This window comes from Clarias gariepinus, chromosome 17 (genome assembly GCF_024256425.1).
Source record: "Clarias gariepinus isolate MV-2021 ecotype Netherlands chromosome 17, CGAR_prim_01v2, whole genome shotgun sequence".
Lineage (NCBI taxonomy): Eukaryota > Metazoa > Chordata > Actinopteri > Siluriformes > Clariidae > Clarias > Clarias gariepinus.
Genome location: NC_071116.1, coordinates 1,378,453 through 1,450,541, shown reverse-complemented (window position 1 = coordinate 1,450,541; position 72,089 = coordinate 1,378,453). Strand labels below are relative to the sequence as shown.

The 72,089-nt window shown below is 40.0% G+C and overlaps 4 protein-coding genes across 8 annotated transcripts in view; all 4 read right to left on the bottom strand.

The window, feature by feature from the left end:
- Positions 1-306, bottom strand: part of ponzr10 (plac8 onzin related protein 10) — a 4,544-nt gene extending 4,238 nt beyond the window's left edge. Inside the window, exon 1 of the mRNA XM_053476154.1 lies at positions 280-306. The gene's annotated coding sequence lies outside the window, so the exon portion shown is untranslated. The remainder of the gene's footprint in view (positions 1-279) is intronic.
- Positions 307-1,230: 924 nt separating this feature from the next.
- ponzr2 (plac8 onzin related protein 2) lies at positions 1,231-6,643 on the bottom strand. Of its 3 annotated transcripts, XM_053475796.1 has the most exons (5): positions 4,320-4,754; positions 3,886-3,948; positions 2,680-2,793; positions 1,737-1,891; positions 1,231-1,582 (listed from the first exon to the last, which is right to left on the bottom strand). In XM_053475796.1, exons 3-5 carry the CDS (start codon positions 2,783-2,785, stop codon positions 1,457-1,459), a joined length of 387 nt encoding a protein of 128 aa, XP_053331771.1. In that variant the 5' UTR covers positions 2,786-2,793; positions 3,886-3,948; positions 4,320-4,754; the 3' UTR covers positions 1,231-1,456. The 3 variants fall into 3 exon arrangements, with proteins under 3 accessions (XP_053331771.1, XP_053331770.1, XP_053331773.1); XM_053475795.1 differs by lacking the exons at positions 3,886-3,948; positions 4,320-4,754 and adding an exon at positions 6,500-6,643; XM_053475798.1 differs by lacking the exon at positions 3,886-3,948 and having other exon boundaries at positions 4,320-4,755.
- Positions 6,644-15,271: 8,628 nt separating this feature from the next.
- On the bottom strand, positions 15,272-20,769 carry cldn7b (claudin 7b). The gene is made up of 4 exons (XM_053515651.1): positions 20,349-20,769; positions 17,406-17,570; positions 16,894-16,978; positions 15,272-16,318 (listed from the first exon to the last, which is right to left on the bottom strand). The coding sequence occupies exons 1-4, from the start codon at positions 20,569-20,571 to the stop codon at positions 16,162-16,164; spliced, it is 630 nt and encodes a 209-aa protein (XP_053371626.1). The 5' UTR covers positions 20,572-20,769; the 3' UTR covers positions 15,272-16,161.
- An 11,971-nt stretch (positions 20,770-32,740) lies between these two features.
- fgf11b (fibroblast growth factor 11b) lies at positions 32,741-60,877 on the bottom strand. Of its 3 annotated transcripts, XM_053516374.1 has the most exons (8): positions 60,387-60,877; positions 47,895-47,915; positions 46,751-46,780; positions 46,113-46,221; positions 44,790-44,893; positions 36,807-37,005; positions 36,665-36,701; positions 32,741-32,976 (listed from the first exon to the last, which is right to left on the bottom strand). In XM_053516374.1, the coding sequence occupies exons 1-8, from the start codon at positions 60,585-60,587 to the stop codon at positions 32,934-32,936; spliced, it is 744 nt and encodes a 247-aa protein (XP_053372349.1). In that variant the 5' UTR covers positions 60,588-60,877; the 3' UTR covers positions 32,741-32,933. The 3 variants fall into 3 exon arrangements, with proteins under 3 accessions (XP_053372349.1, XP_053372350.1, XP_053372351.1); XM_053516375.1 differs by lacking the exons at positions 46,751-46,780; positions 47,895-47,915 and having other exon boundaries at positions 46,113-46,223; positions 60,395-60,877; XM_053516376.1 differs by lacking the exons at positions 32,741-32,976; positions 46,751-46,780; positions 47,895-47,915 and having other exon boundaries at positions 36,571-36,701; positions 46,113-46,223; positions 60,395-60,877.
- Positions 60,878-72,089: the final 11,212 nt, after the last annotated feature.

Sequence of the window (72,089 nt, the reverse complement as noted above, 5' to 3'; positions counted from 1 at the left end):
AGTATATTCGCAGCAGTCGCTCTCAGTAAAATAAATAAATAAAAATAATTAAATCCTTAAGAACTTAAATAATTAGCCAAAATGTCATTTTTGTGCCTTAAATTTCAATGTCAAGGTCAGATGATGTGAGAAACTTTCTCTGATCATTCTGCGGATGTGATGGTCGCTGCAACATCATCAAAGAGAATTAAAATAACTAGAGAACTAGAGTATTTTTATTTATGCAAATTTCTATATGTTATCATATGTGTATAATGTGCAAGTGTGTTTTGCTCCTACCCGAGTTATTTGAGTGCTGCGTTCTCGTCCTCGTTATGGTTCTAATGAACCTTCCTGATAAAGTGAGTGAATATATATGTAGATATCTCCGATACCACGTGATGGTCCTTTAAAAGCAGAAGAACCTGAACATTCCTCCGCTATCACCTTCACTACATCAATGCAGTGGGTGGAGCAGCTTCTTTCTTTCCTTTTCTATTAAAAGAACTAGTTTATACTTTCATTGTATCAGTATTTATTTTAAAGAGACTTTACATGCTTCCAACCACTACCACATTGCCTTAACTAACCTTAAATATTATAACAAATATTAATTATATGATATTTAACATCTATTTATAATGGAAAATATATATCTGGCAGTAGTGTGTTCAACACTGTCACTTCGCCCCTCAGGGTTCAGGTTTGGTGAGTTTCCTCCGACAGTGCGACAGTCCAAAAACATGCAGATTAGGCTAATTGGCATTCCCAAATTTGCCTGTTGTTTGTGTGTGTGTGATCCAGGGTGTACCCCACCTCGTGCCCCAGGTCTCCTGGGATAGGCTCCAGGCCCCTAACTACAGGATAACATGTTCTAGACAATGAGGGAGTATGACAAAATATATTAGAAAATACAACACAGTTTAGTTTTAGGGCATAAGTTTTATTTTATTTATTTATAAGATCAGTAGTGTTACAAATAATTGATTTGGAGCTGATTATTTTAATATAATTGTTTTGTTTTTTATATAAATACTTTTAAAGAGCTTTTTTTTAACATTTAAATTGTGCATCAGAGTGAAGACTTTGCACATGAACAAATTAACCCAGTAAAGGTTTTACAGAATGTTAACGTCCTCCCATTTTATTCCACATGAAGATAAATTCAATATTCTGTGCAGGTTTAGGACCATCTGCCTGAAAGTCTTTTCAGTTCTAAAACTTGCAAACAGCACAAACTGATTCCTCAGGCACTAATACAGAATGATTTTATTTCCATTACAATATCAATTATACAAATTATAAAAACACTAAAGACAACGCATGTAGGTAAAGTTCACGAAAAATCAAGTGACAGTGACGAGATCTGATTAAACATTGTGATTGAACAGAACCGTTATATATATATACATTTATACAAACACACTCAATTCTTTGTCCAGGAGATGTTTTTTTTTTCCTTGCAGATGAATCAGGATCAGTTCTTTGGTCTAGCATTGACCAGGGCGATGGGAATCGCGCGAACTTTCATCTCTCGAGACATCTGACACCAGACGCAGGGCGTACAAAACGTAGCAACCAGGCAGTCGTCACAGAGCGTGCCCTGTTTTTCACATAAACATTAATTTGTTTGATTGATGAAAGTTCAGGAAATAAAAATGAAGCCACAGCTGGAGAGAGCATTATCTGTTGTCATGGAAACACACAAATCTGACAGCCTGTACAAATGCCCAAGTGTTTCTGATCCCCGTGCTCACCTTGATGCCGTATCGTTGGCGCATGGAAACCCTCATGGCCCATGTGGCTGGTGAGGCGACACCGCAGAGATCCAGCAGGGGCAGACACAAACACTGGCCATATTTTTTTGTCGTCTTGCAGGCGAAACACGGGCAGAACCAAAATGCAAGACAACCTGGAGAAAAACAAAACAATACACACCCACCTTAAGCCACGTAGAAGCCACTTTACATTCCAGCACACAGATATAATCATGAAAATTGACGCACAAACTGCAAAGAATGAACTTGTTTATTTTCCATGTTGCAATTTATATATATATATATATAAAAAGTCTCAGTGACCATCATTGTAATTTTCTCAATCAGAACAAATATTTTTCCTCATAAACAGAACACACGCACTAAAATCACACCACAGTGCTTTAGGAGTTTCTTTTCAGTTTCTTTGTCTTTATTAACCTCCTGAAAGAGAATAAATAGTAGCTGATGAGGAACCAGCTGTTTGTAGCTGCTGTAACAAACCAGAAGATGAAGGGACAGGTCTCACTGACGCATCACAACTTTTAACCAGATGGAAAAGATTAATGTGGTTTATTAATAAATGTAAGAGGACACTGCAGGCTGTACAGTCATAGGAAAACAATGATGCTGTTGAATCGCACCACACCAACAGGGTGATTATTAGTTTCCTGCATTCCTCGCTCTCGCTCACTCATCATCATCTCTATCGCTTCATCCTGTATACAGGGTCGCGGGAGGTGTGGAGCCCATCCCTGGAGACTGGGCATGAGGCAGGGTACACTCCGGATGGGGCGTCAATCCATCTCAGGGCGTGCACACACACACACACACGAGGTGGGAATCGAACCCAACAGTGCTAACCACTATGCCGCCATGCTTTACTCATTACATGCAAAATAAATAGTGTGTGTGTGTGTATGCGGTTTTATGAGTTACTCACACTCGGGCACGTTATCACAGCAGTCACAGACCCCCGAGGCCCACTCGTCAGACTCTCTGGACTCCAGCACCGCCTGCGGCTGCTTAATCACCATCTTGTTTGCCATTTCTGTGGCTGAAACACACAAACACTACAGGTTTGATGGGGGTTCAGTTTTACCCCATGAGGAGGAACAGGTGTTTAAATTTCTGTACTTTAATTCTCTCCCAGCTTTAAAATCTGACAGAATTCGTGCTCATTTTTGTGTTACTTCATAAACCCTGGAATAAATTTACTTCAATTAATCAATTTGATGATTCCACATGCCCCAGGATCCTGTCCATTTAAACTCAATTAATTTTACTGATCTGATGATTAATTGATTAAGAGACAATGACATGCAGAAAATTCTGCTAATAAACCAAGAGTGACATGTCTGCTGAAATCGAACAACGCAATTTAATCAACATAGTTTTCAAACTTGATTAAAAATTCCAAGAATATGGAAAAGAAGGGAAGTCAGTTTCACCAAACGCAAGTGTATTGGGAATCTCCAAATCAACGCGAGTCCAATGAGCCATATTGTATTGTATCGGTTACAGAGCAGTCCTGAACTTATTCAATTTTATTTGTATAGCGCTTTTAACAATTGCCATTGTCCCAAAGCAGCTTTACACAATCAAAAGAATTATTTAAGTTTGTATGGAATTTGAAGGTGTATGAATCAAAACAAAACCGTCTGTGCCAATATTTAGTATAACGAGTACAAATGACCTTTCTAACCTGTGTTAAAGGAAGTGTTTAACAGTAAACATTTAATTCACGTCAGACCGTCACCCTAACCCACACCAACTCAGCATTTTTTCATCACTACAAAATAAACTTCAATATTAAGCACACAGTCAGATCAGGGTTTCTGATTCCTACTTCGTTTCTCTTTTTTTGTCTAACTTTTTCTAACAAAAGGATTCTTGAAAGTCAATAAAATTAATACAATTAAAAATATTAATTCAACAAATGTTTATTTTAAAATTGTGAACATTATGTTTAATAAAATGTTTTGGATAAAAAAATGTAAGTTAATGTAAACGCAACTTAAATCCTTTTTTTTTTTTTAATACAAAATGAATGTTTGCAGGAGTCATGGAGGAGGAGTTTCAGGAATAAAATGCATCTTAACAATTGTGTAGAAAATCTTTGCTTTAAGTTATCCAACTTCTTGCTTACCTTTCTTTTTCGTGTCTCTGTAAATCTCCTACTAATGGATCCGATGATTTTAGCAAACGTTCACTATTTAAACAAGAAACCTGTTACCAAGTGAATTTAAGACGAATACAAATGCCAGAAAACATTGTGGGAACTGTTTAAATATTATCAAACAGCAAAGGCAAAAAGGTTCCAATTAAAATTTTCTATTTTTCAAGATGACCATTACAAATAGGAAAAAAAAAAAATAAAAAAAAATCACTGAGAAGAGGAACCATCCCAAGTCTGAAAACAACATTTACAATGTTAAAAAAGTTGTTTATTTTAATATTCTATCGGTCAAACCGCAGAGACGAGTCAGTGCGAGTCCTCAAATTATTCTATTGACACAAAACATCTAAAGAGTTCATCTATTATCTGCACTTTTCATGTCAAACGTTGCGGTTAACGCTTACCTGTGACCTGCTGTCTGCCAAATTTCCCAACTAGAACCTACAGCTGCATGTGAAAGCTCAGAGCTTTATAAGAGAACTCACTGAAGAAGGGAGAAAAATGAAAAAAATCCAGCTGAACCTGTCCAACCTGAACGGCGGGGTGTGATGCCGAGCCGAAACTGAAGTCATCGGAAGAACACGGAAGATCTAGACCGACACATTAACTTAGGAATTAGGAGATTACATCAAGGTAGACTTTAACGTAACTGCTGGGTGCTGAGCTGGAACTAAACTGTGGTGCTAAGATCAACACAAGACATCAGAGGATGGAGAGGACAAAGAGTCAAACGCAGAGACAATGACCACTGGACAAACATCAAGTACAGATCAGCACCACGTTCTTATCACTGTTCTGCACAGAAAAACAAACAAACAAATTCTGCTTCGCCACATCCTCTTCTGTACGCTCAGCTCAAACAGGTCTGCTTCCAAAGAGTCGTGGTAACACCAACACCACCGCCAAGACCATCACACCAGTAAAGTCACACCTGCATCGTACAGCCACATGACGTTCTAAGACTAAGAGGGTCATTCTCTCATTCATGAGCCATCTCGTTTGGGATGTGTGTGCACCAACAATACACAGATTAAATTCATTTTATTTACACATCAACAAAGTAGCAATGAGACCAGTGGAAAACATAACCTTCACCAAGTACTGACAAGAAAAGTGAAAATACAGCATCAAGCAACACCTTAGCAACGGAGTCACTAAACACACCCCTCGGACTTCAATACAAAAAGGTTTAATGTGTTCCAGATTAATTATACCGTAAGCCATTTTCACCTGAAGCAGAAAAGCAACCTCGCCCAGTTACCTTTTTCCTCTTATCATGTCTGTAATCTCGTAGTTGAGTCATGTCAACTGGACCTTTATCTTGTTGGGTCAAATGTTTCACTGCTCATGCTGGTGACGTGCCTCCTCCAGATAACATCATCTGGAAGACGGAGAATCTTCTACCTATAATACAATAACTCTGGGGTTCGGTCTTTATATATAAAATAAACCAAACAGCTGAAACACTCTCGATTAGTGATTGGAACCCCAGGTATTTTCAGGAAGTCGGTTCACAAGACTCAGTCCATCAAGAAGAAAAGAAAAAAAAAAAAAAAAAAAAAAAAAAAGCATGCACACACAAATACATAGAAACACATATGCACAAACGCAACACAACAACAGCCGTGTCCAAAAGAGTGACACAAATTAATGTTCACAAAGTCTGCTGCTTCAGTGTTTAGATCATTTTGCCAGATGTTACTCTGGTTTAAGCATTTCATAAGTATCAAAGGCCTTTATTGACAATTTCATCAATATTTACAGTTTCTTTTCCAATTCACCTTGGCATGCTGTCAGTAACTTTTGGGCCACATCCTGACTGATGGAGCCCATTCCTACATAATCAGTTCTTGGACTTTGTCAGAATTTGTGGGTTTTTGTTTGTCCACCAAGTTCTCAATGGATTAAAGGTCTGATTATGGTCTACTCTTAAAAGATGCATTACTGTTGGGATGACACGGGACTGATGGTAGCGCTCACCTTCATACATTTTACTTTTAAAAACAGCTCAGGCACATGAAACTCACTGGTGTCAATCACTGGAGGTTTTTTTATTTATTCATAAATCAAGATACCAAATAACTTTTTTTTTTTTTTTTTTACATTTTACAAAAAATCTTTACATTTACTTCTAAACTAATATATGAAGAACGAAAAGGCAAACAAAACATTATATTAAATCTCAATTTATTATAATAAACCCTTAATTTCTCATAAAATGTAGTATTTTATCCAGAGGTTTTTCATCTCTTTTTTTTTTTCACACTCAATTAATTTTCTGAAACTTTAAATTCACACAATTGTGTTGTCATTTATTTGTTTTTTTAAATCCTGAACACTGACTGACGACATTATAGTTTCCAAACAGTGGCTTGTTGGTTGTATTTAATGTTCATATTTATAATTAAAGAAAGAGAAAGAACTTCACTCTTTGTTCTTCAGTTTTCCTTTCTGCTCTAGTTCTTTATTTTTCAAAGATTCAGAGATGCTGATTATGTGCATAAACATTTAAGTTTTTGGTGTGTGTGTGTGTGTGTGTGTGTGTGTGTGAGAGAGAGAGAGAGAGAGAGAGAGAGAGACTCACAGTAAGCTGCACTTTTATGCGCTTCTTCCACACAGAAAGACGCTTTAGATTTGGACGTCATGCTGGAGAAGCCTGGAGCTCAGTGGACCCGAGACACCCGAGACACCCGCACTGCCCTGAGCTCTGGCGGGAAACCGGGAGTGAGTGAAATCAATCAGCCAGGTGTTATAAATTAGCTGGAGGAGCGTGCACGTGCCGAGTGTGTACGTGGGTTTAGTGCAATTAAACAGTGATTATGTGAGAACCAAAGTGTGATTGTGTTGCTTATGTTGATAAACATGGAGGTGCAGAGGGCGGGGCTAAAGAGAATGATTCTGATACCTATACATTTACATTTCATACATACTTCCATCATTTTCTTTTGATTGTGTAAAGCTGCTTTGCCACAATGACAAATATTAAAGCACTAAATAAAATGGAATTTAATTGAATCTGCTCAAGCAACTGGCTGTGTGTGCCTCTTTGGATTTTTTAAAACTGTTTTCATGCAACAAACATATAAAATAAGTTAGTGCTTATTGTAATAGAAACTATTACATTTTCTTTAGATTTAAATATATTCTGTGTGCCCATATTTAAACCAGAGACAGGAAACAGCAGTCACTTCTCGATACGACATTAATATCAATATTCATCACGATACCCAGGTACCAATACGATTAGTACTGCAATTCCATAAGTATCACGATTTTATAAAAACCCTATATTCGATATTATGTTTTTCCTCGATTTAGTTACAAGTTTAATTTGTTTTTAAGTTTAATGAGTAATTAAATGTAGTCTGTTCTACGGTGGCCGTGAAGTGCAAAACAAATTAACAAAACGGAAACTAAATTAACAAATTCAAAACCAAATTAACAAAACTGAAAACAAAATAACAAAATCCAAAACAAAACAACAAAACTGGGTTTTGTTATTTGGTTTTTAATTTGTTTTCCGTTTTGTTAATTTGTATTGCACTTCACGGCCAGTCAGAATATTAATTATTTTGTTTTCCGTTTTGTTAATTTGGTTTTGAATTTGTTATTTTGTTTTGGATTTTGTTATTTTGTTTTCAGTTTTGTTAATTTGTTTTGCACTTCAGGGCCACCGTACTGTTCTTTATAACATTAGTTTTCTCAATTAAAAACCAAGCGCAGCATTTAAACACTACAAACTAACTTCAAAGACAAGAGTTTAACATTTAACTTCTAATTAAATTAAACACAGAGCTAAATGTTTCCTGGTGTCATAATTATCATTCCTAAACAAATTTAGCAAATAATTTACTATTAACACAGAATTAAAATGTGTTAATAGTTCAGAGCGCACCACCTGTAGCGTTATAAAGAAACAGCGACGTTTACCGCCATAAATTTCTCCAAAGTCTCAAAACTCAACTCCACAGTGAGCGCGCGGGTTGAGTGGGACTAGTTTGCGTTTATCGTAGATGCATCATTTCAGCACTGACACTACGATGTGTGCTTGTGCAATAGTCACATCATAGGAGGTGCAATGCAGGCCAGTGTTTCCCACACATGGAGCACACTTGGGCGGGCCACTTAAGTATGTTTGCACATCTTTTTAAAAAATCTGTCCATCTACCATCTGTGGTCGATTGACTAGTAGTGGACAATTCACTTCTGTACTAACCGAGTAGATTGGATTAGATTTAACTTTATTGTCACTGCACATGTAGGTACAAGCCAACGAAATACAGTTAGCATCTAACCAGAAGTGTATTTTCACAGTGCAGAATTTTTTTTATATATAAACAGTATAAAATTTTTACTAATAAATATACTGTAAATTGAACTGCTCCCAGAGTGTGGGAATGATGTCACAAAAATAAAGAACTAAACATGCGCTTAGTAGTAGTAGTAGTAGTAGTAGTATTTGGTCACAGAAACAACCAAAAACAGCCATAAAAAGTTGTGATCTTATGAATCTGTACTATTTAAAGTCATTTTTGTACAGTTGTTTAAAATGAAATAAAATTCAGTCCATCATACTGCCTCGGCTGTGCTGAAAAACAGAATGTCACTCTGTACTGCACAATCCTGAGTCCTATCCTAATGCTATAATGCTCTGTGTGTGTAATGCGTGGGTTTGAGACTAATTCACCTAGAGAGTTTGGAGTAAAGTTGGCAGATTTGTGGCTTTTAATCCACGATTTTTGATAATGTAACGGCTGAAACCGATCACCGGTCACGGCCAATCAAACTAAAAACCAGCCGATTCTGGTCACTGGCCAGTTCTTCTGTATTATAAATGTAAAAATTGTTATATTTATAGACAGTATATATCGATCCAAAATTGATTTTGAAGTCAGTGTGGTGACTAAAATTTTTTCCATCTCTAATTTTAACAGTTTCTTCAAATAAGCTTTGTATGTCGTAATGCTTGTTTTATGGTTGTCACTTTGTATGCACACAATAATTATAATAAATATTATTTTCATTATAAATATTCATAAAGTTGTTGTACAGAATTATTGTACAGCAAGAATACAGCATTGATCTTTGGCATTATCATGCTATCCATGAGAGTGCACAGCCTCTTGAAAGTCCAGGGACGAGCCAGAGTCTTTATCATTGTTAAAAGTAATCGCATTAAGTGGAATATAATTTCACTGGGATAAACATTGCAAGAAATGAAGATCCACTTGATTGTTGGAGAAGAAAAAAAACATCTGTATCTTCACCTTTACAAAGTTGGCTCTTCAGTTTTTATGCATCTTCAGTTCTGTCTGAGAGACTAGAGCATCCGTGAGAACCCAGGACTGAGCAATACAGTATGTACAGTATGTGTGTGTCTGCGCGTGTGTGTGTTATTTTTTTTCTTCCTGAATAGAAACCAATCAATTTTGTACTAGCGTATGTACTGCTCAGTTGTATTATCAAGTACCATCACACAAGCCCTCTGACCTCCAAACATAAACCTCACACCCTTTTATTTAGGATTGTGTGTGTCAATGCTCTTTACATTGTTCTCATCAACACAAAGTAGTCAACTGAATACCGATGAATGCAGAGTGTAGTGTTCATTGTGTGTCTCTTTAACAGTCACTAAGGTACACGTGGTAAATGACACGTGGTATTTCATTCTTGAACCACAGCCAAGGGTTTATACAGTAGTATAGCACTGTACATGTATTTGGCTGCAATATATGGTTGAGCACTAGGTGTCACTATTGAGCTGTGTGTGAATCAATTTGCCTTAAGAAAGACTTAATGCCTCATGGAGCTTGATGTCGGCCTTCACTGACTGTGTTTCATTCCACAGTGTACTCTACACACTACTTCCTGCTCCCTGTTTAGGGAATGTCATTTAAGGCGACGTTCCAATCAGAACTGCGGGCTGACGTCACGGCGCTAAACCCACTTCCTCCTGGTGTTGCCCTGGTAACGTGAAAGCCTCTGATACACCTGTTTCTACTACTGTGAAAATTTCCCACTTCTGAAGTAAAAACCCTGAATATGTACAGCGTTACCTCAGAAAACTCATTTAATCCAGAGGCGAGTTCTTAAGGTGAAATTATGAATTGATATTGATATTGATTATGAGTAGGATATAATGAGACACATTCTCCTATAGGAAATAATGTAGATGCATTTAATCCGTTCCAACCACCCAAAAGTAATACCAATAGTACCAGTTTCCATCACTTTAATCATATTTTTGCATATGAAAACAAGCAAAACATTTAGAAATGACATGTAAATGAAGTTAAATCTGAAATAAATAGACATTAAACTTCACTTAACTTTAATTTATGATTCCTCCTGACTCCGGCTGATGTACCCGAGACTTAGCCAGTGTTTGGTTTGGCTTGTTTGTTTGTGCAAAATTTCAGTTATTAATATGAAAAATTTGTAGGGCACAGCGTGCATATGCCGAGGGACCGCTGTAGCATATTAAAACTGAAAAAAATGACAAGTTGCAAAACCTATGTTATTTAAATGCATCTAACTTGTGAACAAATGGCCATGCAGTACAACATTGCAGAGTTCAGGTTGACGGAGAAGAACCATGTGACTGGGTCTCTGTAATCAGGGCAACTGTGATGTTGATGTGCAGTCTCACACCGGGCATGACATCATTCTCTCCTCCATAAGACATGTTTGTGCAATGGCTCTGACTGATCAGTCTTGCTTTTTTTCCGCTTTAAAATCTCTTGCTTTTCTCTCAGGTCTTCATGTTAGTTTATTTATTTAGCAACAAATGCAATCTTCACAGGAGAAACCCAGGGCACGAACCCAGAGCAGTTAACAGTTAGTCTCAGAGGACACACCTGGGCAACAAGAAACACTTGTTAGTCATGTGTTCCAACAGTTTTGAACATACCCATAAAGATTAGAGTTATTCTTTCAGGAGATACCAGTTGTCTGAATAAACCTTTAGAGCAAAATTACAGGTAATTTACACATCATCTGTTTATTTAAATGTATGCACAGTTTGTAAATCATCTAAATATTTTTTATGTATAATTTTAAGTATATAAATAAATTTCGGCAACATAGCAAGATAATATATATGTGTTTAATCTCAATAAATGTTTAAACACAAAATAGTACATTTAATAGTTACATATCACATGTTTAATCGTAATATTTGTTAAAATAATCACACATTTTTTAAACAAATCGTGCAGCCCTAAATTCTATAATACAGTGTTAATGTGTCACGGTGAGCATCCTTCATAAGTCAGTGTGCCAAAAGACATGGTCCTGTGTACGTGTAAGTTTTCGAGAGCGCGGAGGGATGTTGTTGGAAGTTTGTTGTACATCGGGACCTGTGTGATTGGTGCGATCCTGAACATGTGCGTTACCACGTCTGCTCATACGAAACAGTCCAGGCGATCCTCACGTGTGTTTTGAACATGCGAATGGGAGCAGGAGCAGAAGGAACATCGTGTCGAAGTCTGGCGAGAACTCCGTCCTTCACGTCGAGGATCATTACTGGTGACGAAACTTGGGTGTATGTTCACACTAAGTGCATTGAGAAATCGTCCCCAAGAGCCAAAGCATCAATAGTGAATTCTACTGCCAGGTTTTAAGGCATCTGAGGGAAAACTTATGTCAAAAAAAACAAAGCTTATAAATGGAGCTAATCTCAAAAAACTTTGAACAAGAATTAACCAAAAGCTTCAGAAGAACAGGAGATATCTCTGTATTACTTACAGTAATGACACACTATAATAACCACAGAGAATTAATTTTTTTAAATATTATTATATTGTTAGACGGCACTGTGACGTATTGGTTATCAATGTGGCCTTGCACCTCCAGGGTCTGGGTTTGATTCCCACCTCAGCTCTGTGCTTGGTGGGTTTCTTCTGAGTACTCAGGTTACCTTGCACAGTGCGAAGACATGCAGAGTAGGTTAATTGGCATTATTAAACTGCCATAGTGTGTGAATGCGCATGTGAATGTGGACTGGAGGTCCTATCATGGTTGTGAAAATGGGAATAAATACAACGGTCACTATTGGTTTCCACGGTCCCTAGTTGGACTACAGAGGTTCCTAAATAGATGACAGATAAAAAATTTTATAGTCAATAATAAAGGCATACATTATACAGAAATTAGTTTATTATAAAACCAAGTATCTGTAATCTAGAAGCTGTAACTTAGTCCAGATTAATTTTTCATCTGTTTGTCTAGGTTTGAACACTCACATATCTAACACATATCTACAGTTCCACACAGTCAATTTAATTAACTTCCTGTATATTCTGGCATTTATGCAGAAGCGAGCGATATGACACGAAGGTTGTGTTCAGGGTGTTGCAGGATCTGAATGAACAGTTTTTAACACACAGTCTAATGAACATAGATGAAAAGTGACTCGAATGTTTAAGTTGGTATCTGATTCAAAGCTCGGTAAAGATTTAAACTAATTTCATTACAGATTATAGGAATGATTTGATTCTTCGTCACTTAAACGAATTGAAATGTTGATTGTGATGAATGATGGAACCCTGGACGCCCGAGGTGCGAGGCCACAGCACTAACCGCTACGCCACCGTGCCATGCGTTTAACTTCTGCTTAGATTTATTTTGCGCTTTACTCTTTACCTCGGGCTCAGGAAATGTTTCAGCTGGAGAGAAAGAGAGAGAGAGAGAGAGAGAGAGAGAGAGAATGTTTAAGGTCAAATGTTCTACAAAGAGTAAGTTTAAGAAGTTTTGGGGTTTTTTTGCTTAAGGTCCTGTGCCAATGTTTCAGACATTGAGTTTCAAACATGAGTTAGTTATTTATTTTGAAGAACGAGCTAATCCGTTACAGAAATTCCACATTTACAGCAAAACGAAACCGACTCTACCTGAGTGACGTCATGAAAACTGCACTCATTCGATCATGTGACTGAAACACGCCTTTAGGGGATTTCAGAAAATAAATATATATCCAGTTCAGACATTCTCGACTGTTGTGTGCTTTTGGTCCACCAGACACGATGTATAATAAAACGCCAACCAGCCGTTCTTGTATTTCAGTTTATGACACCAACCATAAACTGATAAACATAAATACTTCTTTGTATTTCATATTTTAAATCTTATTTACAGGACGAGCTCTGAATCCCGGTTGGTCGGATTCATGTGTTGATTGATTTTCTATAACCGCGGCTCTGACAGGAGCGTAGCTGCACATTACAGGGGTATATTAACACGCCCGTTCTGACAAAGTACATTTTTGGAAAGGTAGGGAAGGAGTCTCCAGTGTCAGAAGTAAAGCTGTAATCCTAAATGGAGTTTACATTTCGTTGTGGTTCCTCAGTAACTCAATGATCTCAACTTTTTTCCTTTTAAACTTGGAAACTTAAAAAAAAAAAGATAAATAGGGGCTGGTGAGGGAACACCAGTGTTGATGCTGCTACAGTGTAGTGGACAAGAACACGGCTAATGATCCACTGATACACTTGGGAATGTGATGCTATGTGATGTACATAAACATCTTTTTTTTTTAAGTTCCCTTTTTGTTGTCATCGTCATGGTGTCCATTGTTTTTTATTTTCACTTATGCAGACTTTTTTCATGTAAACTTCTGGAAAATAAACTTAAGCTACATTTTACTGATGGGATGAACTTCACAAACCCTTAGACAGTGGCGGTTTTAGGCATGGGCGAGCGGGACAGCCGCCTGGCTGATGGAGCCGTACAGAAGCTAAGCGAGCGGAAGGGGTGGGGGGGTGGGGGGGGTCGCAGTGTACTGTACAGTTCACCTCTCCCAAATGAAGCGGGCAAGGAGGGGGGCTAAATTATGTCAGTGACACCTGACTTTCTTACAAATAACGCACATTTAATTCAAAATATTATAAACACAGACCAATAATTAGCACTTTTTCATGTATTTAATTGTGTGAAATGGCTAATAAACATAGGTAATAATAACGATTATGATGTGGAGGTGACTTGGTTTAGTCTTGACTTCTGGTCGTGAGTGACAGCATTGGGGGAAATCTGTTGATTGTCGAATCGTCGATTACAAAGTAAACGCAGCGACGGAGAGAAAAAGGCCGAAGCTGTCAGGTGACCAAATTAGGAAAAAAAGAAAAGATGAAGATAAAGGTATGTAACGATGTTCTCACTGTATGATTAATGTATTCATGTCATTATGTTCATTAGTGGTATAATGTTAACTCTTAGGTTTGTTAGCCTTTCTGCTTATGATGCTTGCTATGCTCACCATGCTAAAAACACAATAAAAGCCTAATATACAAACCATCACAGAAATTCTAATGGTTTCTATTAAATACCATCATGAACCATTAACTTTTTTCAGTAAAACTATTACAAAATTCCTTATTGTAGTGTGTTTCCGGCACTTTTCCAGTAGGATTTATCCCATCCCACCCACCAATAGAATCCATTATATACCAGCAGACATTGTTATACTCACCATTAAAACTAATACACTTCCCATTATAACCATTAAATCCATTACATCTTCTATTATTTTAGGGCAGGGTTCTATTGTTTTTTCAGCAGTGTATACAACATGAGATCTAATTACATTTAATCACAAAATTATGCTTTGCAACAAAACTGTTGCACGTACAGTTATTTATTTCCATTGTTTATGTTAATGTTGTAAAACATTTAGCATTTAGTTAGGGCATGTTTATTTAAATTTGCAATTTTATTTTTATATTTAGAGTATTATTGTAGCCAACAGTCTTTTGATGTCAATTTTAACTGCGTCCTGTTTCACTACAGTGTAGTAAACGTACAGTATTACTACAATAAAACGTGTGGTGTGTACAAAATGTGAAGTTTGTTGTCTTTTTTTTTTTGTTTGTGTTTTTGGTGGCTTGGGGCGTCAGGAGGGAGTCTCGCCCGGGGAGCAGTTCAGTGTAGAACCGCCCCTGCCCTCAGAATTATATACATTGAGGAAAAGTGAATTTTTGATTGATGTGAGTAAATCCTCACACACACACACACACACGTCTCCTTACGATACAGATAGAGTTTCATGAAGAAGTCTGGGCCTCTCAGTTAGATTCTGATCGCTGACGATAACAGGAGAACAATTAACAATGGAACTCCGTCACGTTTCATTGAGTCAAATCATTTCATCCAGCTAACAAGGACTCGACTCTTTCTTGATCAAAACCAAATTGTTGCTTTTTTGTGCATCTAAATGGACAATTAAAAAAATATGTTTCATCTGTAATTTCAAAATATTTTAGTATTATAAATTAATATATATAAAAAAAAGGACTGGCATCACTTGCATCTACAGAAAAAACAAACAGCATTTTTTATTCCCTTTAGTTTATTTACATAAGAGACTGTATAAGAAAACAAGCTTGCAAAGATAACAGAAGCTCTCACAATCTATTTCTCCTCAACACTTGAGCTTTATTTTTTAGAAAAAGCAGGAGAGAAGGGCAGGAATGTGCGGTGGTGGTGGAGATGAATAAAAAGAACACGGAGTATAAAGTAAAGATTAACATTAGCTTTGAGGTTGAGGACCGACTGGCGACATCAGCAGGATCGGCAGCGAAGCTCGATAAACAGACTGCTAAAAAAAAAAAAGGGACGCTTAGCAAAACTATTTTTCAGAGCAGAAAATAAAGAACGAGGCAGAGGTGTCTCGCAGCGTAGAGGTCGTGACCTTGTTAGCATTTAAGCGCTTTATAAAAAACTGTTAGGGTTTCTTCATTTACTGCTACGATTTAGTGTTCTGTATTTGGCCTTAAAATCAAAAATTAAATAAAAAAAATAAATAAATAAAAAAAGGATGGAGGATAATTTTTTCTGCGGTGTTGAATGTTTAACTCCACACTAGAGAGGGGTGTCGATCCCTGAGTGTGTCACGATCTCATACGCTTCAGAGAGAAACGAAATCAGTCTCAAAACAATCTTCTGTAAAAACAATGTAGATTTACTGTTTTTTCACAAATATAAACTTTCATTACAACAAAATAATAATAAAAAAAATTCAAGACAAAAAGGTACAGATCACAACAGGGAAAAAAACCCAACATTAGTACATTTTAAAACCTAAGGCGTGGCCACAGGATAGAGGTAGATGTTTTCCTGACGTGCTGATCTGAGAAACCTTTGCTTTTAGCTAAATTAAACTTCTAACTGCTCGCAGATCAACCACACAGGAAAACCTCCACCAGCTCGCTCTGCAGTTATCGAGTCGGTACTAAGCGGGTGCGGGCGGGGCTCTCAGACGTACTCCTTGGAGCTGCTCGGGGGCCGGGACTTCGGATATGTCGGCCTGGCCTTCTGACTCTTGGAGCAGGACGCTGCTAGCAGGCCGCCGCCGAACACGGTGAGAAAGGTTCCCGCCCAGGCCACGAAAATGGCACCGCCGAATTCATACCTGCAGAGAAAAAGGACAAGTTTTAGATAAAACGCAAAAGTAGATTATTGATCATGGGGTGATGAAAAAAATGTTTCTGGGGTCAGGTTCAGGTCAGTTCTGGATGTGGTTTAAAAATAATAAGTTTAAAAGCAAATGCATTTCTGACCTTTTTAAAAATCAAGAAAGCATCTGTATTTGTTTTTATTTCCCATTTATTTCAATGCAAGTGCACACAAATCAAATTTACAAAATTAAATTAGTAATTTGTCACAAAAAGCCTGAAATGTACGAGTCACAATTCTTAATTCTTGATTTATGAAACACTTTATGCACAAAATTTTAAAACCTGGAGGATTAGCCTATTTTACATTACATTTCACAGAGTCTTTGGACACTAGGGAAGTGTGTATATATATATTACAGCTTAAGAGCGAAATCTAACATCAAGTTTAGTTTAGTTTTTTGTTTAACTTCCAGCAAGTCCAAGAAGATTTTCCTGCACGTTTGTGTTCTTGGTATTGAGTAACAGACCCAGAGCACTGATTAACCACAGTGTGCTATACAAGCTGATTGATAATCACACACACACTCACTTCGTGTTGACCGGAGTGAAGGGACTGTAGAAATCTTGGATGATCTGGTAGGAGAAGTACGAGCAGGCAACGATGGAACACAGAGCTAAAGGAAAACCAAAAACACACACACAGAGAGAGATATGATGGTTAGCATCATGCTGCATGACTAGCAATGCATCCGACACCGTGTGTAAATCCAACACTGAGGTTAAAGCTGTAAATATCCTCCGTATGATGCATCAAAGCCTTTTCCACAACTAGCAAGACGAGTTCATGTGCCTTTGATCATTAACTCTGTAATGTTAATCGAATTAGTTTGATAAAATGAGAAGCAACTAAAATGTAAAACTCAAATGATTCCTAAGCTACACCACGGAAGCTCCAATGTGGAAAAGGTAGAGTTCCGACTCCCACCAGATTTAAAATAATAATAGTTTAAAGCAAGTAATTGTTAGCTAAATAAAGAGATAAGCTAAGCATTGTCTCCTGTAATGTGTGCTAGGCTCGTTAGCATGACGAGCGTGACTTGCCTCCCAGCAGAAGGATGATTCCTCCAGTCATAGCGATGCGAGATTTTTTTACTTTGTCATCACCACCACAGTTGGTACACTTCATGCCCATGGAGGCCACGCCCAGTCCGATCACCGTCAGCAGGATACTGATGATCATCAGAGCGCGAGTGGCCTGGAGAGAACCTACAGAGAGAGAGAGAGAGAGGTTAGCTTGGACCCAGACACTACAGGAGACACCACACCCTTTTTGCCTTTATCTTGTTTATGAAACCAGATCAGCACTTTATCTAGAGTTTACACCTGGAAGAATCGTACTCTACACCAAACAGTTTCGCGATGCTAGTCTTATTGCTGTTTCAGGAAACACGACAGGAGAAACTTTTATAGGTTGAGCCGCCATCTTGCAAAAATAAATCCTGACACTTCGATATCGATAAACAGCCGAAGACTAATAATGTTTCTTGTAATATTTTTCTTCTCTGAAGTGTGTGTGTTAGTGCTTACATACTCAGCGCTAGAAATAAAACGAAAAAATAAAGAACAACTCCTCCACTGCAGGGTCCTGTGCAATACGAGAGCGTTAAACCAAACTTTACTTGATTAGGATAAATCAGAACGTTTGGTTCGACTCCAGTTGCTAGGCAGACTACAGTTTTATTCTCTACACAGCCATCACTTGGCCTGGAAGTAGAGACTTTTCAGGAAATCAAGAGTCACGAAATATACAGAGGACCTTTAACGAGTGCTTGTGTTTTGTGTGTGTGTGTGTGTGTGTGTGTGTATTCTGGAAGATTTCTGACATTTCTTGATGTATCAAATGGATTTCAGAGAACCTTGAATTGTCTACGGTTTCACACCCGTAGCCTCATCGTTATTTACAAAAAAAAAAAAAAAAAAAAACACACATGCGGCAGCTTAGAAAAGCAGAAGAAAAAAATCTGCACGCTGTAAGCCGCAATTTCAGGCCCTGATCCCCATCCATACAGGATCTTTTGTATGTGCTTGCTTTCGTGAGGCCGAATCCCTTCCCCCAACGCTCCACCTGCACACAGGTGCAAACCAGTTTCATCCAGCAGTGTGTGTGTGTGTGTGTGTGTGTGTGTGTGTGTGTGTGTTGATCTGTTTGCTCTTTACATGCGAGATCACACAGAACTGGTTGGACCAGTCCGAGTCTCAGGACAGAGAGAGGGGGAGAGACAGGTTTTGTTTTGAAGTCTCCGCCCACCAGTTCTCTGTAAGTCCGAGGATTTTTCTCTGTAATCAGGCCGCAGACTTTTAAACAAAAGAATGATTTTTCGAGAATCCTAAAGAGTTTGGAGCTGAATCGGATCACTAACGGTGCAGTTTATCGCACGTGGCTCATATTTATGTTTGTAGAAGTCATAAAAAGGTGTTGAAGCGATAACGCCTTATCATTACCTGATAGTGAAGTTAAACAAATAAACGCTACGAGCCAAAAAAAAAAGAAAAAAAATTAAGCTGGAATAACAGATTCTGATTCTCAGAACCAAAATGACAGAAATATTTTAAACTAATTAAGGTCTGGTGTGTCATGACTCAGGTGCCTGTGTGTGTGTGTGTGTGTGTGTGTGTGTGTGTGTGTGTGTGTGTGTGTGTGTGTGTGTGTGTGTGTGTGTGTACGTTGCTGCTGGTTAACATTTGCATGCTCTAGTTTTTGGAATCGTGATGCAAATCTGGATGAACGAAAGTCGTGGCTACACTCCCTCCCTCCCACCCTCCCTCTCCTCCACTGAAACCCGGACAGGACTTTCCAAAGGTACAGGAGGTGGAGGAGGCATTCTGTCATGTAATGATTACTCACATCACTGTCTAACTAACTGGGTCATTCTGGAAAAAATTTAATAAATAAATAAATAAATAAATAAATAAATAAATGTGAGCCCGAATAATACACACACACACACCAACCAACACACTGTGAAAATCCTCTCCCTCGAATACACACACACACACACACACACACACACACACACACACACACACACACACCACTCATCCTCTCATTTCACTTAAAGCAGGAAGCGCAACTCCAACAAACATTTTACTCCCTTCTATACTGCCTTTGTTCTACTTCCTCCAGTTCCCGCTCTCCCTCTATACACCCGAGCGTCCCCTTTAACCCTGAAGCACCGATGCATTTCACATCTCACCCCACCCTCCTGCAAGGGAAAAAAGGAGAAACAATACACCGTAGCAACATACAGGTGTGTTACCTGGGGGTGTGGCTTAATATAAAAAAAATCTAATACAGAATGAATCAAGAATGAATCCTATTGTTTGGAAAGAGAGAGGGGGAAGAAATAAAAACACACTGAAATTTCACGACAATGCGAAAAATCTTTTACTCGACACACTGTCCAGCTTCAAAAGTGTAAAATAATCTGAGAAATAAATAAATAAATCTGATGTTAATTAACTGAATTGACTGAAATAAATCGCACATCTCAAACACACAGAACGTAAACAAGTAAAAAAACGACTTATTATACTGGCAATTACTTTTATTTTTTACAGCAGGGTGAGGTGGTAAGCGTGCCTGCGCATGCGCATTAGCGACCTGCGCTTCTCCCGCTGCAACCTGTTCTTTTTTTTTTTTTTTTTTAACCCGAGCGACAGGTAGGTACAGGTTTCCACTACAAGTATCAAAAATACTGCATAATAAAAAAAACAACAATGTGTTGATACATAAAATATATAGATAAATAAATATTTTGGAAATGTATAGCATAAAAAAATAAAAATAAAAAAAAATCAATAACCAACAACAAATAATCCAGGTCTAACTGTAGAAATAAAAAAGATATGCCACAAGCGAGACTTATAGTATTAATAACTATAATAGCACTTAGACATGACAGTTTTAAGTACTTTAAGTAACTTAGGAAAGAATTTTTTTTTTCTTTCTTTCTTTCAGAGTGATTAGTTTGTGTCGGTTCTTACGGTTGAGCTGAAGCATGGAGTCGTAGACTTTGCACTGCATCTGCCCGGTGCTCTGGTAGGCGCAGGACATCCACAGGCCCTGGTACACGGCCACGGCGGTGATAATGTTGTCCCCTACATAAGCCGACATTTGCCACTGGGGCATGATGGTGCCAGCTAAAAGGCCAATCAGCCCGATCAGGGCCAGAGCAAACCCCAGTAACTGCAGCCCTTTATTCGCCATCTTCTTCTATTCGGTGTTTCCCCCCTCCTTATTATTAAATAAAATTAAGTCCTTAAAAATGTGCAGAACGTTCTGTTTAAAAAAAAACTGTTAAAAATCCAATTTTTCCTCCAGGAACGATTTCCAAAAGATGAAGAATAAAAACCCCAGCCTGGTCTGAAGTCACCGGGAGAGAGACACACCTGTCCTGAAACACCGCACCTTCAATGATGAGGCTCGGGAGCGCGCATTTAAAGGACACGCGCGAGTGGGTAACCGAAAGGTGGGCGGAGCTACGCCTGAGTTTCGCCTTTAGTCCGTACTGCTCTCTGATTGCACGAGACTCCGGAAGACGTCACCGTTTCGAGGATGAGTAACCTTTCGGCTCGAAGAAGTAGAAGAAGCACGCGCACGGAGAGTTTCGGGATTTCCGACTCTCCACTGAATCGGTTCATTTGATTCGACTCATCCTATAGACTTTCTCCTTTTACTCCTCTTTCTGCAAAACGCCATCGGAACTTGTTTTAATGAAGTCTTTCAAATCTACCCCAACAATTCAGTTCCTCAACGCGAGTCGGTTTTCCTTTCATGTTTATTTCAAAGATCCGATTCTTAAGAGTCGACTCAATCATAAACGACTCATCAGAAACAGGATATACAGATTCATCTGTTTTTATCATCAAAGTTGACTCGATGATTTTGTAACAGACTGTTTGTTTTATACTGCAATAAAATGTAGTTATATAGAGAGGTTATAAAGTTTATAGAATGTTATCAGTCAGCTGATTATACATTATGAATCATCACTATAATCTCAGGCCCATCATTTGATCATTTATTAAACATACATATTGTTTTTATTTTGGGTCCTGATCTAAAAATAAACAAACAAAAAGGAGCTGTGGGAGAAAGTGACTAAAGCGTTTAACAGTTAATTCACATTACTCACACACTCAGTCATCGTCTAGACCACTTTAACCTGTGTACAAGGTACCACCCTTACACTCCACATACACACACTCTCACGCTCGGTCACACACTGAGGGCAGTTTGGGAACGCCAATTAACCTCATCTGCATGTCTTTGAACTGTATGAGGAAACCAGAGAACCTGGAGGGAGTTAATTAAAATAAACAACCATCCTGAATTGTAAAATACACCTACGATATAATATATAATCAAAACATCTTAATTGCTGTAAGTTGGGCGACACAGTGGTGTAGTGGTTAGCACTGTCGCCTTGCACCTCCAGGGTCCGGGTTCGATTCCCGTCTCTGTGTTCATAGAGTTTGCATGCTCTCCCCGTGTTTGGTGGGTTTTCTCCGGGTACTCCGGTTTCCTCCCAAACACCTGCAGATTAGGCTAATTGACGTTCCCAAATCGCCCATTGTGTGTGTGTATGTATGTGTGCCCTGCGATGGATTGGCACCCTATCCAAGGTGTATCCTGCCTCATGCCCTAGGTCCCCTGGGATATGCTCCAGGTCCCCGTGACCCTGAATACAGGATTAAGCGGTACAGAAGGTGAGTGAGTGCTGTAAGTTGTCTCAAAAGATTGTTTTTAAGTGTCGCAAATATCAGAATTATATGTTTGTATCGTGTTTTGCTTCATATGTTGTGTATCTTTTATTATTAAGGCTTGTCTGAGGCTACGTTTACACTTCAAGTCTCGATGCCTAATTCTGATTTGTTGCCTATATCTGATTTTTTTGACCGTCTGTTTACACGTTCTTTCAACTATGACTCATATCCGATTCACGTGTTTACACTTGCCATACCATCTGAAACATCGCGCATACTTAGAGGGAGGTTCTTGCGCTACACACTAGCCAAGATAGACGAAGGTGAAGTATGCTTCAAAAGTTCGTGAAACGTCACCATGGTTTTAAAACGGAGGAGGAGAAAAAAAACGCATTATTGCAGCCTGTGCATATGCTTCATTCACCAAATATATAAATTTCTTAATGTTATTTAGCCCTAATAAGCATTAAAAAGGGGGGGGGGGCTGGGTGCTTTTCTTTTTCCATGTCACCTGCGATGTTATAATTCCACACGCGCTTCCAAAAAGAGCGTCTGCCAAATGCCTAAATGTAAATGTAAACGTAGCCTAAGTGTTCGTTTCTGAGTAATGAGTAACTAAAGTGTTTTGAGAAACTTATTTTTAACCTTGAAATCTCCTAATCCACAAAATAGTGAAATAAACTGTTAATTGTGGCATGCATACCATCAATAATAATGAACTACACTGATCAATCAACAATACATACATTACTCATGATAAACCTCCTGAACTAAAGAGAAATCCGGAAATCCACTATTTTTGCATTATTTCCTTTTTCTTTTACGCTAATTATTTCTGTTTTATGTTCACTTCCCTATCTGTGCCTTTGTACATTCATTTGTGTTTGTACAGCTGTTTTATAGAACAGTGGACTTCGTCATAAATCAGCATCACAGAAATATATTCATTTATCCCTAAAACTAAGCCAGAGGGGCTGCGGTGATGACAAACTCCAAGAGACACCATGAGGAAGAAACATTTAGAGGAACCAGATTCAAAAGGGAACCCGTCCCGTCAGATTGTCTCGATACTATAGTGTCAGGAAGAGTTGAAGTTATGAGCTTCAGCTATGAGTTAGAAAGCCTATCCTGAAAAGAACATTTGCGGGTATCTTTATGGTTTCTGTGTGGAACCATCCACAATGATCTGGTGGTGCTCTTTGTCCATGTCTTCAGCAGAAGCGAGTGGTGTTTAGGTGATGAGAACTCCAACCAGAAGCAGTTTCTCAGGACAGTGTCTCTCTTGCCATGCACAGACTAAGTTTTATTTTGGATACACCCCATGCATGTCATGAGAAGATACTATGAAGTTCCTGTTTCACTTTTTCCTTTTTCAGCTTCTTTAGTCCTCTAACACAAATCTAATCTCAGACTCCACCTGTTCTGTTAAAAAATATTAAAATTAATCTGTAAAATTTGTTTTTGGCATGGTATAATCTTTTCCTTTTAAATTTTGAAACATAAACACAGTTGGTATTGTTGTTGTTTTTGTGTCCGTTTCGGTGTGTGTGTGTCATTCCTGATAACACACCCAGATCAACAAAAGCACAGTGTGAACACAAGGCCACATGCCTGTGGTAGTAAGTTGTGTAAGGAGTGTTTTATTTTTTAGTTTTTCTTTGTAAGTGTTAAGATGACTACAGCGCTCAGAAATCAGCCTGTGAGGATAACAAAAATACAACTCAGTCAGATCTACTGGCTTGTGCTTGATTAAAAGGGAACGTGACCCTAACGTTCAGATAACATTCAGGATTTAAAGGGTACCAGCGAATCAAAAAGAACTTTCTGCAATTATCTAAAGGTGCTCATGTTAACAGATGAGCAAGTTTTCATCTTTACAGAGCACGAATGAAAATCTGTTAAATGAAAATCTGTTAAATATATATTTTAATATATATATATATATATTAAAATATATTATATAATATATATAGTATTTTAATGTGTACAATTATTTGTCATTTGACTCTACCGAATACTTTTCTATTTCTATTAGTTTAATAAATTGATTAGTTCCAGGATGGAGGTGAACAATTATTTATTATTATTATTATTATTATTATTATTATGTTTCATAAAATTTAATAATTACATATAAGTTTAAATTTAGCAAATGTATTTCTTTATGTTATTTATTTATACAATTAACTGATTAAATAACTAAAATAATTTAATAGGTGTGACAGTTTTATTTATGAATTGAAATAATAGTTTTTAATGCTAATTGATATATATTTTTTAAACTTTGCTACAGTTTGTTGCAAAATTTTATCCTTGAGTTCTTCTACATAATCGCTGATGAACTAAATATTTATTACCCATAATGCACTACAAATATGCATCAGCATCACTGCTAAGGAATGCAATTATTTTCCAAAGTAAAGCATTACTCTCTGTAATACAGCCTGCAGTCACATGTGGTGTGTAAACAAATCGGAGGCCCTCCTCCAAGCTCATTTAATATTCGTAAAGGTTGCACATGTTGATGTGGTCTTCAGCCAATATGTGGGTATTAATATTAATATATATAAACTGATTATGATTAAGAAACACAGAAGTGTGTTTGGGTTCTGACCAGAGCCAGGGCTGATCTCAACTCCACTGAACCATTGAGAACTTTGAGATGAACCAGAACATCAACTCCTGAGCTCAATAGTGCTCCTGTAGAGTGTGTGAATGAAGATTAGAGGATTAGATCAGATCTGGAACGGGAAGATGATGATCATGGGAGTGATGCTCAGGTGTTCCCATACACACTCTTCATGCTCTTTCTATCACCTGTGTGTTTCTGCTCTGTGTGAGTTTGCTTTCACATGAAGTTTGAGTTACAGACACAAACTGCTTTTACTCAGAACTTCCTACACCACAGTGGTCGCCTCGCTCAGCGCATCTGCAGACACGTTCTTCTGTTTCAACCGCAGAGGAACCTTATCTCTGTCAGAACATCTCACTCTTCTCCTGCTGATTGTTTCTGTTTCAGGGTTTACTCACAATCTGAGTCACTAGATAGGATCGCCATGACACCCTTTATATAGTGTAAGTGTGTGTGTGTGTGTGTGTGTGTGTGTGTGTGTGTGTGAGAGTGGCATGTACATACAGTTTCTTTTACACTTGGACTTCCTGGGAACAAAGAAAGCCTGGTTAAACTGGTTTTTACACACACACACACACACACACACACACACACACACACACACACACACACACACAGTTGATAAGAAACAATCACACACCTAGATTTGAACACACATGTATTATGATGTCAATCCAATCAGAAATTAGATCTGGATTGTGGTGCTTCATATTATAAGTAAGAATTTTACACACACACACACACACACGCACGCACACACACACACACACACACACTGGGTGGACATTCCTCCTAAACACACACTTCCTATAAATATCTGCAAATAGGCATAGTAACAAAATTCTGTCAGGCTCTGTGTGTGTGTGTGTGTGTGTGTGTGTGTGTGTGTAAGAGACTGGCTTTGTTAGACACACAAAATTAACAGATCAAAGTTCCCAGTCAAGTAATTTTTACACACACACACACACACACACACACACACACACACACACACAGGCGGTAAATCTGTGAGTAGAATTCATTCAGCATTTAATTAAACTATACACAAGTACAGTATTTACATTATTAATGTCCTGTACATAAATAATTGAGGTCTTCTGCGTCTTTTCGTGTGTGTGTGTGTGTGTGTGTGTGTGTGTGTGTGGGTGTGTGTCTGTTTAGCCTGAGACCTGTTTTCACACACTTAACCACCAATAAATATTTAACAAGAACTACAAACATGTTCAGACGAGGATTTCAGTTACAGTTACATCACTGCCATGATTCTGACTCAGCACTGTCACCTAGTGGATATCACACACACACACACACACACACACACACAGCGCTATACAAATCAAATTGAATTAAAAGTAACATCACTGTAACTCGTGTGTGTGGTGTCTGGGGACGGGTCCACTTCACCATGAAGATGCTCCTGTCCTCATCTGACTCGTCCTGGTGTCCCTCTTCCTGTCCTCGGCTCATACAGACAGCTGTTCTCTGAGGACTTGTGACTGCAGTCGCTCGATAGTTCAGGACTACCTGTCTACCTGAGCCTCCAATAACCAACTGGACTCCATATGAACTTCTCCACATCTCCTGTTCTACTGAACTTCCAGCCTCCTAACACACAGTATGGGTGCAGATCAATCCCTGCTATCCGTTATCACCCAGATGAGGATGGGTTCCCTGTTGAGTCTGGTTCCTCTCGAGGTTCCTTCCTATTACCATCTCAGGGAGTTTTTCCCTCAGCACCGTCACCCTCGGCTCGTTCATCAGGGACGATCTGATCATTCTGGTTCACACACACTCACATCTCATACACACTTTCATCGTTTCTTCTGATTGTGTGAAGCTGCTGTGCAACAATGTCAATTCCTAAAAGCGCTACACAAATAAAATTCAATTGAATTGAATTGAATTATTTAATATATTGATTTTAGCGCATAACACTGTCAGTTTGGGTATTTCCACGCTCTCACCTTGGACTACTGCAGATGTGTTCGCATTAACAACCCGTGTTTTATCTCATAGTGATGCTACACATAACTGCTCTTTATTAAGCCCATGGTTTCAGGACATATGAGACAAACTGGTTTAAAACTATGGAAGCAAAATAGTCTCATTAATAATTCACGGAAAAGACACGATGCACACGTGCGTATCCCAGTTCACCAAATCACGTGCAGGAAAAAATATATACATTCATAATATACGTTTCACGAATGCAAAACACAATTCACAGATGTACAAATGTGTAAAACATTTTGTAACGGAAATGAAGTTTTACCGACTCAAACCAAGAACAGGATGCACGTCTAAGTTCTTACTTTATCTCGTAATGTTTCATTAATGAACTTAATAAAACCAATAAACCTTCACTGATCTGTCCAATCATCTTCAGAGACTCAGTGAAGTTACGAGCCTTTATTGGAGAAGGCCATGCTGCGTCACGCGTTTGTTTGTGTTTGGTGAGGATTCGGGTAGTTTGTAGGGACATTGCGGTCGTTTCCGCGTCTTCCGTATACTTGGTGTATTTACGGTAAACTATCGCATTGATTGCCTCTGTTGGGTGACATTTATAGCCACGCCCACATCGAGGGCAAAAGCGCTATATTCATCCAAAAAAGTGACGCCTGCTGTGAGGTAATCTGGAACAAAACTGCTCATGAGTTCAGGCCTACTAAACATTTTAATTTCATTTATTTATTTAGATTTAAATTCAGGCAAACAGACAAGGACTGGAAAAGTTTCTTTAAATTCTGTCGAGACAGTTTTACGTGATGCTGCAGACAGACAGACAGACAGACATAAAGTTTTTTGCGACTGGTTTCTGGTCTTCCGAAGTATAAAAGATATCATTAAAGTAAGCGAGTTCAGACCAACGTACAGACAAAACCTCTTTTATTTATATATATTGATTACAAAATCTGTATAACATCTCCTGTAGATGGCAGTTTAGTACAAATAGAAATGTCTCTCACACTCTCTCACACACACACACACACACACACAGACACACTGTTATTTATAAAAGCACGAGTACATATGCATGTGCATCCAGACTCACTTGTCTCTGTGTGTGTACACATTTTGTTTGTACGCTGTCTGTGTGTGTGTGTGTGGGGGGGGGGGGGAAGGGGGTGAAAAGAAGGGCTGAGTTATGACTTTGTGGACACTTGTTTTCCTTGCAGGCTTGCACACTATATGACACACACACACACACACACACACACACTGTGCTGTAAGGTGTCTAACACACACTCGTGCAGTCTAACACACACTCGTACACACTAACACACACTCGTGTGTACACACTCGTTTGTTAAACAATATATTAAAAGTTTAAAGTATATATGCATATATAAGTACAGTGGAACCTTGGATCATGAGCATTATTCGTTCCGAAAATGGGCTCGTATTCCAAAACACTCGTAAACCAAATTTAATTTTCCCGTAAGAAATTATGGAAACTCAAATTATTCGTTCCGCAGCCCAAAATAATAAATAGATAAAAATATTTAACACAAAATATAAACTAAAAATAAAACAAATTAACCCACCTGCATTTTAACTTTTTAAAAAAAGGAAAAAGAAATCCCGACAGACAAATGTTTCCGTGTGTGTGTGTGTGTGTGTGTGTGAAGCCCCTCACCCAAAAGAGAGTGTATGAACCAGCTCAGTGTCAACTTACGCGCGCTTACAAACACACAAAAAAAATGTTTTACACACACACACACACACACACACACACACGTGGTCACAGTGTTATAGTAAACAGTACACACGTGCACGGATGCTGATTATACCAGTAAGAGATGGGCAAGACCCAGCAGAGGAGACGATTTAACCACAATTCTGCAGCGCAAGAGAGAGAAAAAACGTTGGCTCAGTTGTGATTACGTGATGCTCGGCGTCAAATCAAGAAGCGCATGCGTGATACATGATACCCGGTGCTCGTAAACCAAGACTTGTTCGTTTTTCAAATCAAAATGTATTAAAAATCTTTGCTCGTCTTGCGGAACGATTGCAAACCGCGTTACTCGTAATCCGAGGTTTCACTCTACTGTTGTAGTACTACTAGTACTAGCTGAAAAGCCATAGTTATAAACAGAATCCATGTTACATTAGTATTTTACAAATCGTTTGACCATTTGTTAGCATGAATGCAAGATTTGCATTTTGCTATTAACATTACATTAGCCTACGACTAACCTGCGGAAAGGCTGCTGTCGTCATCATAATCGGTGGACTCCTTTTTGCTACGGTTGGTATGACTGGGTGCTGGGGTTCATCCACACCGATAGTGCCAGCTGTTGTCCACAAGCTGTCAAACACGGTGCCTCCCTCTGCTTTTAACTTTATTCCGTGTTTCCTCAAATGTTTCATTAGATTCAACGTGTTTCCCCCTTTACACACTACTGCTGTAAAACATTTGCTGCACGTCGCGGTGTCGGAATCCTTTCTTGTGAAATATATCCACACTTTCGACCGTTTAGTTTTAGGCATTTTAACGAAAGTTGTTTAATTTACTGTGGCAAGCTAAGATAGCGGTAGACCACCTGCTGCCGTCAGAGCGAGTGTAGATTCAAGATTCAAAGAACTTTATTAATCCCAGATTAATAATCCCAGATTAATTAATTAATGAGTGTGTATGAGTGTATGAGTGTAACGTTAGTTGCTACTGTTTGTGCTTTAAATTTTTTTATTTCCATTCTAATAAACTTTTAATCTACAAAAATAAAATGGACAGTAACATTACTGCAACAATGTTTTGGATTTGTATTATCAAAGCTTTCCGAAGTTCTCAAGATTTTTCTAATTAAAAAGATAATAAATATGTCAGAACATTTCTGACACCCCATGAATGCAGTATTTAAATTTTACTGGCGATCATGTGTGTTGATGAACATGATGATTATTACAACTGTGTCGTCATCATCGCCCCAGAGAACAAATATTTCAATCGACAGTTCAGGCATTTAAGTGGCACCGAAATTCGCGTTTTGTTTCAATCCGGTACATAACGGTTATATACTGTAAGTACCAGTGCTGTATTGGCATTGGTTTTCAGTACCAAACTCTAACTCTAACACACACTCACACACTCTAACACACACTCATACAATTTAACACACACTCATACAATCTAACACACACTTATGCAGTCTAACACACACTCATACACTGTAACACCCACTCGTACAGTCTAACACACACTCGTACACGCTAACACACACTCGTACACGCTTACACACACTCATACACGCTAACACACACTCGTACACGGTAACACACACTCGTATACGCTTACACACACTGGTACAAGCTAACACACACTCATACACGCTAACACACTTGTACATGCTAACACACCCAAGTACATGCTAATACACTCTAACACACACTCATACAGTCTAACACACACTCATACACGCTAACACACTCGTACAGACAGACAAACTTCACCAGACAGTTTACAATAATACAAACCTATCACTGTGGTTTATTTAGTAATAAGATACCTGTTTCCCCTCAGACATGTGTGTGTTACAGTAAGAAACACAGAGGCCAGCTTAGGAAGGTGTGTGTGTGTGTGTGTGTGTGTTCAGTGCTTTATAGTCTCCTCCTTGTCCTCTGTCATGTCCAAGCTGGTGGAAGACGTTTCCTCTCATTCAGAAGAGAAGAAGAATTGACTGGCCTTTGTTTTAGTTCTTTTATATCCGGAAGACTCCATCTGTTTGTTTTTTTCACACAGTAAATAAAACATTTCATCATTTTGTCATTTTTTTCCCTTTGAGGTCAAACCTCTTTGGTTATAACAGTGAAAAGCAGTTATAACGACCAAAACATGCGAGACATTAGAGTTCACTTTTCAACAGATTTTCACTTAAAAATGAAATCACGCCTGCAGCGTTGGGATCATGTGACCATGACACGAAATCAAACCCACAGATTCACCAAAACATGGCTTTCATTAAACAGGAAGTAAAACACGATACTAGGCATGTGCTCATATTCAGCAAAATAGTGTGAACTAGCCCAAAAGTGTTGTCATGGCGATGTGGTGATTCAATGCTATGTATATTTGTTAATAAAGGGAGTTTAATTTATTTCAGTTAACAATTCTTTAATTAAACACACACCAAAGTTTGAATGAGACCATCTAAACTGTAGTAGACTGCAGTGGGCGGGGTCTAATATTCTAATCAGCAGGTTGATTGACAAAGGCTGAGTTTGATTAAGTGTGAGTCGTGACGAGACGTGCATGCAGCTAAACACAATGGCTTAAAAGTCGCATTGGCTATACCCGCTAAGCTAGCGTTCATTCTCTTGGTTAGCTTTAGATCGATATGTTAGCTGTCGCACCTCTAGGTTATTGTTCGCTCATTAGGGAAATTATTTTCATGATAGAGTGGATGTTATACACACGTTACTCCAAATTAGCCCCACCCACTTTAAACTTTAAAGGACACGTTTGTGGTTGAATATCGGCACATGCCCGTCATCTGTGGATAATTAATTTTATAAAAACTTCTTTGTAAAGAAACAAAACTCATAAACTCGAGCCAAAAATAATTTTCAGAAAATTAAATATTATAAACAGCAATAATAATAATAATAATAATAATAATAATAATAGCAGTAATAATAAAACATCCCATTTCACACAATTCCTGTACAGTGTAGAAACGTTATTATAGCTTTAAGAATTTGTAGGTGAAGGAAGCACCTTAACATTTTTTTATCATCATCATCATCATCATCTTCTTCTTCTTCGTCCTCGTCAGGGAGTCCCTGGAGAAATAAATATATTTTTCTGTACATCCTCTCATTTCTCTCATTATGGTTCTTTCATATTTTCTCAAAATAAGGCCGATCGATACAGACGGCCATTTCTAGGTAATTTACAGTATATATGCTTTAAATTCCCTTTATCTGTGTTTTTTTTTTATTTCTCTGAGATAAATTGTAAGAAATTCTTCATTAGTCATAAAAATACAGAATCATAAAAAAAATCAGTTTCCAGCTTGCTTGCGTTCTCTCGTTGGAATCGAGGGTAAAGGAAGCGCTGAGTGACTGAATGTGTCCTTGAGTGGTCTCTGTACCTGGCCTGATTAATGCCGGCGAGAGAGAGACAGAGAGAGAGACACACAGAGAGACACAGAGAGAGAGAGAGAGAGAGAGCCCTAAGGCGTGCGGAGACACCGGGGATGATGGGAAATTTGGCCGGGGATAAATCCATGGCCCCGTTCCAATGCTGCTTTTATTGCACCCTCGTCAACTCTTTTTCCTGTTTCTTCTTTCTGTCCTTGACGACAATCATTAAAGGCAATCATTTTATAAGTGACGGGTGAAGCTTGGGGCTGGGAGTGGGTGTGGCTTTGTATTTAAGCCCATATGTGAAAAGGGGTGTGGCTCTGAATGGGTGTGGCTGTATAGGGTAACCAACTTGTCTTCGAGCTCATATGGAAAAGAGTTTGCCTTTATAGAATTATACTGACCTTCAGGCCTTTTTGTGGAAAGGGGTGTGGCTTTGAATGGGTGTGGCTGTATAGGATTTTTAGTTTATATATGGAAATACCATCAGTGTGGTTATAGGGGATTGTGGGCGTGTCTTTAAAGCTTAATATAGACAATAGAATTAATTAAAGTAAATGTAGCTATAAGTAATTGAGGGTGTGTCTTCTAGACCATATATGGAAATGAGAGCTGTTCTGGGTAGGTGTGGATATACAGGATTGTGAGGCTTTTACATCTAAGTCCATGTATGGAAAACTGTATGGGATTGTGGGCGTGTCTTTCAGTCCTTATATGAAGTTTGTAGAAAAAGGATATGTAGCCTGTTAGCGTGATAGCTAACGTGAACTAAAAAAAAAGCTAACCAGCAAGCTAACAAATGCTAACTTGGCTTGAAGTTTAATAGTCTTGCTAGCTGTTTAAGATGCTAATAGCTAATAATGATATTTAGCACATAACAGCTACGACATTTTGCTGCCTATGTTTGTTTTACTCCGACTCATATTTGACATTACATATGGTGAAACAGAGTCTCTTCCCGCTACACACCGATCCTCCAGGGGAAGTGTACGAGGGTGTGTAAAGTGTTATTGGAACGCGGGTCATGTGACTGGGTCGAGGAGATTCCCCCTGCACAATCGCTCGCGAGTTCATCGTGTGCTAAACGTCCTTCTGCTTACGGGCTGTTATATCGCTCTCCACTCCGGCTTTATTGACTCGATCGATCGTTACCGTGCTGTGCTTTCACTCTCTCTTTCTCTCTCTCTCTCTCTCTTTCTTTCTCTCTCTCTCTCACACACACACACACACACACACAAACTGTGCAGGAGTGAAGGTTAATGGGAGCCGGACACACAGAAAAGGGTTTGGGGAGATTGCTCAGGAAGTAGAGCCTGACTTCAGAGGAAGTGTGTGTGTGTGTGTGTGTGTATAAGAGAGAGAGAGGAATTTGTCCTTGTGTTCCTCTGAGGATCCTCCCCTCACTGCCAGCTCAGCCATGAACACAGAGTGTGTGCCGTGTTTCCCAAGTAGCAGCCGAGCTTTAATTGTCTCACTCTCTACACTAAAAGTACTGTAACGTCCACAACTGTCTCACTCTTTACATTGAAGTACAGTCTCACCTACAACTGTCTCACTCTCTACATTAAAGTACAGTCTTACCTACAACTGTCTCACTCTTTACATTGAAGTACAGTCTCACCTACAACTGTCTCACTCTCGGCACTAAGAGTACTGTAACATCTAAAACTGTCTTACTCTCGGCACTAAGTAGATTGAATAAACCTGTCTCACTCTCTGCACTACAACTCAAAGTTAGTTTTGAAAACTGTCTCACTCTCTCTACTAAAAGTATAGTAACAAATAAATCAGTCATACCGTCATCATGTACCGCCTGATAAAGCCTAAACCTGTCTTACTCTCAGAATCTAAAGCCTAATAAAACCTGTCTCACTCTCGACAGCTAAAGCCTGATAAAGCCTAAACATGTCTCACATTCAGCATCTACAGCCCAATAAAGCCTAAAACCTGTCTCACTCTCTTCACTAGAAGTAATGCCTACTGTCTCACTCGCAGCACTTACGGTAAAGTCAAGCAACATTTAAAATCACCTCACTCTCTCTTCCTAAAGTACAGTAACACCTACAGTATGACTGTCTCACTCTCAGATCTAAAGGCCAATAAAGATTAAACCTGTCTCACTCTCAGATCTAAAGGCCGAGTGTGAAACTAAAAAGTACAACAACGCGTAAATCACTCTCGTTTGTTGAATTTAAATCTCAGGAGTCTAAAGCTGCATCACTTTTAGCACTAAAACATTAAACAAGAAGTGTCTCTCTCTCTGTCTCTCTCTGTCTCTCTCTCTTCTTCTCTCTCTCTCTCTGTCTCTCTCTCTCCATCAGAACAACTTCACGGTTTCGCTCTTCTCTCTAAGACTTATTTAAACACACCCTCATCACTCTAACATTGACCCTCTCCTGCACCCCTGCCCCCCCCCCCCCGAGGTCTCGCGACCTCACCACACTTTGACCTTATCCACGACCTTGCGACCTGCTGTGATTTAAAGATCGTTCTCTTGTCCCATTTAACACCTTTTCACAACACATTCTCGACATCCTTAATCACATTCTGACGTACCACAACTTTGTTACAAATCTTTGCAAAACTTTCACAATTATTCCTACGATGTTCTCGAGCATTTCTTCTTATATTTAGTGACATTTTGTAACACTGTCGATATCCTCAGACTTGTGAATTCTTTGACCTTCAGACAACCTCGTACTGCATCCAGCCTGCTCTACCTGCAGAATCGTTCCATCTGACCTACTGTAACATTCAGCGACTTTTTTAAAAAACCTATTGCAACTTTCTTTGCTGTAACAGCGGTTTCATCTTATGAAGGTAAACAAAGCCCCAGCTACCATGACTGTAAAAGTTTACTCGCCTGGGTGTTTCTGTGTCCTTCACTTTATGTCATTTTTGGCGTTTTGCAAAATTTTCAGCAGCTTTTGTAACCGATTCTCTGGCTCCATTACTGTCCAAACATTGTTGGGTGAATTTCCTAAAAGCATGCAGAAGAAAACGTGAACGATTTTTCTACTAAAATTACATTTAAGTACTTAAAAAAAAGAAAAACGACAGAATAGTAGCAATAATAGGGAAATTTAAGAAAAGAAAAACTTAATTTAAGAAAAACCTTATTTTGTTTGCTTTTCACATATTCGACATAAACGTGTGATTGACATCAATTATCATTGTTCATTTATTTTTTAAATCAAACTTCTGTAACTTGAGATCGAAAAAAATGGATTTTCCGTTTAGCCAAGGGCAAAACGTTACGATATTAATCTAAAATTTTTATTTATCTACAGTACTATATTTTAGGGGTGCAAAAAAAGGCAATATTAATCTATTATTTTTTTAAATTAAATTTCCACTTTTAGAATTCAAAAAGCGTGAATCGATGCTAGAATGACATTAACAGGATATATATTTCAGCAGATCTTCGACCTCGGATCTGTTTTCCTGTTTTTCATTCCACGCAGGCTGTGCGTGTGTGTGTGTGTGTGTGTCTGTTTGCTTGGATCGGTTAAATGTTGAGAGAGGATTAGCAGTAATGTGTAAAAGACAAAAATGCAAACGGATTACCAATCTCTCACATGCATAACACACACACACACACACACACACACACACTAGGATAAACAGTGCCACATCAACAAACCATTCAACGCGCTAATCATTTGTGACCAATTTTGTCCCATCATTCCCATGATGAATTGCGAACAATACAAGCGATCATGGCTTAAATCCCCAGGAAAGGAAAAATCAGATCATGAAGTTCATGCTAAGTTCAGTAAAATTATGCTGATGTAACATTTCTCTCTTCAACCAAAACAGAGCTAGCAGAGCTAGAGCTTAGCTATTTCCTTCATGAAATTTATCTTTTTTCACATTGCTTTTCATGTTGCTTTGTGTTGTTGTTGTTGTTGTTTTTTTTGCTGGTGATTGAAAGATTCGAGAATGAGAAGAAGGAGGAGAGAAAACGATGAACTGACTAGCATCCCCGCTAGACCCCACTAGCGGCTAGTCGAGCTCTACAGTGAGAAACAAACTATAATTCTCTATTTAACAACTAACAGTGTTTAGCTGGAGGTTATTGCTTTGCCAGGATGACAAAAATATAAACAGATTTCCCTTTTAGCCTTCAAGCATACAAAAGTATTTCTAAAAAGCTGTCAAATAAATCACCCGTTTATCCAGTTTAATTTTTCCTAAATCGAACTCTACACATCAGTAACTAAATTAAAGACGTAAAAGTGTTTAGTCTCCAGATGAAATCATTCTTGCTGACTGTTTGTTGGTTAAAATGGCTTTAAATTTTTTTTTTTTTTTTACAGAATCCTTCCAGAATAAAGATTCTGCTCAGCAGAGAAGAGAGATCTCCTTGTGCTGGTGGATGCTAAGGCTAATGCTAATCATCAGATGCTAATGGCTTACTCCTCTCTCTCTATCTCAAACACACACTTAGCATTCAGCTCTAACAAAATAAACCACAAAAGTATAAATAAATATCAAATCCGGCCGCAGTAATACTGGAGCGGCGTCAGAAGGTGACCCGCCATGTCAGAGTGCGTAGGTGGCGGCCATGTCGTTATGCAGAGCCGCTGCATGCTGGGTAATTTGAGTGTAAAGGCATAATGTAATGACGAGACTGAGGAAGCTCATGTTGAATCAGAAGGAAGGAAGACGTGGAGTTCTCTCCTCTCTCAGGTTCCACCATGACACCTGCCTCGGTGCATGATGGGAATTGGAGTTCCTGGAGTTCTTTGAGTTCCGCCTCCCTCTCCCTCTGACCTCCCTGTGTTATAAGGAGGTATCGGACCTTTGCACGCCGTGGCGCTCAATCTGCGGTGAGTCTGACGTCTTCGGCGTCTTGCGGGGCGGGCTCTGCTCAGACTCCAGCTCGTGCAGCGAGGGTTCCTTGTACATGGCGACTACGGAAAGATGCATGTAACCATAGCAACCAGGTATTAGCTTTACAGAATAGCGATTGTGTGTTTACGTTTTATGTTAGTGTGAAAGAGACACGGAAGACTGACCTTCAATGACCTTGGGAAGAAAGTGGGCGGCGCCTTTAGTCTTCTTGACCCGGTTGCCCTTCATGACCTGACCGTCGCGGTTGATGCCGATGTACCACGAGCGCCCCGACTGGCTCTGACGGTACAGCATGGACGAGTACGTCACGTAGTAGTTCTCAAACACGCTCTCTTTAAACTTACACTCTGGGTTGAAGTGCTCCTGGAAAAAATAAAATGGGAAATAATAAGAATTCTGATCTGCAGTTTATTATTTGTCCCTGTTCTTCTGTGTCTTTAATTTATACTGTCCTGTCAGGACCTCTGCTCTTCTCATAAAAAGTTTGTGCATGAGAACAGATTTGCGCCCCCTTGTGGAGAATCTTTAGCCCGACGCGAGAGGCTGAGTTAAACACGAGGCCCAGACGGAGCTTGACGTTAAAACACGTCCGAATCTCGTCTCCTGGAATCTTTAGAGATTAGAGCATGTGGCGCAGACTTCTGACCTTCTGTCTCTCTCCCTCTCTCTCTCTCTCTCTCTCCACACGGCGGTGTCTGATTACACCTCTAAGTGAATGTCCTCTGCGTTTATAAGCCGGGCGTCTGAAACAGGAGAAGTGTGTGTCTAAAACCGTCTGCAGATCAGCAGTGAAATCAAACACACCGTGTCGTGCCGTGATCGGAAAATAATCAACAGTTAGCTGTGTGTGTGTGTGTGTGTGTGTGTGTGTGTGTGTGTGTGGTGAGGACATGGTGATTAGTTTCCTACAAGAAAAGCGTTTTTGTAGCTTTAACACCACAATGCTAACAAAAAGAATGATGTTTTCTACTTTTTATCTGTCTTTTTTAATGTTTTTTTGGAATACGTTAAATTTAAGACTGACACTGCAGACTCCTTCCAAAATTTCACAATGACATTCTCACTGTTCAGTGCTTTATAAACGTTATTACTGTAAGATAATAAAAATTATGCATGAATAAAGGATAAATAGATGAACATAAAGGGAAACTGTAAATTGACAAAAAAATATGAGCTGAAGAGAAAATCTGCTAAATACGAAAAATACAAATAAATGCATCTAGAAATATATAAAATATGAACTAGTTACACACACACCACACACCTGAATTGCACAAAATAAACACAGGAAGTGTAACATGCTAAATAAATAAATTTAAAAAGTTAAAAAAAAAAAAGTTAATTAACTAATTACTTTAAAGTTAAATAGGACCCGTGGTTCTCAAAGTGTGAACGGGAGGGAATTAGTGGAAAATAATAGGAAAGTACCTATTCTAATTCATGCTTTTCTTTATTGACAATAAAGATCGGACACTCGAAACTAAACAATCACACGCAAAGAAATGGATCATTAATACAAGTAAATTAAAATAACATCAGAGAAAAAGTGGAACCATAGTGCAACAATAACAGTTTAACGTCGGCATGTTAATTCCAGAGGAACAATATATAAGGAAACATTAACAGAAACGGTATTATATATGTCGTTTCATTTATTCCAATGTGTATGCTGATGTTTCTGTATTTTTGTTAAACATTAATATTTTATCAGGCAGTACTAGTCTGGCATTTCTAGTTTCCAGTGTGGTTACAAAGTAGCTTTTTGCTCCTTCAGGCGCTGAACAGAAGGGAAGATCAATATCGTTCTACGCTTTTTGTTGGTGTGCGGTGATTTTGCGATGATCCCTAAATCATTCGTTGCGCCGTAGAGAATAATGGTGTTTATGCTTTTAAACATGTATAATTTAAGGCGGATGGAGCTTAAACACAATGTAGAGAGGAAATATATCTGGGTATCTTATTCGCGGGTTTATTTACGCAGCTATTGAATTCGGAGATGCAAATATTAAACTAACCGCCGTTACAAAACGGGTCAGTAGCGTACTGTATGTAGTGAGCGTAATAACGTCAATGGATACATTTGTTACATGGACCACAAAAAAGCAGGTGATTCAGCATCATCAGCCTAATCAACCAAAAATCCAGCCGAAAGGAAAACATGATGAAGCCTATGTTGCGCTTGGATTCATGGTGGGGATGGGGGGGGCAGAGGAGAGACCCGTGTGTGTTTTGTGTCTTAAACCGCTGGCAGCAGACAGCATGAGACCGAACGAAGTAGGAAGACACTTAGAGACAACACACCCCAGTCACGTTAATAAGCCACTCGACTTCTTTGAAAGGAAGTTGTGACGAAGTAAGTCTGTTATAACAATTGCACGTGTATTTTATCTGTTTTGAACTTGGTGTTATTTGATCTTTTTGGTTTAGAAATTAATATTTCAATAAATAGTACACTTGGCTGATTTCGTTATCATTTTGTTGACAAGTGGGGCTTGAAAATTCGCCCACCGCCTTAAGTGGGGAACGACAGAAAATGTTTAAGAACCACTGGGCTAGACTAACAAACCCTGAGATATGTGCAGCGAGTATTCCATCACAGTTCAGTGGTGAAGACATTATGAATTTTTTTTCAATGAAAAAATCGTTTGTATCAGGAAGGAAATAATGGATGTTCAACCACTGACAGCATCCAGCGATCCATTCACACCTAAAGCTCCACATCTAGAGCTTCGATGCTTTACAGGTAAAGGACAGGACGAGCTGTACAAACTTATCACCATGACTAAATCAACAACATGTTTATTAGATCCAATTCCAACTGAATTACTAAAAGAAGTGAAACATAGAGCTGGAGAGCCGCTTCTGAACATTATAAAGTCTTCACTATATTTAGGTCACGTCTCTCAAGTTATTACGCCCCTTCTTAAAAAACCTAAACGTAATAAAATATTAAATTACAGACTGATTTCAAACCTTCAGTTTATATAATTAGAAAAGCTGATGTCAGCTCAAATATGTGCTTTCTTACAGGAAAACTACACCTTCGACTGATTTCAGTCAGAATGATTTTCAGGGCCGATCATAGTCCAGAAACTGCACTAAGCCTAGGAGACTAAGGCTACATCTCCATACTAGTCTTACTTGATCTTAGTGCTGCATTCGACACTATAGATCATAACATTCTCAAAGATCGTTAAAAAGATGCCTGAGTGTGTCCAAGATATAAAAGATTGGATGATGATAATTTTCTCTTACTTTCAGAGACAGAAATTCAGACAAGACAGAAATATTACTTATTATATTAATATTACGAATTCATTTCCACCTGTTCTTCATTTTTCTACCCATCCCGAGGCACCTGGAGATTGTGCCTAGAAATTGTGCCAGCTCCAGTAGACAGACGCCAACCCTGCGAGGATCCTGAGGCTTCCAGAGAAGGACCACCTCCAGGTGGATTCTGCTTCATGATGGTTTGGATCTACACACTCTGCTCCGAACCTCCCAGTGATCCAGCCCTCTGCACCTGTCCGACTCATCCTGGTGCCGAACTGAACTGGACTCCATATGAACTTCTCCACATCTCCTGTAATACTGAACTTCCAGCCCCCTAACACACAGTATGAGTGCAGATCAATCCCTGCTATCCGTTACCACCCAGATGAGGATGGGTTCCCTGTTGAGTCTGGTTCCTCTCAAGGTTCCTTCCTATTACCCTCTCAGGGAGTTTTTCCCTCAGCACCGTCGTCGTTGTCCTCGGCTTGCTCATCAGGGACAATCAGATCACTACACATTTCCATAATCTTCTTTTATCTTTGAGAGAATGACCATTGTTAAAAGCGCTATATAAATGAAATTTAATTGAATTACTATTATTGGAAATGTTTACGTTTGTGTTGGTGTGTTTTTTTCCGGCACATCTCTATGTTACACGTCACAGTTTGGCTCTGGTGTGTGTAAAGCGGCACCGCCGGGACGCTACATTAAGCTGATGAAACCGAAAAGCCCGGAGCGACGACATCACAGTGCGACACTTTTATTTTTGTTCGTTCAGCGAGCATTAAACCAACAGACGAAAACGTGCGAATCTAATCGTCCTGCAAATCTGTCCTCTTCCTCCTCCTCTGACCGAGATGAAAATGAGGATGAGCACATCAGCTTTTCGAAGTTAGGAACGCTTCACAACGAAAGACGTGCGCGATCAACGAGTGGCAGGAGTCGGTTTGACCTCAAGTAACCCCGATTTTCCTTTTTTTTCTGCGTCAGTTTCAGTTAATGATGTTAATCATTTTTATCAACACTGAACATTAACAATGTTATTACGTAAATTATGGACGGAGTTTCCAGTGTCAGTGCTGAATGTGTGCAACGATAATTTTAAGAGCTGTAACATAACTAAAGACAGGAAGTAACTTATTCCAAAAAAACATAAAAAAAAAAAAATAGATAAAAAATATGAAACAGCATTCTTTTACTTTAGCGTTTTGGAAAACTGCTGCGGTATTTAAGCATGAAAACACTTCTGTTGTAGGAAACTAAACAAATGAAGTCACCTTTTCGAAATTAAGGAACGATTCACGGCGAAAACGTGCAAAATCAACAAACTCTGAGTCGGTTTGACCTCAAGTAACCCCAAAATATCTCGGGTTTGTGTGAAATTAATCAGGGATTTTACGAACATAAGGATAAGATGTATTTTCAGATTTTTATAGATATTATCCTGTAACTTGTCATTTAAAGTTTAGTTTTACACCAACATGTTTTTTATAATAAATATCAAACCCTCGACCCTGGAGGTGCGAGGTGACAGGACTAACCCTGTGAACGAGCCGTTACTACAGAAACCATAACGTCCCCAAACAAGCGCATTAATATAAACCTGTACTACTATTCGAACCGCTCTTAATTAAATCAACACCTGGTGACCAATCAGGATCCAGAACTAAGCAAGATGCTGCTGTGGTGCGAATAAGATTTGGAGCGACGTAGGCGGTGTTTCTGTTTAATAATAAATGCGGCCAGTTTCTCATTAATCGAACTAATGAGAGGGTCGAGATCCTTCACTGGGCTGTGTAATTCATCGCACCTGCTGCAAACACAAGCAATGTCACTTAGAGATCGGAAAATTCCAGAACGCAGCGAGGCGTTGTTTCCCGAGATGTCTCTCTAACCTTCATTCCTTTTTTTTTTCTTTGCTTAGGGTAAACACTTGAAGGAGACACATCATCATACAGATGGCATGCAAAAATACACAGATACAGCCTGATTCCTGATGGAGTACACCCTAGACCAGGGTGCCAATCAATCACACGGCGCACATGACTAGCAATTTGGAAACACCAGTTAGCCTAATCTTGTGTCTTTGGCGTGTGGGAGGAAAGCGAAGGAAACCCACCAAGCATGGAAGGAGAACATGCAAACTCCACACACACACACACACACACAGAGACACAGGGCAGGAATCGAACCTTCAACCCTGGAGGTGCGAGGCCATATCGCTAACCGCTATGCCACCGCGCCACCCAGACTGTCCTCTTTCGACGTCATGTGTGCTGCTTCATTTGAAAAAGTCCTCATGTTAGAAACAGTCAGTGACAATTTATTTGCACTATTTATTATTTACAACTGCACTATGTTGTCTTTTTGTCTTTTCGTATAATTCTTAGTGAGTTTTGTTCATTTCTGTTGGTCCTGGAGGAACGTTGTTCTGTGACACTGACAATAATGATTGTCAATAAAGGCTAACTCCATCTGATCCGATCCGATCTGGACAGGAGAGACTCGCTGTCTCAACACCTTCACTCGCGGGAACATGAGGGAAATGAACGCACGAGCCGACACACGATCACAAAGAATGAGGAATTCTTCAGTTATTAGAAGGTAGTGATTGGCCAGGCGCTGTGGTAGAGGAACCCCGTCGTTGATTATTTTCCCATAACAGCATGACGCGGGCGGTTTAATCTTTAGATCATTGTTTATAATGAAACTCTTGGGGTTGTTTAAAAGGAGAACAGCTCAATCTTTAAACGGCTCCGTGTTCAGACGCGGTGTGGATCTTCAGCTGAAGAATCAAAAGTAACATCAGCTCTGTTCATTCGAAAGAGTCGACTCGGACTCGTTCATAAATTACACCATGATCACCTTCTCTCTCTCTCTCTCTCTCTCCCTCCTCTCTTTTGTTTCTTTTTTGTGCTGTGCCTGTATTTCTTTTGTATCTCTGCCCTTAAATATACACACACACACACACACACAAAGTGAGTGAAGTATTTTGAACTCTCTCTCTCTCTCTCTCTCTCTCTCTCTCTCTTTCTTCCCACATGTCTTTATTCTCTCTTTTCTCTCTGCCAGGATTGAAGTGATAGTGCTCTCTGTGTTGTCCTGAATCTCAATACAGTTTGTACAAAAAGAATATGTGCACACACACACACACACACACACACACACACACACACACCAAGTAAATGATATTCAATCACCAAGCATCATTTGTTTCCTGTCTCTCTGTCTTCCCCCCTCTCTCCCTCTCTCCCTCTCTCTCTCTCCCTCTCTCTCTCTCTTCCTCTCTCTCTCTCTCTCTTTCTGAGGGTGTTTCCACGCTGAGTGCTGATTATTAAGTGGGTCAGGATGGAGGGATGTAGCACTATATTTATCAAGAAACTATTTCCACGAGTCTGCAGGTAGCAGAGCTCAACACACACACACACACACACACACACACAGCAGGGGGGAAAAGATTCCTTCAGCGTTACTTTAAATAAACGCAAACACACTTCCAAACACACACACACACACACACACACACACACACACACACAGACACATATTCTTATGTACACTTGCATGCAAACGTTTGTGTACACTGACCTCATTACATATTACGAAAAAATATTTCCAGAAACAAAACGTTTCCATAAACATTACTGTGGACTGGTTTTATATTTTATCTTAAAAAGTGCAAATAAATACAGTACGTCCCCTACATACAAACATTCGAGTTCTGAACTTGAAAAAATAAAAGAAGTATTGTTTCCGGTGTAGATTGTCACATGTGCAGCGAGCATCCCAGGGTGTCAGTAAGCGAGAGTAGAAGGAGACGCAATGAAGCTGGTACTGCTAAGAAGTGGCAAGCGATAACAATGGTGGCAAAAGTGAAAATAACTGAGCGAATGGAGAAAAGATGGCAGACTTTGCTCATTTTTGTCAAATAAATCTTTCAACCATCGGCACGATTCTAAAGAACGAGGACGAGATCATGAAATGTGTTTTATCCTGTGTTTAGGGAGTTATGTGTCCTAGTACCTAGACAATGTTTGTTGGACTTACAAACAAATCGGACTTACGAACGGAACTCGTTCGTATGTAGGGGACTTACTGTAAATAAAAGTGTAATTGTGGCATTTGGAAAAGTTCAGACTAATTTAATACTTCATACTTTGGAAGGCATCATAGTTTTTGCAAACATCACGTTTTCTTGTCCAGTCTGTTCTTTCCATCAAACACTGCATAGGAAACCGTCAAACACATATGGAATCCGTCTCTTGCGTCCGCGTGTGATGGGATTCCGTGTTATCACTTCTGCTACATTCGGTTCCTCCCTCGTGTCACACCTGGACAGCTGCTTGAGTCTTTTCTGTTGACTTTTACAGTCAACTTTGTCCATTAGCCTAGTGAAGGAGAAGTCTAGCATCTATGTTACATTGTCATATGCATCCCGAACCGTCTCCGAAATTTGTCTGTATGATCAGATCTCGATGCGTCTCTAAGACGCCTGTATCACCCAGGACGCGTGTGTGTAAACTTTTGCACATCATGATTATTGTTTGTTTCTTTTTTTGCTGCAGAGGGCGTGATTTGTCTGGGGTGCACAAACTTTTGCGAAGCGGTGTATGAAGACCTTAGCACCATGGACAGCTCCCTGTTCATGTCCTCATTTAATACGCAGTGTGACTCTTCATCATCATCATCATCATCATCATCAGTCATTTAAATTATGCTTTAAAATAAAACTTTAGCATTAATCAAAGTTTTTAAATGTAAAAACAAGCCATTTTTTTTCAAAACTCCGCCTTAAAGATTTTATCCCATGACCCTTTCTCTGTCTGATGCAAACATGTTGAGTGACATCAGTAACCGTACAGGGCGGGACTTACAGAGGAGTAGAGGAAGCCCTCGCTGTTCATGCCCAGGTACAGCCCCGTCTTCGCCCCCTGGATGGCTACGATCCGCAAACCCACAGGAATCAAGTTGAACTGAGCTGAAACACACACACACACACACACACACGCACACACACACACAGGAATTAGTGTGTGAAGGAGACAAAGAGACAAAGATAAATGAGGAGACGTAGGAGAGAGACATTAAGATTAATTATGTTTATTATATTCATTGTGCATTCACCTTTTTTGCATTAAAATAGCTGTCAATTAAAAAAAACGAGCAGAACAACAACAACAATAATAATAATAATAATAATAATAATAATAATAATGAGAGTAAGAAAGCAAGAGAAAAGCTTCTTGAGATCAGAGAGAGAGAGAGAAAGAGAGACGTTACAGGAATGTATGTTAACGTCATATTAAATTACAATATTTATTATATATTATATAATAATAGACAGATAGTCAACATTGTAGACACTGTATGGAGCGTGTAAAAGCAGTGGGACAGTTTTGAGGTGTAAAACACTTTGCATGATCACACACACACACACACACACACACACACGTGAGCAGTGAGAGAGCTCCACTTCTTCTCACTAATAACACACTGACAAAAAGACGTGACGAGATGGAGAGATGGGACAGACACACAAAGACAACTCAGGCGAGGACAGAGAGCAAGGAGCAGGGACATGGAAAGAAAGAAAGAATATGGGCAGCATGTGGATGAAGACAGAGACAGGTAGAGACCCTGGGTGGAGATAGAGAGAACAGACGGAGACATGGGGAGAACGTGGGTGGAGACAGAGAGATAATGTGGGCAGAAAAACTGATCGGATGTGGGCGGAGGCAGTAAATGTGGGTGGAGACACCGATAATGGGTGGAGACACTGAAAATAAGGTGGAGGTGGTTGGAGACAAAAGAGAAGGTGGAAGTAGGTGGAGAGAGAGAGAGAAGGTGGGCGGAGACTCTGAGAGAAGGTGGAGGTGGGTGGGGAGACTAAGAGAAGGTGGGCGGAGACAGAGAGGAAAGGTGGGTGGAGCCACAGAGAGAAGGCATGCGGGGCGGAGCTGTATGGAGGCGTGTTTATTGTGATGGTGTATAAAGCGCTTCGTCCCAGTACGTTAGTGATCATCAGTTATTCTAATAAAAACATTAATATTAATGTGTCGCTTAACATCTGTTGATGGCCATGAAAGTCTCTCCTTATGTAATATAGAGATTAATTCTATGCGTGTAGAATTAAATGTGTTTAATTCTTCACACACACACACACACACACAAACACACACACACACACACACACTTACAGAAGGAGCTGCTCTCGTCCCTTGTGCCGTCCATAGTTCCATCTGGCTGCATCTGGAGGTAAAAGCCATGCTGACTGTACAGGCGTGTGACGATCCCTTTTAACTGAGGCTCTGTAAAACAAACACACACACACACACACACACACACACACACACACACACACAGTAAAAAGGTTGCAGAAGGAAACTAGCCTCCGCCTGCGACTTTAAAGGTGCAGTCAGTGAAATCTGTATTGACAGGCAGTTCTGCAGTATGATTGACAGGTGAACGGACACACCCCTTTATCCTGATTGGTTGGATATTGTTGGTTCATTTATTTACCTCCAGACGACACCAGAGTGACGGAGAGTAACTTCATTTAAAAACCACTGAGCGCACCTTTAATCCCACGTCACTGCTGCTGATCATCTCCAGAGTGAAAAGAAGCTCGTGTTCTGCGTTATAAATGATGGATTAGCATCTGTGTGTGTGTGTGTGTGTGTGTCTGTGTGTGTGTACGACTGAGGGAACAGGAGGAGAACGGAGCCTGAATGTTTTATAAGCTGCGCCCCTCAGGACTGTTATGCGCTCCTCTGAGAAAGCGACGAGTGACAGACAGAGACGTGAGCGTTCGTCCTCTCGCTTCATCCACTGAAACGCTGAGGCGTGAACACGGAACACCGCGCCGCTAAGCTCTGCCTTCTGATTGGTCAGAAGTTGGTGATTGAACATTCGTTCGCAGGGACGTGCACATTGACCATGGGGAAGGTCTCAGGAGAAGGAGGTGTGGCCTTTGTACGTGTCAGAAGGAGGTGTGGCCTCGGATTTCTACACAAGGGTGCATGGCCTCTGTGTCTCTACCAATCAGGATAAAGGGGTGTGTCTGGCTCCTGTGTGGGTTCTAAAGAAGAAGGCATGGCCAATGTCAGTTCTAAAGAAGGGGGTGTGGCCTCTGTGTCACTTCTACAGAAGGGGGTGTGGCCTCTGTGTCACTTCTACAGAAGAAGGCGTGGGCTCTGTCTCAATCCTACAGAAGGAGGCGTGGGCTCTGTGTCACGTCTACAGAAGGGGCGTGGCATCTGTCTCAATTCCACAGAAGGAGGTGTGGCCTCTGTCACTTCTACAGAAGAGGGTGTGGCCTCTGTCTCAATCCTACAGAAGGAGGCGTGGGCTCTGTCAGTTCTAAATAAGGAGGCATGGCCAATGTCAGTTCTAAAGAAGGGGGCGTGGCCTCTGTCACTTCTACAGAAGGGGGTGTGGCCTCTGTGTCACTTCTACAGAAGAGGGCGTTGCCTCTGTCTCAATCCTACAGAAGGGGGCGTGGCCTCTGTCTCAATCCTACAGAAGGAAGTGTGGCCTCTGTGTCACTTCTACAGAAGGGGGCGTGGCCTCTGTCTCAATCCTACAGAAGGAGGCGTGGGCTCTGTCAGTTCTAAATAAGGAGGGCTGGCCAATGTCAGTTCTAAAGAAGGGGGCGTGGCCTCTGTCACTTCTACAGAAGGGGGTGTGGCCTCTGTGTCACTTCTACAGAAGAGGGCGTTGCCTCTGTCTCAATCCTACAGAAGGGGGCGTGGCCTATGTCTCAATCCTACAGAAGGAGGCGTGGGCTCTGTCAGTTCTAAATAAGGAGGGCTGGCCAATGTCAGTTCTAAAGAAGGGGGCGTGGCCTCTGTCACTTCTACAGAAGGAGGTGTGGCCTCTGTCACTTCTACAGAAGAGGGTGTTGCCTCTGTCTCAATCCTACAGAAGGGGGCGTGGCCTCTGTCTCAATCCTACAGAAGGAAGTGTGGCCTCTGTGTCACTTCTACAGAAGGGGGCGTGGCCTCTGTCTCAATCCTACAGAAGGAGGTGTGGCCTATGTGTCACGTCTACAGAAGGGGCGTGGCATCTGTGTCAGTTCTACAGAAGGAGGCGTGGCCTCTGTGTCAGTTCTAAATGAGGAGGAGTGGCCTCTGTCACTTCTACACAAAGAGTAGTGTGTGTGTGTGTGTGTGTGTGTGTGTGTGTCAGTTCTAAAGAAGGCAGCATTTATTCTTGTTAATTTTAACTCTGACTTTTTCTTTTTCTGAACAGAAACTTCTCCTCCTCCTCCCCCCTGCTCTTCTCACTTCATTAGCACCCTGGTATCCCTCTGTACTCTGTGTGTGTGTGTGTGTGTGTGTGTGTGTGTGTGTGTGTGTGTGTGTGTGCATGTCAGCTATTTTAGCTCCTCCATCCTGACGTAAGAGCCATTAGGCTTCATGAATTACAGGCATTAATGAGAGTCATTATTCTCTCACACACCAGCAAGTGAAGCAAATTATTTGTAGGGTTCGTGTTTATCGAGACTGGTTCTCTACTCGAAGGAGGGAGAGAGAGGGAGGGAGAGTGTGACGGAGCGCTGCAGAGAGCCGTGTGGAGATCGAGGGGAAATGAGGAACAGGAGAAAGAAACAGAGGAGGAGACATAATCAGATCGGAGAGAGAGAGAGAGAGAGAGAGAGAGTTATAATCTTATTAGGTTTTCACATATCTGTGTATTCACGTGTACAAGAGCAGAGAAATGAATTTTATTTCCTACACCGGCATTTTACGTGTAAATGTGATATTTCATATGAAATACAACAAAGATATACTTTTAAAATGATCTCCACTAAAAGTGTGACTTCACTGTGAAATAAATATTAAATTTCAGCAAATTTAAAAATTAAAACATTATTATTATTATTATTATGAATAATAACAATAATAATATGAATGAGCCGTTTCTATGGAAACTATAACAACATCACACTCATTCTGTCATTGAAGATGAAGTTCTCGTGTAACTGTTCCTTTAAAGCGCACTGCAGTAACCCGAGGTTGACCCGCACTGACGGACGGACGGACGCTGGTCCGGATCGATCGACGTTCCTCACGTTAACCTTGACCGTGTGCTGCACTTTTGTCTCATTGTGTGTGTGTGTGTGTGTGTGCAGTGCTGCAACTCCATCTCGTCTTATCTGGATTAGAGAGCGGTGTAATTACGAGCTCCACTCCACTGAGCAGCCCTGGGCATTTCTCACGCCGCTGTCAGAGCCCAGCTCGGAGACGGGGGGCTTCCCTCAGCGGGGATTAAATCCGTGCACCTTCCCAGATAGTCCCACTCATCATCTGTTTACTGCCTCACTCGTCTACTCTCTCTCTCACTCACATGTCACTCATCATCACAGGCCATCAAAACCAAAACAAAAAAAAAGCACTGCTGTAGACATGAGCCCCTGCCCCGTGGTGTGATGCTGGAAATCTGCATGAAATAATGAAACTTCATTTCAAAAGTCACGTCGGTGTTATTCAGACTCGGGTTGTACACCCGTCAGGAATTTACTTTAGTAGAAATCACCTGCCTGTAATTCACACTTCCAATGATTGTGGATTAAAACACAAACACCCACAAAAAAACACCAGTAAATAGTGTCATACACCGTAAAAACACAAACACTCGCTTTCGAATGTCTTTAAGGCCTTTAAACACAAATATCCTTGAATTATTATGAATAATTTACTTTTAAATGCAAACACTTGCCTTTAACACTGCTTTCAACACTCACGTTTAAATGCGGTTAAACACAAGGATTGTCCTTTAAACACAAATACAGTGCTGTGAATAAATATATTATATTTATTTATTTATTTTTAAAATAACTTTTATCATAAAAAAGTGTATTTAAATTAATTTAATGGGTAATGATGCATGTAAAGGTGTTTAAAAACAGTTACAGTGCTGTAAAAAAAAAAGTATTTGCCCCTTCCTGATTTTTTTTTTGCACATTTGTCACACTTAAATAAGATAAGATAAGTCTTTACTAATCTCGAAGGAAATTGTTTTTCCAGTGGCTGCATATTTAAAAAGATACAATAGGGGGGAAAAATACAATATAAACAGATTATATATATATATATATATATATATATATATATATATATAAACTATAGACTGTACAGAAAGGTAATCCAGATCATCAAACTAATTTTATTACACCATGATAACCCGAATCAGCTTTCCAGGATCGATGTAGGATCAGGTAGGTTTGGACAGCTTTAAAAACTGTATTTGTATTTACTTGGGTTATCTTTGTGTAATATTAAAATTAGCTTAATGATCTGAAACATTTAAGTGTGACAAATATGCAAAAAAAAAAATAAAATTCAGGAAGGGGCAAATACTTTTTTTTTACAGCACAGTAACTGTTTAAACACCTTCACATGCATCACTTCCCATTAAATTAATTTAATTACAAATACTACCTTTTTAACACTTTTAAACAACATATACATTTCCACTTTTTAAACACTGTTAAATGTAAACATTTACCTTTAAACACATCACATAGCTTTAAACACCTTTAAAACACAAACACTGCCTTTAAAAGTCTTTAAATGCCCACATTTGCCTTCAAACACCGTGAATGTGTTTACATGCCATTCACCTTTACACCCAAACAGTTATAAACACTCAATTATACAAACACTCACCTGTAAAAGCAAACACTTGCATTTTAAACTCCTTTAACTGATAGCATTTCCCTTTGAGCACTTTTAAAATCCAACACTAACCTTTAAATGTCTTTAAAAACAAAAACTCTTCTTCAAACACTTTAAAAGCAAACACAAACGCTCACCTTGAAGAAGCTTTAAACACAAAGCAAATCTTTAAACTCACTTAAAAACACAGACGTGATTAAACACAAGTAAACACTCTAATTATAACATGCAAAGACTCGTATTTAAAGCTTTTGAACACTTTTAAACATAAACACTCACTTAGCATCTGTAAAGTTGACTTTGACTTTGAAATGCAGATACTCAAATTTGAAACACCTCAAAACAAAAACACTTGTCTTTAAACATGTTTAAACCCAAACACTGTCCTTTAAACACTTTTAAACACACACATTTAAATCCAAACACCTGCCTAAATCACTTTGAACACAAACACGCATTCAAAAGTTTTAAGCCTTTAAACTCAAACACCTACCCTTCAACGAAAACACTCTCCTTCAATTTTCAAACACCACTAAACACAAATACTCCCTTTTAAACAACTTTGAACACAAACATTCATATTTAATTATGTTCAAAAGGATTCACATTTGCATTTAAACCTGAATGCTTGCCTTTACATGCATGTAACTAGACTTGCTTTTAACACCTTTAAACACTCAAACTGTGTTTCAACACACTCAGCTTTCCAAGACTAAAACACTCCAGTGTGTAAACAGACTGTGTAAAACACAAACACTCCCCTTTAAATGTCTCCACACAAAACACTAGGCTTTTTACACAAACATTAAAAATGGAAGCACTTACTTTTAAACACTTTCTTAAATTTTTTCCTTCCAAACACTTAACACTTAAACACCTTAAACACAAAAATTTACCTTCAATTCCAAACATTTGCCTTTAAATATAAATCCTTCCCGTTAAATGCCTTCACATGCAAACATTTACCCTTAAACTCAAACACTTAAACGCATAAACACTTTGAAACGCAATCGCTCTCATCAATCCTTTAAACACTTTCAAATAAACCAATGTCTTTAAACAACCGTTATACCTCTTTAAAGAAATCTCATGCCTTTAAACACGAACACTGATGACGGAGTTCGTGTTCTGTGAAGTGAATAGGGTGTGTGGTTTTGGACAAGCCCTAAATTAGTGCACTAAATAGGGCTCCTATGAAGGGGACAGACGTGTTTCTTCAACACTACGGCAACGTAAATGTAATAATTAAGAAAAAAACAGCACTTTGGTGAAGGAGCCCAGTGTCACGTTTCTGTCAGTTCACGTGCTTTTGGTGTTGAATATGAAGACGAGTCTGTGGCGGGGGAATAGGAGGCAGAGCCGAACCCCTGGGGGAAGAGTGATGGAAAACAACCTTGTCATGTCCTTTAAAGCTTTCAAGACCAGATTTACATCAGGGAAGGGACAGTTTAGAGGAAGAGTTTGTCCTTTTACTCCTCAACATCGCAGTCAATCAGCCAAATGTGGCTTCTTAAGTATTGATTCAAACTACGAGGAGAAAGGAAGTCATTTTTTTGTTTTAATATCAGCGATTTTCCTAATGTGTGTATGAGTGATTTGGGACAGGTCCAAAGTTCAATAAGAACATTGTGATGGTTTGTACCCTGCATAGTGAATAAGGTGCATTTAGTTTGGGACACTTTTTGATGATGTGGTTCGTGCTCCCTCAGGGCACTGGTGGTCTCTCGCCTGGGTTCGATCCCTAGCCACTGGTGGCGGTGCCGGTCGGTCTCAAGCCCAGGTAAAATGGGAGGGTTGCGTCAGGAAGGGTGTTAAACCTCTTCCAAGCTTGTGTGTGGAGCGGATAGCGACCCCTTGCTGGTTGCAGAAGAAAGAACAACAACAACAACCTTCGTGCTCCCTCAGTAGTGATGAGGACTTTGGGACACGCTCACTCTGGACAGTTGCCATTGTGTTCATATTTATGTCCCTTTTGTCTGGTTGTCTCTCTAGAGGAACACAAATAAGACTGTGGACAAGTCCTGCTGCAGTGTTTTGTGGTGATGATGATGATGATGATGATGATGATTCAATTAGGACGCTGTGCTTTTAGCCCTCACTCTTCCACAGAACCCACAACTGTGTGTGTGAAGATTAATGGCAAATGTGCAGAGCAGTAGTTTTAAAGTGTAAACCAACACTGCAGTGCATGTGTGTGTGTGTGTGTGTGTGTGTGTGTTTGCTTGCTTTATTTTCCCACTTCGCTTTCAGGACTGGACGTGTCTTGTTTTGTAAAGAGACGTCCTGCAACACGAGGCTCTGGGACGGCGGCCCAATGGTAACGCAACCCAGAACACACACACACACACACACACACACAGCACTTAGAGATTAGAAATGGAAATGTCTCTGTGCCTACTTATCTTACCACACACACACACACACTCGTGTATAGTGTCCCTCCGTATCTTCTCCGGTTAGAGGTCGAGCTCAATCTGTCCTTGTCGGCTTTAATCAAACTGTCCGTGAATTTCATTTCAGCGCGAGACGATCTCGAGGTCCTCGCTGTCACATTACGCTCCTGATGTCTTTAAGGATGTGGCACAAAATGTTAAACGAGCGTTTCTGCAAAGTTTGCGTTTATTCCCCGCGACGAATCTCGTCTCACGGCCCAGACTGAATCTTTCATTAAAAATACTACGCCTTCGGGTCTATACACCTAGTCCTCTTTAATTACTCGCCTACTTTTAAATGAAAACACTTCTTTCTAAACACCCTAAGAAACGTTGGCCTGCACCGTACGTGAAAAATCGTCTCTACACGTGAATGCTCCCCCTTAGATGCAAACACTCATCATCACGCGCAAACACTCCACTTTAAGGGCAAACAATCGCCTTCACAGGTTAACACATCTTTACACACCTATTTTAATTAAGGCTGATTCTCAGCGTTATAAACATCTCTTGACGAACCCTCAAGAGTTCCAGGGAGGCCACTACGAAAGAGATGTGTGTGAGAAATAGTTCCATAACGCCTACGAGTGTTCCTCGATTAGAACGAGGACCCAGAAGAGGAACGTAAATCATCTCTGAAGGAAGGTAATGAGACGTGACGCAAAACATTAACCATGCGATATACGTTCTGAGAAGAAGACAAGAAGTCTTTCCTGATCTTTACTCCCTCTCTTACTTTCTGCAGAAACAACAGCAGTTTGTCATCTCTGTCTCTCTGCTTCTGTCTCACTCTATCTCTGTCTCATTCTATCCCGGTCGCTCTCTCCATCTCTCTGTCTCTCACTGTCCCTGTCTCATGTCCCTGTCTCTCTCTCGGTCTCTCTGACGCGAGGCTCTCTTACACTGTGCAGTCTGATCGGGTGTTGTTGAGTAAGCGGGATGAGACATGCGTCTTTAGCGGTCAGCTTAATGCTATCCTTCTCCTCCGGGCACAGCTGAGTGTGTGCTCCTGTCCTGAACACACACACACACATACACACTTGAGCGGGATACACTCTCACAGGAGGTTTACTTAACAGGCGTCTCCTCTGAGCTAAAACCGGACAAAAAACAAAAAAAAAAACTTTATCCTCCATGTGCCAGGCTGTGGTCATAATTAATTAATTAATTAATTAATAAACTAATTAATTAAGTTAGTTAGTTAGTTATTAAACACAAACACAACAAACACTTGTGGCGCAAAGAATAAAACATGGCACAAAAAATTTAATGAATAATAATTTTTTTTAAACCGTACTGTAGCTAAGGATTCTCTGTCCTGCCAACATGTGATTACCTACAGGTAGCACGTCATCGCGTCATTTATTGCACGTCACTAAATAAATATCATCGCTCAACTTGTTTATCCTTCAATAAACCGTCTGTTACTATACAACATGTTTATCTCATACAGTGAAACAATTAACTAGCAGCATTAATGCTAGCAGCACTGTATTTACAGAAGCTGAACATAATTTTGCATGAGGTAGTTTCAGCTAGCGCTAAATTTAATAACTAGCATCACTTCGGTTGTGACGCCACCAATAAACAAAACAGGGGTGGATGTGGCTTTCTTATGTCATTACGAGGACCTTAAATGTGTGTAGAGTTCTATAGATCTGATACATCAGGCAGTTTTCCCTCTGCTAACACTTTACTTAATAAAATAACTAGCTAGCTAAACAAAATGCTCAGTTAGGCTAGCTCAGAAAATGCAAAAAACTCAGTTAATAATAATAAGAAGAAAAAGAAGACGAATAGTAACAAGAATAATCTTCGTCACCATGATTGTTCATCTAATTTTGACCGGCTGAATATTTTCACTGCCTTTTAAAGAATTTAAATTTTGCACTGCCTTTTAAAGAATTTAAATTAGCATGTCAATTAAGCTAACTTTTGCAAACGTTTCTATCAAAACCTTATAGCTGATTTTCAGCACAGCTACAGCAACTAGGCTAACCAAAATATGGATTTGAGTTAGACATGTTTGCTAGCACAAATAGCGTAATGCTAACTCTTCACACAATGCTAACGCTCCTTCAAACGTCCCACTTTGTGTCATGGCCAAAAACAGATTTATATAAATTAATATTGGTTCTCATCAGCGCAGAGATCCCATTAATGTGAAGTGTTTTTTCTTTTTTTCTTCTAAAGGAGGGGGTGGGGGGGGGCAGGGGGTTCCTGCATAAAAAAAACATTCAGTTGAGGGTTCTAGGGGTCTATGGATCTAGGGTTCTAGTGTTTTGGGGTCCTAGAGTTCTAGGTTTCTATAGTTCTATGGTTCTATTGTTATCAGTTTATAGGGTTTTAGGGTTCTAGTGTTGTAGGGTTCTAGTTCTTTAGGCTCCTAACCTTGCAGTGTCCTTGAGCTCTAGGCTTCTATGATTCTATTGTTCTAGGTTTCCACGGTTTTAGGGTTCTAAAGTTCTAGGTTCCTGTGGTTTTAGGTTTTTAGAGTTGTAGGTTTCTGTGATTCTACATTTCTATGGTTGTATGGTTCCAGGGTTCTATGGTTCTTTTGTTCTAGGGTTCTGCATAGAACTTTTCTCTAAGACTCTCTTTAATATCTGATAAAAGTTCACTGTCTTAGGTAAAAATGTGAATGAAGCTAAAGGGTTTTATTAACCTGTCTCTCCTGTCTGTGTGTGTGTGTGTGTGTGTGTGTGTGTGTGTGTGTGGCACGTGGAAAATGGAGAGCTCGGTTATTGATTAATCGTCACGCGTTAATGAGCAGCATCGATCCACAGTGTGTGAGAGAGAATATTAAAAAAGCCAACACAGCCTTAACCAGGTCCCCAGTGTGTGTGTGTGTGTAGGTGTGTGTGTGTGTTTGTGTTTGTGTTTGTGTGTGTGTTGGGGGGGGGGGGGCAGGCAATTTGCTAATGTCTGACACTGGCACAACACACTTATTGCCATATTATGCAGCCTAAATTTATCTGGACACTTCTCGTGTGTGTGTGTGTGTGTGTGTGTGTGTGTGTGTGTGTGTGTGTGTGTGTGTGTGTGCCGAAGCAACGCTGTCTTACAGTAAATTTATAACAAAGTACAAATGCATAATCTTGTTCATGTGGATATTATGGTAGTACTCACTCAGTGTACACACACACACACACACACACACACACACAGCAATTCTAACCTTATAACTCTAAATGCAAACAAGCTTCAGTTATCATTGTTTATTTCATTGTTTCCTTTCCTGAAAATGTCAAATGAAACAAGTGTGTGTGTGTGTGTGTGTGTGTGTGTGTGTGTGTGCGTGTGCGTAATATGAGAGTGTATGCGGTTTCTTTCGTAGCCAGTGGCAAGGTTACCTGTGACTTAAACATGAGCCGCAGTATCTAAGTGACCTACGTGTGCACTCTAGCATGGATTGAACACGAATGTAGGGCTCTCACACACACATGCACACCCACCCACACACACACACACACACACACACACACTTACACACAGAGCAATTATAGGTCTGAGTGTAATAAGTATTATCCCAGAGGACTTTGAGGTGAAAGACACCAAGAATAGCGCACACATGTGGGACACTTCGGTACACACACACACACACACACACACACACACACTTTCTGTATTAACCCATATTAAAGAAGTGAATTCCTATAGTGTCTTGCTACGACTAAATCTACACATATATATTGTATATAATTTTTTAATGTTTTGTTTTAGGATTTTTTTTTCTGTAAAATAATTTAACTTGTAAAAGATCAAACATTTATTATAATATTCAAAATATTTAAAATCATTAAACGTGTTTCTAAAAGCTATGATTTAATTAATTAAATAAATAAAGCTGGCTAGCGCTAGTGACTCTGATGGATGTTTGTACAGTAGTACAGTTAGCGTGCACTAATCCGCTTCTAATAGCTCATAAATAATAACTAAAATAACATCAGGTACAAAGCGCAAAAATAACATAAATGATTGTGACCACATGAAGTGTGTGTAAATATATATATATATATATAAAAAAGTTTTTCATTTTTTGTTTTATTAGATGACGATATAAATAGATACTTAGATTTACATTATTTAAGGTGTAGACTAATAGATCGATAGATTAGTTGTAAGAATCAAAGAGCAGAAACATTCTGACTTGGAAGAGATCGAAAATGACATAATTAAAAGTAATGTGGCAATGCTAATGTTAGCTTCTTTTTCAGACAAGCTACAGTATATGAGAGCCTAACGTGATCAGAAGTGAACATTAGCGCTGTAATGTTAATGCACACTTTAACTGTTAAGGACGTGGTGGGCGGGGCCACTGTTTATGAATAAAATATTTGTATCAATAGCAAGATGTATTTTTCAAATTAAATACTGGAATTAATATTTTATCTATATATATATATTAAATACTAATATTACTGTAGACTGCGGCAGACACAAACCATAAATGGATAAAAAATGTATCTAAATTCTAAAGTGATTTTTTGGCATGGGAAAGAAACGTACAGTAAATTCTGCCAAAGAAAATGAGAGATCAGAGCAAACATGTCTATCAATCTGTCTATTGATTTAAATGTAAATATAGTGTCGCTGCCGTGAGTAGCATTGTGTGACATCATCAGCAGGCGTGGGATCCCGAGCACATCTGGTACCTACAGAGGTGTACCTAGCTAATAGATAGAATGAAGCCTGGCCTGTGCTTTTCGACAACTCAACAGCACAATTTCTTTACTCTTTATTGAACCGATGTATATTTAAAGGCATATAAATGCAATCCCACAGTAAAGCATATAGTGTAGACAGGAAACATGGGACCCTGGGAATAAAGCAAAGATCTTGCCTAGATGTAAGGGATGACTCTTTCCCTTTAGAGCTAAAACGCTGCACAGATAAACTACACACCATGCAAGTGAAAAATTGTGGAAATTGCACATGTCGGAATGAGCACTACATAATTATAATTGATACTATACAAAAAAGTAGCACGCTGACTCTGTTAATAGCTAATAATTATTAATATTTATTTATATTGCTAGATTGATTATTGTCCTTAATGTTACTTCCTGTTTTCGCTCCCCTCTCAGCAGCGAATTATATTGGATAATCTAGTTATGCCGAGCATATGTCATAGGTGTCGCTGTCACTTTGGAAACAATGACATATCGGAAGAAACATGTTAATATAATCTGCTACCGTCAGAGCAAGAAAACTAATCAACACCTGATGACCAATCAGCAGTCAGAATTCAACAGCACTCTGGTCTGATGCAGCAGTGAATTATTGACTCAGAGAACGCAGTACAACTCAGTTTAATGATCACGTTAATCAAAACCGGCGGGAAAATAGAAATTCCAGAAAACAGACATGAACTAGATCACAATAAATTCAATAACGAGAAAACAAACAGGTTTAACATCTGGAAGAGCAGTCAAGTTTCGGAAGGCTTGGTGTTTACTTTGCAAAGACCAAAAGTGCCTGAATCTCTAATTTGAATCTAAGGCTTAGTTTACACTGCAGGTCTCGATGCCTGATTCTGATTTGTTGCTTTTATCTAAAAAAATGGCATAATTGCAGCAGGGTTAGGGTTAGGTGTGTTAAAATTCAGATGAGCCTGAATGTAGGCGCTGAGAGTTGTAGCTCTTGTTTGTTTGGTAGTCCTGGTTCTGACCTGACACTCTGATAATCACATAATTTATTTATGAATTGCATGTTATTAATACAATCAATCGTGATGTAATGAATAATCACTTAACTATAATCAGTGACTCCACAGTGAGAGCAAAAATGAGATGAAAATTGCTGAGAGATGAAAATGAGAGTCGCTATTTTCCTCTGATGTTTTGGCAAAAACGTAAAAGTGTCTGTATAAATAAAATGACAGTCACACCAATCATACGTTTTAACCACTTGAAATTTAGACTTTTGAAATGATGAATTCATAAATCAGGGTTGCAAATTAATTAATTGATTCATTTATAAATTAAGGAGTCAAATATTAAAGATAAACCCTGTAGGAAATTGGCTTGTTTTGTAGCGAAGGAAATCAAAGCACCAATGCTAAAGCTAAAGCTGCTAAAAGATGAGGTGATTTAGCCAGCTAGCAGAAAACAAATAATCAGAAACATCAACTTTTTGAAGTTTACTGTAGAAATGTGTTTATAAATGATTAATGAGGGAGGGGGAGTAACTCTGGAATGATTCCCGTCGAACCTTGAACACAGTTAAATCATACGGTCAACCGATTTTCAGTTCTATGTTTATTGTTGATTCCTGTTCATCTTCTTTTGTTTTATAAGATATAATATAACAATCTTAATTTGACTAAAACTAATACCTAATACATTCTGGCAAGTAATTCCACCTCCTTATTTCCGTACGTGCCTCTTTTAACTCAAAAAATGGCTGCTCGCGAGAACGCGGGAAAAAACACAGCCATACTTTTTACTTTTAAACAAGTTTGACTCTGTGGATATGAAGTCATTTTAGATCAGCTAACATGGAGACATCCAGAATTCAGTTTTGAGGTAGTAACTGCATGTCACTCATTACTTAGCTGGTTAGCTTGTCGCTAACAAAAGACGACCATGGAGGAGGCGTTCACCACTTTGGCATAAAAACAGTGTATTTTGAGTTCTGACCATCTGATTTTGAGGCAGCGTTTTTACTAGCGTTAAGAAGACTATATATATATATATATATATATATATATATATATATATATATATATATATATAAATGTGCGTATGTATGTATGTTCCCCATAGGTTCGTCCATGCTTTGAGGGATCTGGACCAAACTTGGCACATATATTTGTCATCTCCCTGGTCAAAATACTGGTATGATTTCATAGCCTTAAAACTCACCCATTTAAAAAAAAATACTGATTAAATTCTGTACTATGCACTTATTTTCAAGATGGTGGGCGAGGAACTTTTGAACCTATAATAGATTGCATTTCCAAGGCCAACCACAAGATGGTAGACATTACCACAACACACTGCCATGCACATGTTGAATATCAGCATCATTTTCAAGATGGCGGAAGAAAAAACTTGACAATACTTCGTGAATATTCTTGGAGGAGTCAAGGATGTAAAATGAAAATCATGAATTAGTAATAAAAGTGTGGAACATACAAGGAAATACAAAATCAATACAGCGTTTTCTTTACCTTTTCACCACAAGGTTTCAACCATGAATAGCCCAGACAACGCCAGTAATTATATAAAAGACATGCGAGGAGAGACAGGCCACGCCCACAAGTAACCCTAGCAAGCGGGAAGAAATTCCATATGAAAATTTTTTTGTTTTGTTTTGTTTAGTTTTTTTTAAAACCCCAAAATTTTCAAAGTGAGACAGGTTTACCTGGTCTCTTGTCGGTTCTCCCTCTCCGTCCTCCACATAGTCGCACTTTGGAGATGAGAACCAGGATCTGTTTCTGGCAAAGTGACTTGTTACTCTTGGGGCACGGCCTGCGCTTGTTGGCGATTGGTCGGTTGGCCTGGTCGTCCTTAACCGCCCGCTTTTGTCTGATTAGAGAGCTGGCAAGAGCTGCCATCTTCCCCCCCCTCTCAACTGTGGGAGGGGGGTAGGACTGAGGTTCTGACTGAGGTTCTGTGTTCGCTCACTCGTTCACTCCTGGTCCTGATGCAGAGGGTAACGTGCTCACTAGAGGTTCGGAGATCCCCAAGGGTTTAGGGTAGAGTGTGAGCTTTGGTTTGGTTCACAAAATCAAAGAAAAAATCAGTTTCAGAGGTAGAAGTTAAGTCCTGTTAGAGTGTCTCCTCACTCTGGGTTTCCTCACCATCATCATCGTCCTCGTTTGTTTTTGGAAAAAGCCCATTTTAAAATCCGTGCTTTTACGTTTCCGCAAAATCATCAAAGAGACTAGGTAAAGAGGTGGATGGAGTCATAATGATGAATGGACCCCGGCCCCTAACCCTGCCCTCCCCTCCCACCCCCGAGTCTCGCTCCTGAGACCCAAAACAGTGACGAGGCTAAAGTTCTCACACTCGTTCAAAAAAAAAGAGAGATTTAAAAAAATAGAGATGTTCTCACCGCTGAAATGTGTCCCTTTATTCTCAGGTTATAAAGTTTTTTTTCCTGAAAGATCCTGAAGAAGAGGAGTAATCTTTAAAAAAAAAAAAAAAAAAAAGAATAATCTGGAGCGATGATCCGGCAGGCACTTCAGCGTCGGCTGTCGGACGAATGAAGACGATGATGGAAGGATGGACGGAGAGAGATTTCCTTCCCGCCTCTTTTGGCAAGCTACTGTATCTCCCCCTCTCTCTCTCTCTTTCTCTCTCTTTTGCTCCGTTTCTCTCTTTCCCAACCCTACTCTATGAATGTGTGTGTGTGTGTGTATGTTTGTGTGTGAGAGAGCGAGAGAGAGCAAGAGAGAGAGAGAGAGAATGAAGCCACCAGTAAAGGTGACATTCATGAGAGAACGAGAACAGAGGGAGGGAAGGAAAGAGCAACGGAGAGGGTGAGAATAGAATGAGATCTACAACCGCACAAGCTACGATTCCACTCTCACACCATTACACTGTCCTTCACATGTGGGAGAGAGAGAGAGAGAGAGAGATGGACAAAAAGAGAGAGAGAGAAGGAGAGAGGGACAAAAAGAAAGAGAGAGAGAGACAGAGAAGGAGAGAGGGACAAAAAGAGAGAGAGAGAGAGAGAGAGAGAGAGAGAAGGAGAGAGGGACAAAAAGAGAGAGAGAGAGAGATAGAAGGAGAGAGGGACAAAAAGAGAGAGAGAGAGAGAGAGAGAGAAGGAGAGAGGGACAAAAAGAGAGAGAGAGAGAGAGAGAAGGAGAGAGGGACAAAAAGAGAGAGAGAGAGAAGGAGAGAGGGACAAAAAGAGAGAGAGAGAGAAGGAGAGAGGGACTAAAAAAAAGAGAGAGAGAGAGAAGGAAAGAGGGACAAAAAGAGAGAGAGACAACATAAAGAAAAAAGAAAAATAGTGAAAAAAGGAAAGGACAGAGGCAAAGAGGGGAGAAGGAGAAAGAGAGAGGGAAAGAGAGGGAGAGAAAAAGGGGGAGAGAGAGAGAAGTGTGTGAGGTGCCGATGGTGACAGTTCTTCACTCGCCTCAGGAGAAACAGCGGAAGATGAGTCAGGCATCGCAGCCAAATCCAGGCATGGGGAGCTACTCTCTCTCTCTCTCTCTATCTCTCTCTCTCTCTCTCTCTCTCTCTCTCTATCTCTCTCTCTCTCTCTCTCTCTCTCTATCTCTCTCTCTCTCTCTCTCTTACTTGTTCATCTTCTGTTAAGTTCAGCAATGCTTTATTGGCATGAATGATAAAAAATAAATCCCGAACAGTCTCTAGCCCTTTGTCTCAATTTGTCTCATTCTCCTTTTCTGTCCCTCTGTTTCTCTCTCTTTCTGTCTCTCACTTTCGCTTCACTACATTTTACTTTCTCTCTTTACCTCTGTTTCACTCTCTCTCGCTCTTCATCCCTCTCTGTTCTGCTCTGTCTTTATTTCTCCCCTTCTTTGCCTTTTATTCACCTCTCTTGTCTTTCCTTTTATTAATTTATTTGTATTGATAGATAGATAGATAGATAGATAGATAGATAGATAGATAGATAGATAGATGCATTGAATGATTTACTGATAAAAGACCAAATGTAACATTGAAATTAATAAAAAATAATTAGAGATACACTCGAATTAAAAATTCTGGATATAATATTTAAGATGATTGTATTTGCACATGAATTATATTTAGTGGTGTGATGTCATTTATTAAAGAGATTTAATTTGTACTTAGCTTTCTCTCTTTGCTCTGCTCTCCTTCTCTCTGTCTTTCTGCATCTGCAGATTCTGTTTGAAGTGTGTAGAAATTTTCTCCAAAGAACCAAGTGTGTGTGTGTGTGTGTGTGTGTGTGTGTGTGTGTGTGTGTGTGTATGCACGTCACATCATGATGCTATGTACATCTCTCACACATGCTGATGAAGACATGCAGACATCTTCCTTTCCATGCAGCGTCTCACAGCATGCCATGAAACCCACCGTGTTGTCTCACGTCCTGAAAAGCATCAAGATGCTGAACCTGTGTGTGTGTGTGTGTGTGTGTGTGTGTGAGTGTGTGAGAGAGAGAGAGAGAGATTCTAATCATCATCTGTCTCTCAGATAGACATTACTATTCACACAGTACTCCACTACACTTATGGAGGCAATCTAGTCTTAAACATGACTGTGTGTGTGTGTGTGTGTGAGAGAGAGAGAGAGAGAGAGAGAGAGAGAGAGAAATTATAAAGTCATTAGTTTTACTTTTCAATTAAATGTATAAAAAGAATCATAAATCTATAAATCTATTTTTGGTTGTTTAATGTCACAAATAGTACAGATGTTCTTTTCTGCCCCGCCTGTCTGTGTTTGTTCTGATTGGCCACGCCTCCTTAACTGTTTTTAGAAATGTTCAAAAATCCTGTGAAAACATCATCTAGCAATCGCTCCATGTTTTTTTCTATATTTTTATTACATTTTATTCTTTCCTGCAGAAAAAAAAGCTATGAAAAACGATAAAGATAAAAACAGGGAAAATGAAAAGAAAAGAAAGATAAAGGATGAAAATGTATGGGTGGTGTAGTGGTTAGCACTGTCGCCTTGCACCTCCAGGATCCGGGTTCGATTCCCGGCCAGGCTCGACTCTCAGGCTCAGGCTGTCTCTGGATTCCTGTTTGCATGTTCTCCCCGTGTTTGATGGGTTTCCTACGGGTACTCCAGTTTCCTCCCACAGTACAAAGACATTCAAATTAGGCTAACTGGCATTCCGTAGTGTGTGTGTGCCCTGCGATGGATTGGGACCCCGCCTCATGCCCCAAGTCTCCTGGGATAGGCTCCAGGCCCCCCGTGACCCCTAATACAGGATAAAGCGGTATAGTTGGTGAGTAAAAATGTATGACAGAATGAGTGAAATGGTTACAAAAAAGGAAACATTGATGATTGAAAGAAAGTTTTAGAAGACATGTCACACCCATATGACATGCCTAATGCCACACCCACACCTGCTGTCCAGTCCAGCTTTGGGCTCTGTGGGGAAATTTCCTACTGACCTATGACCCACATGTATGTGCTTGGAAAGGACATTCCTTTCAACTGGACATCCTAAAAATGATTTTTAAAAAATAATAAAATAAAAATCAATTAAAAAATCTATTAAAAATGTATTTAACAATTGATTCAAAACAAGGTTTCACGCTTTAACACATTGGTCAGTGATTTCAACTAGAAACAATCAGCATTCCATGGCCTACAGTTATTACCCGGGCAGTGCCCTTGTGCCTACGACCACATCACAGCTGTGCCATGTCCAGCAGTACAGCACTCCTGTTTTTTTTTTTATTTTGCTTTAATGCAGGACATAAGAAATGACCGAGCTAACTAACTTTAAGTAATGTAACTTTGGTAATATGACATAAAACACTTTAATGCATTTCAGAAAAAAAAATTATTGATAAAGGCTGTCCTTGCCAAAGGAGCAATACTGACTGTTTCAGCTGCAACAGAGTAGAAAGCACATCATTCTTCATTCTTGTTAACCAAATTTGAGGGTTGTGTAAAGGCAACAGAAAGTTCTAGAAAGTTCACAAAGGCAGGCATTGAGTCAGGGGAAAGTGTTACACCAGAAATGAAGGAGAAATGATCATAAAGAACAATGGCCCATGGGGATCCCCTCAAAATGAAAAAAAAAAAGAATTTTGATAATTAATGCAAGTACCTTTACTTTAATTACATTAATGTGAATTTTTTTTTAATACAAATTCATATTTAAATGTCCCAAAATAGTTTCATTTTCATTCTGTTAATGTTGTGAAAATCTAGTGCCTAAAAATCAAGCACCTGCTCGAGGCTCTCTAGCCAGACACCAGCACCGATGAGCCAGCGCCAGCACCCAAGTGCTGGGTTAACGGAGCTCAGCTCCCTGCACTACTAGACACACCGGGAGCACGGTGACATTAGCTCGCCCTTCAGTGGTGCCTCCCAATGAGTAACCTGTCGTGGCTGGTGCAGACACATGACGAAGACATTGACACCAAAGCTGAAGGTGAGGCTAATGATCCCTCTAACCCATTTGTGTCTCTGTCTCAGCAGGTAAAGCACAACGGAAATTTCACCCAGTTACAAAAAAACAATCTGCGTCTCAAACACTGCAGGGAACAGGTGCTAGTGATCGAGGGTAAAGCGACCCAGCAGCCCTGGCTGGTCTCATATTTTCTGTTGAAAAAAAACTCTTGTATTACATTTAGGCATTTGGCAGACGCTCTTATCCAAAGCGACTTACATTTTTATCTCATTACACATCTGAGCAGTTGAGGGTTAAGGGCCGCGCTCAAGGGCCCAACAGTGGCAACTTGGTGGTTCTGAAACGTAGTCCAATGCCTTAACCACTGAGCTACCCCTGGCCCCTTGTATTGTTTAAGAAAATTGGAATGGAGTTCGTCGGCCCCCTTACTAAATCAGCGAAATGGCACAAATACATCTTAGTAATCGTTGACTACACCAAGCTGTGCCGCCCCCCAAAACTTGTTGACTCCTCCGAGAACATCTCAAGAGAGCTGTCCAGTCCAGTCAACAGGAATTACCCTGTAATAACCCAGAGCCTGTCTTTACTCCGCCCTAAAAACTGCACAACATTCTTCTTTTTTCAACTTCCACCACTTTGTCCTCAGCTCTGCCTTTCTCCTCTTCACCTTCCTCACCACCAGGGTCATTTTACACACCACCACCATCCTGTGTTGTCTGGCTACACTTTCCCCTACCAATACTTTGCAGTCACTGATCTCCTTCTGATTAAAACGTCAACACAAGATGTAGTCCACCTGAGTGTTTCAAGTTGAAGTAGGCTGTATTGTCACTTCAACCATATACAGTTAGTACACAGTGAAACGAAACAATGTTCCTCTAGAACCAAGGTGCTACATGCAACATAATTTTACAACATAAATTAACAGAAAAACTAAAATAGCTAACTAAGAGGCCTAGTTAGCTGGCTAGCAGAGACAAGACAGATTGACCTTACACAAATTACAACATAAATTAACAAAAACTAACTATCTAGGGAAGACTATCTACAGGGATTTTTTATTATTTTTATTTTACAGACAACAGACAACAAGTGCACGTGCAAATGTGCAAACAAAAGCAGCAAAGTGACAGTGCGACAAAATACAACATAACATAATATGGTGTTGAGGTGTTGAGTTATAAGGTAGTGAAGAAACTGTAAACATTTCTTAATGTACTGGATGTGTGTGCCCGAATGCTTCGGTACCTTTTAGCAGATGGCAGCAGTGTGAAGTGTGTGTGAGAGGGGTGTGTCCGATCAACCACAATGCTAGTGGCTTTGCGGATGCAGTGTGTGGTGTAGATGTCTTCAATAGAGGGGAGAGAGACCCCGATGATCTTCTTTGCTGTCCTCACTATCCGCTGTAGGGTTTTGCAGTCCGAGATGGCACAATTCCCAAACCAGACAGTGATGCAGCCGCTCAGGATGCTCTCGATAGTTCCTCTATAAAAGGTGGTCAGGATCGGTGGTGGAAGCTGGGCCTTCCTCAGTCTTCTCAGAAAGAAGAGACGCTGTTGGGCTTTCTTGTGTAGGGAGCAGGTGTTGAGGGACCAGCTGAGGTCCTTCTCCAGGTGGACGCCCAGCAATTTGGTGCTGTCAACGATCTCCACAGAGGAGCCGTCGATGCTCAGCCGAGAATGGTCGCCTCGTGTCCTTTTAAAGTCAACAATCATCTCCTTTGTCTTGTCAACATTCATAGACAGGTTGTTGTCTTTACACCAGTCCGTTAGCCTCTGCACTTCCTCTCTGTACGCTGACTCGTTGTTCTTGCTAATGAGACCCACCACGGTCGTGTCATCAGCGAACTTAATGATGTGATTTGAACTGTGTGTTGCTACACAGTCGTGAGTCAGCAGTGTGAACAGCAGGGGACTGAGCACACAGCCTTGTGGGGCCCCAGTGCTCAGTGTGGTGGTGCTGGAGGGGCAGTTACCGATCCATACTGACTGAGGCCTTCCGGTCAGAAAGTCCAGGATCCAGTTGCAGAGGGAGGTGTTCAGGCCCAACAGGCTCAGCTTCCCGATCAGTTGTTGGGGGATGATAATGTTGAATGCTGAGCTGAAATCTACTGTATGTACAGCATTCGAACGTATGTGTTCTTTTTGTCCAAGTGTGTAAGGGCAAGATGGAGTGTAGTGGAGATGGCGTCGTCCGTTGAGTGGTTAGGACGGTACGCAAATTGCAGTGGGTCCAGTGAGGGGGGTAGCAGGGTCTTGATGTGTCTCATGACGAGCCGCTCGAAGCACTTCATGATGGTGGGAGTAAGTGCAACAGGACGGTAGTCATTGAGACAGGACACAGTAGACTTCTTGGGCACGGGGATGATGGTGGTGGCTTTGAAGCACGTGGGAACGACGGCGCTGCTCAGAGAGATGGTGAAGATGTCGGTAAGAACATCTGCCAGCTGTTCCGCACATTCTCTGAGCACTCTGCCTGGGATGTTGTCTGGTCCAGCAGCTTTACGTGGGTTAACTCTGCGTAGAGTTTTCCTTAGCTGTAGTGAGGCACAGCACCTGGTCGTTCAGAGGAGGGGTGGACTTCCTCACCGCCACGTCGGTCTGCCTGTCGAACCGTTTAGCGTTCTGCCTGTCGAACCGTTCAGAAGTTGTTCAGCGCTTTTTGAAGGGAGCCATCACTGACACAGGCAGGTGATGTACTGTAGTCCTGCAGTGAGTGATAGCTTGTAAGCCCTGCCACATGCACCGTGTGTCGCCGTTGTCCCTGAAGTGATTGTGAATTCTCTGGGCGTGTGCCCGAGAAAGTTCGGCCCTTGCTCTTCTAAGCGCCACCTTGTCTCCCGCTTTGAAGGCAGAGTCTCGGGTCCTTAGAAGTGCACGCACTTCCGCAGTCCTCCATAGTTTCTGATTGGGTCATGAGATGATGTTCTTGGAGGCAGTGACGTCATCGGTGCACTTGTTGATGTAGCTGGTCACTGATGACGTGTACTCCACCAAGTCAGTGAAGTTGCCGTAAGTTGCAGCCTCCCTAAACATGTTCCAGTCAGTGTTCTCGAAACAGTCCTAAAGAGCAAAGATGGCTCCTGCGGGCCAGGTTTTTCACCTGCTTCAAAACCGGTTTTGAACGCCTGACGAGTGGTCTGTATGCTGGAATTAGCATAACAGAGATGTGGTCTGAGTAGCCGAGGTGGGGGCGGGGCTCTGCCCTTGCCCAACATATGTCCAATAAAAACTGCACCAATTCACACTCTCTCATCTCTCAGCATCTAGGGATGCTCTGCATTACTTTATCTAACTCACTCCAGAATTTCCTCCTTCTCGTCTAACTCACATTCTACCTGTGGGGCATAACCACTAACAACATTGCACAACACACCATCATTTTCCAGCTTCAGACTTATCAACCTGTCTGATACTCTTTTTAACTCTAGACATTTAAAGTCCCTACTGTCACTCCTAAACTCTTTTCCTTCCTCTTCTCTTTTTGCCTACGAACACACCTTCATCCTCTCCTTTGTCAGCCAACAGTAGCCCAATTACCATCAGCACCCTGGTGGTTAACAGCACCGGTGGCGGTCATTGCACCGATCCGGTATAGAAGTCCTCTTAGTGATTGGCATCATTTGATTTGGTAAATGTTTTACGTCGAATGCCCTTCCTGCCCCAACTCTCTGCATTTATTCAGACTTGGGACTGGCACAAGAAGACACTAGATTGTGCCCCCCTGTGGTTGCCTTGGGTGAAAGAATGCTATCCTGGTAGTATTATCTACATGTGTTTCAAATGACAAGCTGGAATCTACAATCACACCAAAGTCTTTCACTGTTGCATTTAATGGTACAGAAAGGCCATTCAAAGTTACAGTGTGATTAGAAAGCTTACTTCTAGCTGCTTGTGTTCCTATGACTTGAACTTTTGTCTAATCAGGATTGAGCAGGAGGAAGTTATTCATAATTAAATAATCAAACATCAAATTATGATGTTTAATCATAATATCCAATCTCTTATGTCCTGCACACATTGCTCAACTTTTTTACTAAAAAAAGTTTTTTCTCGTCTGGTTTTGCTGAGACGTATAATTGGGTGTCATCAGCATAACAATGAAAACTAATACCATGCTTACAAATTATGGTGCCCAGAGGAAGCATGTAACGGGCAAAAAGCAGTGGGCCTAAAACTGAACCCTGTGGAACACCAAGCTCCACTTGAAAACATGAAAAATGGTCACCATCATGGGCTACAGCTGGTTGATAAAGCATGTACTAAGGATGTTGATGATCCTGTCTGTGTATGAGAGTGTGCATGCCTGTGTGGGGCATGAGGCAATAGGCCCAACTACCAACTATCAGTCAAATGCTGTTTAAAATTAATTTAATGCTACTTTTCAGTCATGCTAGCAGCTGCTCGTGGTCCTAAAACGGCTTTAAGTGGCAATAGTCTGGTCTGCTCAACATAATTGCATAGAAAAGTAAAACTGCTCCCTAACTTGTAGGCTGACTTTCGTTCATGAACTTCAAGCATGACATTAATACAGCAGAAGTCCTAGATATAATATGAATCTCAATCTGTGCCTGTGCTTTCATTTTCTTCACAGAAGAAACACCCCACTCGCCTAGAGGGGTACATGCAACTTACTTCAGCGGCCCTCAAAAGGAAGTCATCCACTGAAGGTTCTTTGGCTCCACCCTCCAAACAAACCAAGCTGTGGGAGATGCGAAGAGTGTCCCAGGCAAGTGTGGATAAAGTAGTCCTCCAATTTGTTGTCTAAGGCTTGCACCCACCACACATTGTTCAGCAACAGGGCTTCATTGATCTTGTGCAATATCTTCAGCCAAATACAAATGTCATGACACGCAATACTGTTATAAACAAAGTCACAAAGACCTCTGCTGAAATGAAAAAAAAACTAAAAGCTGTACTTAGTGAAATTGAGTACATAGCAACAACAACAGACTGCTGGACGGCACACCGTCGCTGTTTCATTGGTGTCACTGCACACTGGTTTAACCCCCAGACCATGCAGAGATCCTGTGCTGCCGTGGCATGCAAGCAACTTAAAGGGTCCCATACATTTTCTGCCCTGGCTGGTGCCCTAAATGATATTCACACAGAATTCAATATCAGAGAGAAGATCATTCACACTACAACTGACAACTTCCTGACAGCCTTCAGAGTTTATGGGCAGACTGATGAGAACAACAATCCTGAGCCTGTAGGAGAAGGAGAAGAGGATGATGGTGGCCAAAATGATGATTGTGATGAAGAGGAGGAAAGCATTGAGGGTGTTGAATTTGTTGATGCCGGAGCCCTGTTGAACGAAGATGACTACCTGGAATATCAGCTACCCAAGCATCATCGGTGTGCTGCCACCTCCTTAATTTAGTGTTCACAGCTGATGCTTCAAAAGCAAAGGTCAATCCATTGTACAAGTGTCTGTCAAGGTCCACATTTGCCAAATGCTCTAGTCTGCGGAAAAAAAGTTCAAGATCAACCACTGCATCTGAAGTAATTGAAGACCACTGCAAACTCCAACTTGTAAGGCCTGTTGCTACAAGGTAGAATTCACTATTTTCAGCTGTAGAAAGGATAGTGAGAATAACAAGAGAACAAGGCGAAGGAGCCCTTGCAGCTGTCTGCAGTGAACTAGATACACCTAAGTAAGTGCTTGTGATTAACAATAGATTGTCATAGTTTTATACTTTGAATAATGTAAACACATGTATGCACTATGCCAATATACAGTACCTATATTTACTATTGATGTGATTTGTAGCAACACAACTACATTTCTAAAAGTCTCAGATGGCAATATTTTTCCTTTGTTATTATCATTTCCTTCAGTTGAAGGTGCTACACCAAAGAGGCTTAATGTTCCATGTTGTGTTTTTCTTTTCTTTTTTGTACAGGTTTACTCCAGTAGAACTTTAATTTCTTGCAGAATATGCAAAGACAATGAGCCCAGTTGCAAAGGCACTGGATGTTCTTCAGGGAGAATCCAGTGTGCAGATGGGATGGTTGGTCCCCACCATAACTCTGCTAAGGACCAAGCTCCAGCACCTTCACGTCGCCTCCAAGTTCTGTCAACCTTCGATTGCTGCACTTATTTCAGGCCTTGAAAAACGATTTGGCAAAATACTTGTAGATCCAGAGCTGATAGCCGCAGCCATTTTAGTTCCCAAATTTAAGACCTGCTGGACAAGTGACAAAAATATCCTCAAACTTGGTAAGTGTCTCACTTCTCAACTTCCCCTTGATACATGTAAATTTTATTGAGACAGCAAAATGAGTTTAAATGACATTTAATGACACCAACGCACTCACTATCAATACACATTTGCAATACTGTCATATGGTCTAAATTCTTCTGATTTTTTACAGGCCTTGACTATATCAGAACCCACTTGGACTGTCAAGCTGAGAATTACATGATTGAGGTCTCCCAATCATCTGAGAAAGAGGATGTTTTTCCTCCTTGAATAAGACTGGCCCACTTGAAACATTCCAGCAGTTAGATGCGTACCTGGGGTGCCCAGGAGACACAGTAGAGGTGCTGAAGTCCTTCCCAGCTGTGTGCCAGCTATTACTTAAGCTTAATACGGCACTTCCTGCTTCAGCAGCCTGTGAAAGATTATTTAGTGTTGCAGGGCTGATCTTCAGGCCAAGAAGAGTAGCTGGTTCTCAAAGAACTTTGAGAACCAGCTACTTCTGCATCTGAACAAAGCCTATTGGTAACCTTTTGTTGCATGTTCCGTACGTAACTGATGAAGATAATGACGTAGTTTACCCTGTTGTTGTACATGCAGGATTGAGTCCAAAGTGTTTGTTACATCTTCTAGTTAAATGTGACAGTGTTGACATTAGAATTGAGCATAGTACATACCAGGAAGGTAACAGGTGATATTATATATATATATATGGATGTACATTTACATTACAATAAAGGTTACTGATGACATGCCTCTGAAGTTTGACTTTTTGCACCATTAAAATACTTATAGACAACTAGTTATCATATTTATCATATCTTC

Excerpts from the sequence above, each read along its gene's own strand:
- ponzr2 (XM_053475795.1), bottom strand. The coding sequence starts at position 6,560 with ATGACGTCCAAATCTAAAGCGTCTTTCTGTGTGGAAGAAGCGCATAAA. Across the intron at positions 2,794-6,499 it reads GCATAAAAGTGCAGCTTACT|CCACAGAAATGGCAAACAAG; the intron begins GTGAGTCTCTCT and ends TGTGTGTTTCAG. Across the intron at positions 1,892-2,679 it reads CTGTGATAACGTGCCCGAGT|GTTGTCTTGCATTTTGGTTC; the intron begins GTGAGTAACTCA and ends GTTTTTCTCCAG.
- cldn7b (XM_053515651.1), bottom strand. The coding sequence starts at position 20,571 with ATGGCGAATAAAGGGCTGCAGTTACTGGGGTTTGCTCTGGCCCTGATC. Across the intron at positions 17,571-20,348 it reads CTCCATGCTTCAGCTCAACC|GTTCTCTCCAGGCCACTCGC; the intron begins GTAAGAACCGAC and ends CTCTCTCTGTAG. Across the intron at positions 16,319-16,893 it reads TTCACTCCGGTCAACACGAA|GTATGAATTCGGCGGTGCCA; the intron begins GTGAGTGTGTGT and ends TTTTCTCTGCAG.
- fgf11b (XM_053516374.1), bottom strand. The coding sequence starts at position 60,587 with ATGGCAGCTCTTGCCAGCTCTCTAATCAGACAAAAGCGGGCGGTTAAG. Across the intron at positions 47,916-60,386 it reads ACAAGAGACCAGGTAAACCT|GCCACGCCCCCTTCTGTAGA; the intron begins GTCTCACTTTGA and ends ATTGAGACAGAG. Across the intron at positions 37,006-44,789 it reads AGGGCTTCCTCTACTCCTCT|GAGCACTTCAACCCAGAGTG; the intron begins GTAAGTCCCGCC and ends TATTTTTTCCAG.